A 72089-nucleotide genomic window follows, 5' to 3' on the forward strand; every position below is an offset into this window, starting at 1 on the left:
TGAACACCATTCACAAGCAATTCTGCACTGCTGTTAAGAAGGAAATCCACCAGAAACATCCAGAATGGAAAGTGGTAAGTCAACATCAATTATTATAATTTAAAAAAACTTTAATCCTAATTTTTATTTTTGATAACACAAAGTCATAACATAAAACAAAGGTTAAGGAGAAATCTCCTAACTCTGGCATAGAACACATAAAAATATAAAACACAGATCAAGGACTACCTATTTAGAACTCTTGGTAACATTTTCCTAATTCTAGTTACATTTAATTACTAATTGTTTGATTTTGTTTTGCTTCATAGAGTTTACAGAGATATTCTGAAAGATCAATTCAGTTGAACATTATTTTCATAAAATAAGTACTTGAATATCAAAGCCTTCTTTTCCAATATATAGTGAAATTTTATTTTAACAAATTTCAGTAAGCTCTCAACTATAGAGAAAGTGCAGAAGAAGAATTCACATTCATATAGAACCTGAAACATCTTTTATTCATGCATCTTGCTTTAGGCTTTTAAGGCTAAGAAGTAAGGTCATTCTATTTACATATGATAAGGAAGAGTCTGGGCTGTTATTTCATGGATCTAACTAAATATAGATCTTTCCCCGGATGTTCATCCTGAGATACAAATGTGAATAGTCAACAGAGAGCGAAGCCCACCTGTTCGCGAACAAATTTAAGATTGAAAAAGTCAGCACTTTAAATGTTAACAAATGATGACAGAGGGAGCATTTCAAAAATGCCTTGTAAAGTACCTTAAAAGAAAAATTAATATTTTTTAAATGCTGCAATTCTTCAAAGTCTGATCTCAAAAGGTAAGAAGATAGAAAGAGCTCTAAGAGCATCTATCTTCTGCAGCATAAAATTGGTTATTAGCTGTGACAATTTTTAAAAAATAATAAATTGTATTGTGTATACTAGAGATTCACAGCATGTTATTATATAGATACAGATAGTAAAGATGGTTACTATAGTGAAACAGATTAATATATCCATCATGTCACTTAGTTACTTTTTTGTGACAAGAGCAGCTAAAATCTACTTATTTAACAAAAATCCCTAAAGCACTGCAATGTTATTAACTGTAGTCCTTATGTTGTACATTATATCTCTAGAGTTTCATCCTACACATTGGCTACTTTGTATTTTCTGATCTATATCTCATTTCCTCCCCCACCTCAATCCTACCTATGGTGACCAGTTTTATTCTTTATATACTTGACCTTTTTTTTTCCCTAGATTCCACATTCAAGTGAGATCATGCAATATTTTTCTTTCCGTGTCTGGCTTGTTTCACTTAGCATAATGTCCTCCACTTCCAGCCAAGTTGTGGCACATGGCAGGATCTCCTTCTTTTTAAGTCTGAATTTTATATATTCATACACACACACACACACACACACAGAGAGAGAGAGAGAGAGAGAGAGAGAGAGAGACCATATTTCTTTATTCATCCATCAACAGATGGCTGTTTAGGTTGTCTCTGTATCTTGGCTATTGTGAACAATGCTGCAATGAACATGGGAGTGCAGCTGTTTTTACAAGGTGTTAATTACAGCTTCTTTGGGTATTGGATTCAGCTATGAAGGTACATTGGGAGGAGTTTGTGGATACCTACAGTGTGGGCAAATCAAACTTCAACAAAATCCTAATATGTTAACTGATTTGACCTAGCATCTTTAAAAGTTAGTCTTTATTTCAAGTTCAAGATTTCATAAATAGGCCGAGCGTGGTGGTTCATGCCTGTAATCCCAGCACTTTCGGAGGCTGAGGTGGGTGGATCATGAGGTCAAGAGATCGAAACCATCCTGGCCAACATGGTGAAACCCCATCTCTACTAAACCCATCTCTACTAAAAATACAAAAATTAGCTTGGCGTGGTGGCGGGTGCCTATAGTCCCAGCTACTCGGGAGGCTGAGGCAGGAAAATCACTTGAACCCAGGAGGTGGAGGTTGCAGTGAGCTGAGATCGTGCCACTGCACTCCAGCCTGGTGACAGAGCAAGACTCCATCTTAAAAAAAATGATTTCATCGTGTGTAGTATTTTCCGCTTAATAATATTTTGAATATTTCAAGATTAGTTTATGAGCTTGGAGACTATAAGTGGCCTTTTTTTTTTTTTTTTTAGTTGGAGTCTCGCTTTGTCGCTCAGGCTGGAGTGCAGTGGTGTGGCGCAATCTCCGCTCACTGCAAGCTCCGCCTCCCGAATTCATGCCATTCTCCTGCCTCAGTCTCCCGAGTAGTTGGGTCTACAGGCGCCCGCCACCACGCCCAGCTGATTTTTTTGTATTTTTTTAGTGGAGACAGGGTTTCACCGTGTTAGCCAGGATGGTCTCGATCTCCTGACCTTGTGATCCGTGTGGCCTTTTCTTGTATTCTCCTGGAGGTTTTCCACAATATAACTAACATATCATCTCCCCAGATTAGAAGTGAAACCACTGACCCTGAGTTCCTAGTGGGCGTAAGGCTTACTATTCATTCCTAATGGGTATCTGCCTTCCCTTCTGTGACAGGAGTCTGATCCTCAGTAATGTGGACAGAGCTGGGATAGTGGGGTGAGGGGAGGGATGCCCACAGCACCAGAGCTGGTACCTGAGCCAAACGCTGACCCAACACACTATATTGCCATTGCACTGTCCAGGACCTGATTCTTGGCATCTCCCTGACAGGCAGAGAATGGACCAAATATAGATCCATCCACCAATGACCCGTTCTGGATTTTAATTCTACTCTGTCTTGAGTGACAGTGTAGCTACATTCTAGTGTCAAGAGGGACTGTAATTCGGAGAGACATTCTCTACCATCTTAATTGTGTCACTGTCCATCACATAACTCAGAATATAAATTCTTTATTTCTAAAGTTATGGGATGATTTTGCTTTTGCTTTCTTTTTCTTTGTTTGAACTATCTCTTTATTCCCTTACGTAAAGTCACAAAAACCTGCTTAAAAACATTAAATAATTTAAAAGCAGTAACAGGTACCTCAGAGAATGTCATCAAAAATAGTAAAAATAAGAAGGTGCTTTAAGTGCCATACGTGTATTTGATATTTAATAACTAAAACAGTTTAAAAATCACCTGTATTTTAAATGACAAATTGATTTCAGAATACGTGTTTGATTTGATAGAGAAAATGTTTAATTTTGAAAAACAATCTTAAGGTAACATCACCATTAAGTCTACTATAGACTAAATTATTCGTCATTAAAGTAAATGAGAAGGAGATGACGTGACTGAGACAATTTGTTGCATGGACACAAACACAGTCCTACAGTGCAAAAAAAACATCTTTTTCCAAATTCTAAAGGATGAGTCGATTCCTATTAAATTTGCTTGTGCTTTCTTTCCGGAAGCACACATCTTTGTTTTCTCAACAACTGATCTGAATGCAAGTTTGTATCTAGAGTATTTGAATAAAAACTCTTAAGCTCTCTTGGTGTATGCAGGTGTGGATTCTTTACATAGACACGATGCACAGGGAAAAAAAAATGTTTTGGAGTAGGAATCCTGGTAAAATTTTTAAACTCTAAATATCATTCCTCTCCAAAAAAAAGAAGGTGGGAGGTAGGATAAGTTACGAAACTTTCAGAATTCTCAAAAACATGAAGAATACTTGGCATATTTTAAAGAATTTGTACCAGTTTCCATTGCTTTGTTCAAATTTACTTTAATTCACCTTTTGTGCTGTTGCAAAATGTAAGCATTCACTTACCTGTACCCCTGCTTCAGAGCTTGGTTATCCCATTAGTCCTGGTTTGTCACCACCCAAACTCCCATGAAACCCCAGAGAAAGATTTCACCCTCACATCTTAGGAAACTGCTCTTTCCCATTTTCTAAAGACTTCCACCTTTCCAAACTCGACTGTCTTTCTTACCTTCGTTTTCCTCAACTTCTCTAAGGCATTTCATTTATTTCATAAGCATTTATTGAGCAACTACTAAATACCAGATACTTGACAACACTGATTGTTCCTTTTTCTCTCTAACCCTTTTTCTTTCATTTTCCTGATGCTACTACTCTGGTATATTCCTACATTTCTGGCCTCTCCTCCGTGCACCCCTCCCTCTTGAAGTCCTTCTCCAGCCCCTCTCTTCCCCTGCTCATCAGAATGGTAGCATTTCCCAAGACTTCAGGCTTGAATTTCTACTCTTCTCTTGCTACAAAGTCTTCCTTGGAGAACTTTACTTTCTTAGCTTCAATTACCATAATTCTAAAGATGCTTCTTAGATGTACAGTTTTTACCAGGTCCAGGTTCTCCTATCTCCAGAATATTTTTATTTTTTATTTTATCATGTCACCACAACCTCAAAGTCAACATATTAAAAACTGCATTCTTCTTCCCCATCAAAACCAACTCTTTCCCGACCTTCTTGACTTCTCTTATTAATCATAGCGCTGTTTTAGGGGGGTGGGGGGGTGTGTGTGTCTTTTCCCTTGAAAGGTCTCTTAAATATGTCCTTTCCTTGTCATTTCCAGTATTTCTGGCTAGCCTCTGTTTTACCATTTCCCATCCTCTCAGTTTCCTCATCCCCAGCCCATTCTAGAATCTATCCTCAGACTGAACTTCCAAAAAATATGAGTCATAATACTCTTCTGTCCAAAAAATTTAGTGGTTTCCATACCTTACAACATAAACTGTAAATTTTTGCAGCCAAGTTTTTAAGACCTTTAACATGTCCATTATTTTCAACCAAAAACACATTGTTTTCAACAAATATTTACTGAAAGCTTCCTGTATTCCAGGCACTAGCACTTAGGATGCATGCATGAGTAAAAACAGGCAAAGCCCCCACTTTGTGGAGCTTACATTCTAGCAAGAAGCAGACAGACAATAAACAATAAATGTACTCCATAAGGAAATGATATAGGACATAATAGAGTGGCAAGTGCTACACAGACAGAAAAACTAGAATAGAGAGTAAGGGGATCAGGAGTATTTTCTGGGGAGGATGCAACTTGAAATATGTTCTCCTTGAGAAGATGACATTTGAGCCAAGACTTGAAGTAGACAAAATCATTTAGCCATGTGGATAATGGGGAAAAGAGTACTCCAGACAGCAGAGACAGCCAGCGCAAAAGTCTTAAGGCAGAAGTATGCTTGGGGCACTTCAGAAACGCTGGGGTACAGTAAGCAAGGAGATGAGTCTTAGGAGATGAAACCCTGTTTCAGGGAACAGGGTCATGTAAAGCCATTATGAGGACTTTGGTTCTTCCTGTGAGTGTCATGGTGGACCATTGTAGGGTTTAGAGCAGATCAGGGACACAACTGAACTTGCGTTTTCAAAGGATCATCCTGTCTACTGTGTTGAAACTAGACTAGGGCAGGGTGGATGTGGAAGCAGGAAAAACAGTTGGAAGGCTGCCGCAGTAATCTACATTACTGTAGAAATTGCCCTGGATGGAGCCTGGATATTATCAGAAGAGTAAAGAAAAGTGAGCAGACTCTGGATGTATTTTGTAGGTAGTACCATCAGGAATTGCTAAAGAATAGGCTGTGAAAGATGAGAGAGAGGAGCCTAGAATGACTCTACAGCTTCGGGACTCAGTCACTACAAAGACAGGCTGCCATCAACTGAGATAGGAAAAATTTCAGATAAAACAAACGTGGAAAGGAAGAATGGAGTTCATATTTGGATGTGTGGAGTTTGAGATGTCTACTAGACATCCAATCATAAATGGATATCCAAGACTGAAGTCCACGTCTGGGCTGGAGATACCCATTTGAAACTCGATTACATCTATATGGCATTTAAATCTAGTATCTCCAATTGTACTCATTCCTTACCACTGCACACGTCTTTTCTGCTTCCTGTCTCTTTGTTCTTGCTCACAGATGCCTGCTGTCTACAAGGTCATTCTCCTTCCTCCTAACCTGTCCACATGCTTCTCATTCCAGCTTAAGTCCCATCCCTTCCCACTAAACTTTCATCAACAATCCAAAGTGTACTCTTCCCCCTCCCCTGCTCTTTCACATGTGAATGTCTGATTTCTCTCACTAAAATAAGATCTCTTTGAGGACATCTGCTATATGTTCTAAAGTTATTTTGCATCCCCTGTGGCATATAGCCCCATGCTTTGCACTAAGTCGGTGCCAACTGGTACATAAGACTGATTGTTTTATGACAAAACTTCAGAAGTTTTGATCTGGATATTTGCCATCTCGTGAACTTTATTCCTCTATTAATCACCATGTGGTTATTTGTTAAACTTATTTAGAATAGGTGTATTTCCCCTAGGCTTTTTGGCATACACATAAAGTATAGATTGCTAATTCAGATAAAAATCATCAATTAAAAAGCACTTTAAAAAGCAAAGTAGAGACAGTCTGCAAATATACAAAGGATCCAGCCTGGACCTCCTCAATTCCCAGGCCCTCCTCCTTCCCAGAGTTGTCTAAGTCCACATCGACCTCAGTCAGTCAGATACTCCCCCTCTTGCTCAGCCAGGACTGCGTAGATTAGAGTTGACCACCCCACCTCCACAGGAACCTTCTAAAGGCCTTACTCATATGTATATCTGTGGTTCTCCAACGTCAGAGAGCATCAGAATCACCTGGAAGGCTAGGCCCCATCCTAGGGTTTCTGATTCGGTACATTTGGAGTAGGGTCTGAGAATTTGCATTTCTAGCAATTTCCTAGACAATGCTGATGCTGCTGGTCCAGGGATCACATTTGAGAATCACCGACGTATATTCTTTGACTTGTCTGTCTGGCTTTGACCCCTGCCTGGTTCTGCCCAGTTTTGAATTGCTCTCCTACGCCAGCCTGCTTGATGTGCACTAGAGCGGTCATAGTCACTGGCCATACCACCACCCCACCCACACCCTGACTTTCTGTATTTCAGTCTCAGAAGTTGAGGGTCAGTTTGTGCCCTTGACCTTAATTTCTTTCTGCCTTTTCAAGACCTCTTTCCATCATTCTGTCCCTCTCTTCTAAGCCATTAGTCTTCCCTCTGTCCTCTTCAAATATTTTCAACTCTCTCCCACTCATAAATGCATAAATAGATATAAGAACATAAGCAAACCTCTCCTTGACACCATAATTCTCTCTAATTATCACTCAATCTCTTGTTTCCCTTTCTCATTCAAACTTCAAGAAGAAATAGTCTCCCCTTCCTGTGTCTACCTCCTCCATTGACATTATTGTCTGGCTTCCAGCCACCCCACACTTCTGAGTTATTCTTGGTAAGCTCAATGCCAACCACTGAATTGAAAGTAAGAGATGTTTTTCTGTCCTTATCTTCCTGAACTACTCTGTTGCCTCTGATTTTTTTTAATTTCTTTCTTGAAATCTCTTCCCCAGAATTCTAGGATGCTTTATTCCCCTGGTTTTTCCTGTTTCTTCTCCAATTAGTCTTCCTATATCTTCTTCATAGGGTTCTCCTCTCCTCCTCTGACAACCATTCAAATGTCACTGTTCCCCAGGCTTCCATCTTTAATCATTTAGTCCACAGCTTCCAAACCTGTGTGTCAGAAATCAGTGTTATAGGCATTCCAAAGATACTGATCCTCTTAGCTCTTGGAAGTAGCCTGACCTGTTTACCCCAGTATGCCAGGTGCTCATTATTCTTTTCTATGTGTGCCACCATGTGACTTTATCTTTCAATCACTCCCCCAAGGGATTTCATCCTCTTTCTTGGTTTCATTACCATCCACATCACGATGGTTCTGAAACTTATGTACTGAGAGAAATTCCATGGTGGAAACTTGAGATTCACCCTTGAATCTTCTCTCTCATGTTTAAATAATGTTCAAACCTGTCTGATCCTTGCCCTCCCATCCACCACTACTCAGTCCCCATCAGCTCTTGCCTGGATTATTCTAGAACCCTCCTGACTGATCTTCCCGCAGCTTTGTGATTCTCAAAACCACCTTCCTCTCAGCTACCAGAAAAGTCTATATAAAATGCAAATCAAACCAACATCACTGTCTTTCTTAAAAGTCCCCAATGGCATATGGCCTAGAGGATGCATTCCAAACTCTTCCCTATACCAGAAACATCATGATTGACCCCTACTCATTTCCCCAGCCTCACTTCCTGCCACTTCCTCTTTCTGTCCTTGCCTCCAGGACTTTGCCCGTGCTGTCTTCCTACCTATTTTGCCATCACCACACACACCCTACCTTGCTTTAAGCCCCAACTCAGGTATCACCTTGCCTTCCCTGAGTCTCTCTCCCCGCTACAAGGAAGTGATGCGTTCTGGGTTTCTCTGACTATCCTAGGTGTATTTCTATTCTTGCACTTAGCACGTTTGCATCACAATTATTTTATTTTAAAGTATTTCTCTCCCCACTAGATAGCCATGTTCTTTTGTATCCCCAGTTCTGACACACAGAAAACACTCAATCAATAATCGATAAATCAATGTGGCCTTAGGCTTTTCCAAAAGTAGAGCATCACACACAATTCTAGAAGCAACATTTAGATTCCTTTGGAACAATCATAAGGTCAGTAAGCTTTAAATTTGAGGCTGATTTCAAAGAAGTATTTCAAGCTTCTTTAATTATAGCATATATGGACCAAATCCTGTCAAAATTAGACACAAATGATGATTCAAATAACTTTGTTTTGCTGAAATAAGGCTGCATGTGGCTTTACTTGAATTAAATAATACATTGTCTTGGAACCTGGATTTGTTTTTCTTCTTCATTTTGTATCGGTGTTTTGTATGAAGCTTGTTAGTTTTCAAGGAATTTTCACATGTATATCCTATTTTTGCCTTCTAATCCTCTGAAGACAGCTAAGAAGAGGTGATTATACCCATTTTACACATGAGGAAAATGGAACTGAGAGATTATTATTGTTCCAAGCCAGTGACTAATGTGTAACTGTGATTACCAGCAACCTCTTTTCTCCAATGCACCATACTACCTCTGGTTGTAGCTTTAATTTCTTCCATTCTTCCTTCCTTTCATTCTTTTCACAATCCAATTTCACTCACAAATCAAATATATTCTAGACTATCTACAAATTCAACCAGATTAGAGAATAATTTTGGTTAAGTGCCTCATACATATATTTGTTTTTATATTCTGCCATACACACTGATGCTGAATTCTGTACCAGCTGAATTTGCTGGTAAGCCAGCAACACCTCAACTATAATGTATTTAATTTTAATTAAATGGAAGTTGTCTAACCTACTACAGAACAACAATTATAACAATTATAGAGTTAGAAAACATCTTAGAATTCCTCTAGTGGAACCACTAATACAGTGTATAAATGCTTTCTAGAATAGGCCAAATAAAAGGTTCTCTTATTATTTCTTCACCATCCTCAGTAATAAGATTCTCACTATCCCTAGAAGCAATGCTGTCAATTTTACAACCTTGGGGAAACGTTTTTCTCTATAGTCTGTTATCTCTCTGTAATTCCCTCATGGTGAAAACAGCATATTTTTCTGGTTGTTGATACTAAAAACTGACCTAAGTCTGGATTCCAGCTCTATTGCTTATAAGCAGCTGTGAGACCTTGCAAATAATTTAGTCGCAGACCTCAGTTTCCTCATCTGTAAAACAGATCAAATGAAGCAATACATGTAAATTGCCAAGCACTACAACATCTTCAGGAAGTGAATATAGTAAGTGCTCAATAAATATTTGTTAAATGAATGAATGATTCCTTATTTATCCTCGGCCTTATTTCGAAGCAGTAACTCCTCATGTTGAATCACCGATTTTCAAAAACAAAACATTTATTTAGTGCAGTAAACCAATAACAAACAACTTTCTTCTTAGGAACGTAATCTTCTTAAAACTCCTGCTGACCTGCTCACTCCCATCAGGTATAATAGGGCAGGAATACTGTTATGCTGTAACCTGAATCATACAAATCTAACTTCTACCTCATGTATTTAGAAGCATCATTTCAAGTTGCATCCAATCCTTGGACTTGTGATTAAAGCATAATTTGTAAACCTTGCCAGAGTAAATCTTGACAAGTCAGAGTACAAGGAAGGGACTTTGAAGAGCTGTTGTGTAGATGATGGAACAGTGTTTCTGTCACTTAGTAGAGCTTAGATGAGTCTCTATCAAAGATCAGGAGACACGGCTCTATTGAAGCTGCTCTATCAAAGCCACTTCAAATCCAGGAATTCTATCGTTCTATCAAGAAAATGACATCACAATGATCAGCCCCTAAACATGTCCTTTGGGAGCTTAACCTAATGATTCCATCCACATTCATTGTGACTATTCCATTTGCTTAAGTCCCAGGAGACTACAGCAAACGAGTGTATCAAGGAGTGAGAGTGAAGCATACAGTCAAAGATCTCCTGGCAGAAAAACGATCCGGGCAGACAAGTAACTCAAGACTTAATGTAAGTCCCAATTTAATATATTCTGAGGTGCTTGCAGGTTCTCTCTCCTCTCCCTTTATCCACACACCAATCCCCCACTTCCTGGGTCTGATATTCTCAAAACAAAGCCTTCCTTTAACTGGCATGCAGTATAGAATTATTCTGTGACAGACAATCTTTCTCTCACTTAGTGGTGCCAGCATTTACACCTTAACTTACACTCCCTCTACTTCAATCTCATCCTAGTCTATTTAACGCTGGTTTTCATGCCCTTTTTGAAAGAGTTTTCATGTCTTTGTTCATCTGCTATTGACTATATGCCCTTGGAAACAGAATTCCTATTCCCTCATAACTGGATGTCACGTAAATCACATAAATCACAGTCAATAAATGCTGGTGCTCCTTCTGACTGAGGAGCCTGGTGGAGTGGAGGAACACCAGTAGAGAGGGGCCCTGGCCCTTGCCGGGAACCAGTCATGTGGCCCTGGGAAAGTCATTTTACTCTTCTGGACCCAATATGAAATGAGTTAGGCAAAATGACCTCCGGGGTCCCTTCCAGCTATAAATATCTCTAATCATGGCACGTCTGTTAGCAGCCAGCAGGCGCGCCAGGAGCTCTGTGATCTTACTGGCTGGCTACTGTAGTTCATGGCAATTAAAAGATGGTGTGTCCTGACTTTTTCATTTCCCCAAGCCATGGATTACCAAGGGTTTGGTTGGTGGGAATAATACTCACCTTCATCCACATAATTGTTACTCTAAACCCAACAGAGATAACTTAAAAAAAATCTTCTCTGTAACATGCAAAATCAGATTTTAAAATCCTAGTAGGAGACGTTCTGAGTCTAAAATCTTTATCTGCCATCCATGTCTTTATAAATAGTTCTACTGTATACCCCAAATGTTTAAGTAGTTGCACCAGATCTCCAGAAATGATTCTAAAATGGCAATATCATTTGGTTACCAAGATCAACATATAAACACCTATTCTATCAAGTAAAATATAATCACATGAATGTCAGGCATCTGTTGGCACCTGCTGGGTGCAGAGCATGAGAGCAGATGAACAGAAATAAATGAGACAACCACGTCCAGTACCTAGTGCAGGGGCTGATACACAGCAGGTACTGGTTCTTCCGGCATGTATGCTGAGAATGTTGGCACCATGTTCAACTCTGCTCCAAAATCAAACTCCTGAGACATATTTCAAATGAACGTTCAATTTCCTCCCACCCAAGAACACCTTTAATTGCATATTTTATGTTATCTTTTTTTTTTTTTTTTTTTGAGACGGAGTCTCGCACTGTTGCCCAGGCTGGTGTGCAGTGGCGCGATCTCGGCTCACTGCAACTGCCACCTCCCAGGTTCAAGCGATTCTCCTGTCTCAGCCTCCCAAGTAGCTGGGATTACAGGCGCCTGCCACCACGCCCCACTAATTTTGTTTTTTTGTATTTTTAGTAGAGAAGGGGTTCCACTATGTTGGCCAGGCTGGTATCAAACTCCTGACCTCATGATCCACCTGCCTCGGCCTCTCAGAGTGCTGGGATTACAGGCGTGACCCACCGTGCCCAGCCGTTATCCTTTCTTTTAAACCACCACCTCTCTTCTAGTTAAACAAATGGAGCTTATCTGCTACAGAGAAGTCTGAATAATTGGCTCCTTGTCTGCTCCTAGTTCAGTGCTTCTCACAGTGCCTGCTCAGAATTACCTGGGGTGTGTGATAAAAATATCAATACAGCAGGGCACAGTATCTCATGACTGTAATCCCAGCACTTTGGGAGATTGAGGCAGGCAGATCACTTGAGGCCAGGAGTTCCAGACCAGCCTGGCCAACATGGGGAAACCACATCTCTACTAAAAATACAGAAATTAGCCGGGTGTAGTGGCTCGTGCCTGTAATGTCAGCTACTCAGGAGGCTGAAGTGGGAGGATCATTTGAACCTGGGAGGCAGAGGTTGCAGTGATCTGAGTTCGTGACACTGCACTCCAGCCTGGGCAACACAGTGAGACTCTGTCTCAAAAAATAGTAATAATAATAAAAATAAAATATCAATCCAAATCTAGTCTCTTGAGAGAGAGAGAGAAGGAATTCAGAATCTACTTAAAATGAACCACAGCTTCAAGTGGAAGTCACGCGGGTTGCTTGACCACAGTAACTGCAACTAACATGAGACAGCAACTAAATTATGAATGTTGATGAAAGTTTCAGGCAAACTATCAACTGGAAAGGCAAGAGTTGCACATAAGGGTAATATCCATTGTCAGGGAATAAACATGGTGTCTGCCCAGGGTGAATGAGTGTGTAACTCACACCTTGTATCATTATCAATGCCTATATACAAATGATAAGGCACTATACCAGAGTTATAGAAAAAGAAAAGTTACATTAAAGGGCATGAAGGCATATATCCAAATGGCGGACATACTTTTTTCTTTAAAATTTACCTAATATGACTTCTTGCTCAAGATCTGTGACTATCAAGTCACGGATTTTGTTTCTTTTCTTTATTTTTTGGTGAGTTTTTACTTTTTATAAAATGAGACAATGTAGACATAATTAATTATAAGCCATATTATTTTATTTCATTTTAAAATACAGATCCCTGGACCTGTCCCATGTCTACTATTATTGGGTTGGAGCCAAGGCATGGTCATTGTGTCATTTTTTTTACAAGCTCCTTGGATGGTGCCTTTGCACATCATTGTTTGAGAACTTTGCCATAGAATAAAGAGCAAGTGTCTAAGCCTCACATGTCACAGCCAAGGTTTTTATCTCTCTTCAGATAAGAACTTGCTGAGCTCTTGCTATTGACCCAGTGACAGTGGGTCTCTTATGGAGAAAGTGGATACAAGAAACACATGTAATATATAGTTTGTGCCATTGGACACCAAATAACCTGGTGAAAAGAAAAAATACTTACATATTTGAAAAATACAAGAACTTAGCAACCAAGCCCTAGACTGAATACTGAAGACAAAAGACCAGGCAGCATAGTCATGTAATATGAAGACTATAATAACATTTATGTAAGGACAGTTTAAAGGGCACTTTCTCATGTGTTGTTTCATTTGATAGACACACTAACCCTGAGATTGATATTTACAGTTTCCCAGTTTACAGATGAGTGCATTGAGAACAAGAGAAGGGAAGTAATTATTTCAAAGCTGCACAGTTTACAAGTAGCAGATGACTCCTAATTCCACATTCCTTTTTTTTTTTTTTTTTTTTTTGTCTGAGACAGAATCTGGTTCTGTCGGCCAGGCTGGAGTGCAGTGGCACAATCTCGGCTCACTGCAACCTCTGCCTCCCGGGCTCAAGCAATTCTCCTGCCTCGGCCTCCCGATTAGCTGGGATTACAGGTGTGTGCCACCATGCCTGGCTAATTTTTGTATTTTTAGTAGAGACGGGGTTTCACCATGTTGGCCAGACTGGTCTTGAACTCCTGACCTCAGGTAATCCACCCACCTCGGCCCCCCAAAGTGCTGGGATTACAGGCGTGAGCCACCGTGCCCAGCCCACATTCCATATTTAAAGGGAATGGCCAAAGGGGACTAGAATAGAATAATCGCTGATACACGCAAACAAAGGGGTTTTTTAAAAAGAAATATACCACGTAGAGATAACTTCTAGAACAAAAAAAGTACGCACCGGTTCTAACCATGGTAGCTATTCTCAGGCATCAAGTGCATAGATGATATGAACTCATCTTTAACTTCCTGTCCCCATCATATTACCCAGCATCTCAACACTAGTATCTTACGCTCATCCTCACTTCACTGACTTTTTGAATTCAGATAATTAAATGCATAAAGTCCCAAAATGCGGTTATTTGGACTTTAGACATTTGCATGAATTGCCCTTACTGTCCACCTACTGATGTTTCATCCTCTCAACCACTACTCTAGAATATCTGTAAATCTCAAGGATATCATATGCATTAGTCATTGACTCTTGAGGACCTATTTCTGTCCCTGTTGCAAATGCAATCCAATAAGAAAGAATCATGGACCATCATGTTATGGGAGACACTGTGGGGCTCTGATTTGGTGGCTCATACTGAGACCACCTCCCCTTTTTCATACCAATGCACTAGGACACAATGATTCTCATATATCGAGTAAGTTCAGTTAGAGAAGTCATTCATTAGACATGCTCAAAATTTGCAGCTGACAGCATGAGTAATGACCAGTCAGAGGCCCTACCATGTGGTTTACCATAAATGCATTGTAATAGGTTAAAAAAAAAATGGAGCCCCAAAGATCCCATGCCAAATCCCTGGGACCGGTGAGTTCTGCTTTAGACGGCAGAATTTGTGGTTAAGTGAAGTATCTTTAGAAGAGGCCCTTACCTGGCATTATTTAGGTGAGTTCTCAGTATAATCACATGTATCCACAAGTATCCTCCCTCACAAGGGGGAGTTTTGAGAGAGAAACACACACACCGGGGAGAAGATACACAAAAGAGGAGGAGGCAATGTGACCACTTAAGCAGAGATTGGAGTGATGAGGCCACAGTCAAGGAATATCTACCAGTAGCCACCAGAAGCTTGAAAAAGCAAAGGCAAATTCGCCCCTAGAGTCTGGAGGGCACACAGCCCTGCCAACACCTTGATTTTGGACTTCTGGCCTCCAGAATTATGAGAGAATCAATGTTGCTAGTTTTAACCCACCCTGTTTGTGATAATTTGTTACAGCCATCCTAGAAAACTAATACTCACATATTCTGCATATTCTGAAAACTATGTCTCCCCCTGGATAGGCATACTTCAGGAAGTATCTATTGGATGCCCAAATTGCTGCTCTTTTATTTGTGACGACACTGATAAATTTACACAAGACTCTGTTGATCCATCTTTACCACAGCTTCCCTCGTGAACATCTGTTTTTGATACCATGAAATGTTTTTCACATCTTTGCAGTAGGAACAAGAAAAAATATCCCTTGCATCAAAAGAGACTTTTACCAAAGACTAGAAATTAAAACCACTTCTATACATTTTAGCTACAATTCTGTGGTTTCACAACTATTGCTATGTATGTCTATTTTTAAATAATGGTTTTTCTTTTTTCTTTCTTGAATTTTTCTGTTATTCTTTACCACACTACTAGATCTTCTACCAAGATATATAAATGTGAGCCATTCACCACCATCTAGTACCAAATAAACACACATAATTAAGTTCTGATTGCTGCATTTTTTCAACTACACTATTTCAATTGAGTTCTATAAAAGCTAAACATCGAATTATTTTCAAGTAACATCATAAAATTCAATAACCTCTTTATTATATGTAGAAAAAAAGCAATAAACCTAATAGTCACAATTTTTCAGTTTTGTTTTGAAACTTGGTGAGTGATTTTCAGACCATTGTTCCTTTTAATCAAGTTTTTCTTAAGCTATCTTATGGATTTATTTAAAATTGTTGAATATACATCAGCTGACATGAGGGGGAAAAAATGTAAAACTTGCTGTGTAGGAAAAGGAAATCAGCTTGGAATTGAAACTGTTGGGGAGTTGGGGAAGTGTCATGTAGTGTAGGGGAGGCTAAGATTGAGCCTAGGAATCAGGGTTTGATGTTCAGTTTATTTGTTGATTTATGAACAAAGTAACAGCTCTTTTGCTCGGCTCATTCATCAAAATGCTATGCCAGGAACAGTAAGAAAATAGACATGAAAATTCCTTCAAGTTAATATCCTACATAAACCTAAGGAAAAATAAATGAAGATTTCTGGCTCTGTTTTTAGAAGGTCTGAATTGAGTAAAATGTTAAAGAGAAATATCCCAAGTGAGAAATGTATTTAGATAATAACAGCCTTGATTTTTACATGCTCTACATATAGAGACCAAAAGTGAACTATTTCCACATAGCGTGATTCTTGCATGCCAATCTCAAGTGTTTGCTTTTCAAATCAGTATTACTTACAGTTATTTTCTTTCTGTACATTATCCTAAATTCTTACATTGAAATTATTTCGCTGCTAAAATCTCTACATCAAGGGCATACAGAATCAGGCAATATTGTCAGCTGGGTTTCTTGGTTAATAATCTTTCCTAATTATTTTGGAGGGTTAATATTACAGCAACGGATAGAAGTATGACAATAGTACGTATTTGATGGGAAATTTTGGGGGAACAGAAGGTGAATAGGCACCATTTGGTGTGTTTATGACATAGAGCAATTGCCATAAAGTTGGGCAGACTTTAACTGTAGAACAGATGTGCATTGTCTATCTTAGTCCCTAAAACCGCCTGTCCTTCCAGCAGGACTGCTAGTTGGACGTTCGTTTAGTTACACATTCAGCTGCTGCTTTGCTATACCAATTGTGCACAATTCAGTTACCACAAGTGTAAACATCGTGACATCTAGATCTGTGATTTGCATTTGGATTTCTTGTGAAGTATTAGAAGGAAAAAATACATGCAATTGGAAGCTGTATATTCTATCATCTCAAAGTTTCTTTGATTTCCATGAAACTTTGGGTAACACATCTCTCCTCCACCAAAAGAGAAGCTGCTCCTTCTTTCGTCTGTTTGAACCCCTCCTTCTGGCTACAAATGGTCTTGGGTAATTCCCTTCTCTTCTCTGAGCCTCAGTGTCCCTGTCCATAAAAGCAGAGAGTTGGGCCATGCGTCTAAGATTTCTCTAGTTTCTGTGCTTATTTTTTTCAGATAAATTTTACTCTGTATAACTGATGTTTGCAACATGACCTTATGGGATACATATATATAGTAAAATTTCCACTATAGTGAAGCAAATTAATATATCTCCTATCTCATCAGCCTTGATTTATATATACTGTACAAGTACAGACCAAAATTTAACTATTCCAAGTGGTCTGTTTTTTTTCATTCCAACCTCAAGTGTTTGCTTTTCAAATCATTATTACTTACTGATACTTAGTTACTTTTTGTGGCAAAAGCTGCTAAAATCTACTTATTTAACAAAAATCCCTAACACAATTCAACTTTATTAACTATAGCCCTCATGTTGTATGTTGTATGTCTAGACTTGTTCATCCTACATATCAGCTACTTTGTAGATTCTGAGCTACATCCCAGTATTCACTTTTAAGACTTAAATTTTTTAATGTTTATTGCATTTATTTATCTTTGTTATTTTCATTATTTATACTTCAAATATTTCCATTTCTTTAAATATTTAAATCCTAATCTCATTGTTTAGGATTTAAAATAGACCTGAGTCTCAGACAACTAGCTCTTACCCAATTTGAAGCACCATTGAGCTGATGTTTCAGATTACTCTGTTGTCTGGGAACCTACAACACTCAGGTTTACTGAAGTTCTCTTTTTTTTTTTTTTTTAGACGGAGTCTTACTCTGTCATCCAGGCTGGAGTGCAGTGGCATGACCTTTGCTCACTGCAACCTCCACATCCTGGGTTCAAGTGATTCTTCTGCCTCAGCCTCCTGAGTAGCTGGGAATAAAGGCGAGTGCCACCACGCCCAGCTAATTTTTCTATTTTTAGTAGAGACCATATTGGCCAGGCTGGTCTTGAACTCCTGACCTCGTGATCTGCCTACCTCGGCCTCCCAAAGTGCTGGGATTACAGGCGTGAGCCACTGTGCCCAGCCTGAAGTTCATATTCTAAGACATAGAAAACACAGCATAGCGAAGAGTTTGGGCTCTAGATCCAGATGACCTGAATTCAAATCCCACCTCTGCCATTTGCCAACTGTGTGGTAACAGTAAAGTTACTTAATCTTGCTGCTAAAGGAAGATAATAACATCTACCTTGCAAGGTTATCATAAGGATTACATTTAATATTTGCCAAGGGCTTGGCACATGGTAGGTGCTCAATCAATGCCATTGCTATTAAACACTCAACTGCATGTGAGGAGTGATGTTTGTTAGAATTCAAAACAATATAAGAAATTCATTGCCCTTAAGAAATGTACTGCTCAGTTGTGGGGTAAGAAATTATAAGTGATTAAAAATAAAAAGATGGCTTTGCTCCAAGTGCCAAAAGAGTTGAGTGTGACCATCAGTAAACATGAGGGAGGTTCAGAGGAGGGAAAGCAAAGCATGAAGCAGGTAGGTAGAAAAAGACTTCTTGGGCGGGGTACAGTGGCTCATGTCTGTAATCCCAGCACTTTGGGAGGCCGAGGTGGGCAGATCTCTTGAGGTCAGGAGTTTGACACCAGCCTGGCCAACGTGGTGAAACCCCATCTCTACTAAAAATACAAAAATTAGCCTGGCATGGTGGTGTGCACCTGTAATCCCAGCTACTCAGGAGGCTGAGGCACAAGAATTGCTTGAACCCGGGAGGCGGAGGTTGCAGTGAGGCGAGATTGCACCACTGCACTGCAGACTGGGTGACAGAGCAAGACTCACGAAAGAAAGAAAGAAAGAAAGAAAGAAAGAAAGAAAGAAAGAAAGAAAGAAAGAAAGAAAGAGAAAGAAAGAGAAAGACAGAAAGAAGAAAGAAAGAGATGAAAGAAAGAGAAAGAAAGAAAGAAAGAGGGAGGGAGGAAGGAAGGAGAGAGAAAGACAGAGAAAGAAAGAAGAAGAAGAGAAAGAAAGAAAGGGAAAGAAAGGAAGGAGGGAGGGAAGAGACAGGAAGGAAGGAAGGAGATGAAGGAAGGAAGGGAGGGAAGGGAAAGAGACAAAGAAAGGGAAAGAAAGAAAGAGAGGAAGGAAGGAAGGAAGGAAAAGAAAAGAGACAGAAGGAAGGAAGGAAGGAAAAGAAAGAGAAAGAAAGAAGAAAGAAAGAGGGAGGGAGGGAGAGGAAGGAAGGAAGGAAGGAAGAAAGGAAGGGAGGGAAGGAAAGAGAAAAAGACTTCTTGGAGGAAAGCGTGCCACGAGCTAAGCTTTGAAGGAAGAAGATGACCCAGGTGAGCAGTGAGCAGGAGTAGAATCCAAGCAGAACACACGAAAGGGGCAAAGGCACAGGGGAAAGGAAGCAATTCCCTGTGACGTGCAGCGGATGAACCAATTTTGTCTGCAGCATAGAGAAGTGAAAGAGAAGGTTGGGAGGCCTGCACAATCCTTCAAAATTCAGTTCTCATCTTGCCTGTTAAGGTCTCCCAGACACTCCCCTCTGCTCCCAAAGCCTCCAGAATATTTTTCTGCTAAAATATTCTTACATTGCACTGTCACTTCTTGTTTTCTTAAATCTGTCCCTCAACTGGCTAACATCTTGCCATTTCTGTTTGTTCCTTTCGGAGCCTCCAGCCCAGGAAGAATAACAGTGTGGTAAAGTGATTAAGTGCCTGAATATCAGAGTCAGACAGACCAAGGTTCTGACTCGTGTGTGTGAAATTGATCTCACTTCTCTGGGCCTCAGTTTCCTCCTATGTAAATGGGAACGGTGATAGCTACCATGGAAGGTGTTGTGAAAGTGAAATTTGATAATGTCTACAAAGCACCTGGTATAGCATATGGCATGCTGTAAATGCTCAGCAAATGGCAGCTTTTATGGTTTTTACAATATCTGGTACATAGCGGTACTTGATAAATGTCTCAGCAAAGGTGTGCCACACTAAGGTAGATAGGCACTGGATTATAGGGAGCTCTGGATAGCAGCCTTGAAAGTTAGATCCTCCTGTCAACACTACTATTAATTTTAATATAATATACATCAGTGAAACCATTAGAAAGGCTACTGGGTAACTTTTGTAGGTTTGAAAACTTTATTCCTAGGAATAAATTTTAAAAAAAAACAGTGGAAGCTGTAGTTACCCACAGGCTGATTGAGCTATACCACTGTCCTCCATTCTTCCAGTCTAGATGGCTAGAGTTGAAACTCCAACCTGGTGCATTTCATTAAGATAATTTCAACTGCTCCCATTCTGTAGTACTAAATATCCAAAAACTCAATCAGTTTAGGATAACAAACCTATAATTATACTTATCCATCACGAACTGCCAATTTAAAAAAAAAACAGCTTCAAATGACAAGAAGAAAGAAATAAAAGTCTGAATATTTTGATCAGGATCTGCCACCAATTTGCTGACCTAACAAGTGATGTGACTTTCTGAAGCCTGCATTTCCTGAATTTAAAAAATCTTCGGAGGGATGCAGATGGGAGAGGGTCAGCATTCAGTGTTCTCCGTGTGTTTCCCCCGCTGGGTGCAGCTGTTTCTCCTCCTGACTCAGTAGATTTTCCCAGACCTCAGAACGTGTCCCACCCACTGGCACCCCTACCCCCAACATCCAAGGCCAAGCTGAACCCCCTCTGTAATCTGAAAAAGATAAATTCCCTTTTCTCTGGTTCAACTAGAGTTTTGCAATCTGAGTTAGCCAGGAATATAGGGAATAGAAAAGACACATAAAGCAGAAGAATGATTATGTAGCCTCCAAAAGTTCTGATGCTAACGTTAATATTGGGTCAAAGATGGGCATGGGGGTACAATTGAGTTGACGTTTAGACCTGAGTCCCCTTCCCACCTGTTCAGTTCTCTCTGGGATAAATAGTAATGAATAATAACAATAATTATCACTTACCACTGGGCTCTGAAATAGGAAATTTACAAATAATTTCATTTATCTATTTTAAAATATATTTCATTTATCAACACAAGCACGACAGCTTTCAGAGGGTGGTACCCATATGTTTTTGAGATCAGAAAAATAAGAATCAGGTTGAAAGTAGTGAGGCTTAGATTTGGAACTAGGTTTGTGGGACTCCAGGTCTTCACTTCACCCACCCTATTGCCCTCTTACATTATGATTCCAGCCCAAGGATGGGTGAGCTTTGGAGTGGTCACTCTGCTTCAGGCCCTCCTGCTCAGCTCTCATGTCACCCTCCAGATTTCGTGTGTGATGGGTGGCCCCAATTATGACTTTTGCTCCCTCTCGGGAACACATTTGTCTCCCCAATCAGCCCCACAGTGTGCCTGTAGACTGTTCAAGAGATGATGCCACACCCAGCCCAAACCAGTACCAGGACCTTCCTTTCCTGTGATACTCAGACATCTTAGAAGACACTGGACCCAAGTTTTCAATTTCCTTATAGAATTTATCTCCAGTTCTATCCCAGAACCTGCTTTCTGTCCCAGAAACAGCTGCATCCAGTGGGGGGAATATATGGAGAACACTGAATAGAGTCCCTCTTGGTCATTCTCCACCACTCCTGGACCCCCTGGCCTCGTGGGGCTCTATGTGGCACCTGGCCCTCTCTGTATGAGAGGAAATCGCTTCCTGAACCGTAGTCAGAGTGTGCCGTCCTGACCTTGCAGAAGCCTCTTTTCTGTTCTCTAGAGACCTCTGGGGCCTACTCACATGACCCATTTCTCTCTGAGCTTTTCTTCTTACCTGAAGCTTACTCCCCTGGCATGTCTTTGGATTTATTTTCTGAATATCGGCAAGTTATTTGAGAGGCTGGCATCCATGGCTCACTCATGGGACTGGATGCAGAATGCCACTTCTTCCACTTTAGAAGGCAGAGACAGTATCAGCCCCCTTTCGAGGTCTGGAAGAGATTCCTGAGCCCAGTGAAACATAGAGTTTACCAGATCAATTGACCTGCTGTCTCTGGTGACCCACCCCTTCAATGCTCTCCCAGCCCCCGTGGTGTCTGGAATTCTCTCATAGTTGTACACACTATGGAGCCTTACATATATTCTCAATAAATATAACAGCTGATAAGGAAAGGGGAGAATACTTTCCTTAAGGCTTTACCTTCTTATGAAATATGAGAAAACATGGGGAGAGGAAGACTACCAATGCCCTCATTTCCTAGATACTAAGCCAATTTTTAGTATTCCATGCTAGAAACAGATAGAACCCTTTACTAATGTAGAAATCTAATACCATACTACTGCTCTTTGGCATTCTAATGGTGGTGCTAAACAACAATGAAAATGCCAAAAGAAGAAGAAGTCGAATACAGGTAAGAGCAAAAACTAGTACACAGGCCTTAAAATTAAGGAGTTGGTCATACATAAATCCAAGGAAGAAATCACAGCCTCCGCAACCATCAGCATATTGTCACACTTGAGAACATAACATGTGGATAGTATATTGAATCTGTGGTTGGAAAAAGGGTAAGCTTTGGACCGAGGCATCCCGAGCTCTGCAGGCATGAGTGCCAAACAGTTGGCACCACTGCAATTACAGGAAATACTCACGGTCTTCTCTGATTTCTTAAAATTTACCATAAAAATTATTTTTCACCTCTTCAACTCACAACCTGAACCTACCCTACAACATGTTTTGATTTTAGTAAGATTGTTGTGTTTCCCTGGGCACAGCAAATGGGCATCAGGTGGCCCAATGTGTGTTTTCTTGGTTATTGCTACATTTTTCTTTTTATTTTATTTTATTTTATTTTATTTTATTTTATTTTATTTTATTTTATTTTGAGATGGAGTCTCGCTCTGTTGCCCAGGCTGAAGTGCAATGGCATGATCTCGGCCCACTGCAACCTCTACCTCCTGGGTTCAAGTACTTCTCCTGTCTCAGGATCCTAAGTAGCTGGGACTACAGGCACACGCCACCACACCTGGCTATGTTTGTTTGTTTGTTGTATTTTTAGTAGAGACGGGGTTTCACGGTATTGGTCAGGCTGGTCTTGAACTCCTGACCTCAGGTGATCCACCCGCCTCAGCCTCCCAAAGTGCCGGGATTACAGGCGTGAGCCACCGCACCCAGCCTCTTTATTTTTCTTATCTTCTCTTAGCTTTTTATTTCTTTCCATATTATCTTTATTTTTCTTAAATTTTTAGAAATCCCTGTTGTTCTCTTTGTGTTTGACTGCTAAGGCTCTTAAGAAACCTGCAATTTTCCTTTAATAAATATATCTTATTTATCCTTGCTACCTTTTCATGAATGCCAGCAGAAGAATCTATTTCTCATTTGAAATTTTGCAAGGTTATTGATAAAGGGAATCAGTATTCACCCTGGGAACATCTCCCTATACCTTTTGCTCCATCTCATAGCACAGTGCTTTGCATATTGCTTGTTAACATGGCCAGCTAACCCCCTCCACGAGCCTACAAAGAATTTAAAAAGAAAAAAAAAACATTTTCTGAGCAGGCAGTGTCTAGTAAACTCAAAACACCAATGTTTGAATACAGAGGTACACACTATATTCTTGGCATTCATTTGAATGAATGCTTTACTAAGGCTTTCTAAATGGCCTATTGTTTGACTTTAATTAGCCCACTGTCCTGCCCTGTTTAGAGATCTGAACCACATTCCCAGTGCTTTCCGTGTTCCCCACCCAACCACCTGCTCCCTCACAATCACAGATATTTTAAAAATAATAATAAAGGCAAACCTTTTGCAAGCAACTTATTTTTTCAGCTGCTCTATTGGTTCTGCAGGGTTTTTTTAATGTCATAAAATTTAAAATAATTCCTGGTGGTGAATTCTTTCATGCAGCTTGCAAAAATAATCAGTTTTTGCAGCGGAACAGCCGTGGCAAGTCCATCTGGCAGGGCTGTAGTTCTGCAGATTCTGTTCTGACCAAAGTGCATCTCAGTGACTCCTGTTGTTCTAACTTAGCTACATAAATACAAATAGCATTCCAAAGGCATGCCAAGATCCAGGGGTAAAAAATGTGTTTCATTTTGTAACTTAGGCAACAGAAATCACTTTCTCACAGAGACAGCCTGAACATTATTTTGTGCCAAGCAGGAGAGTTTTAACAGTAAAATTTTAAGAAATTATCTGAAAATGGGAATTCTGCAACCATCTGAGCTTTCCAAATGACATAAAATAGTTTATATCCCAGCAATTGAAGACAGTTGACATCACAGTTTTCAAAAGATTTGAGATTTGCAATAAATATATGACCTAAAGTCTATTTATTAATTTTTGTTAAATAGTTGCTTTAATTACAAAAGAAATTCAGTGTAAAATTTCAGACAGAACAAGAGTTAAAGTGAAAAGCAGAAGCTCACTAAAGTCTTCCCTGTCCCCAGTTCTCTTGTCCTACATCCCAAAGGGCACCCCAGTGAGTTTCATGTAAATTCTCCCAGAAAATTTGCTATGGCATTTTATTAAAGAGAAATTAAGTTGTTGCACCAACGAGTTAATGAATATCAAAATTTGTTAGATAATTACATGCACTATTACAAAAAATGCATCAATTAATGTTTTTGTGGCAAAATCCCTTCCTGAGAGAGAATTTAAACATGGCTTTTAGTTTTCATTTTACCCCTACACATTTGAAAGCCTTGAGCAAATCACTTAATCTTTTTATGTCAATAACATAGCCCTTACTGTCACCTAAGGCTGGTGATAATGAGACAGGGTGCACAAAACCAGATGAACTCTTTCTTTGTAAGATAAATCCCCTATAACCTAGGCTTTGTAGACACAGGTAAATGCTTTTGAGGATATATGTTTCAATATTCCCTCCTCAGTCAAAAATTCTTCTTGGCCTTAGAATTGGGCCTATACCATGCCCCATTAAATTAAGTCATATAAAAAGTAGGGTTTTTTTATTTGTAAATATGTCAGTATGAGGAAGACCTGCCAGCCGCCTCTCATACAGGTATCAGCAGTAAGGTTGGTGATAACAAAGAAAAGAGGAAGAGAGCCCTGGAAATTATCCAGCATCCAGGACAGGTGGCCAGCAGTCCTCAGCACCTATGGGAGAGTATCAGCCCTTGTTGATAATCCTCTAAAAGGAGGCCAAATAGAAGTGAGTAGAAATGGCACCTGCTGGCCTTCTGAAATCCCAGCCCTACTGAGGGCCATCAGACCCTCATCACTGGGCTCTATTCACCTATAATAACCCATACACTCACCCCACCAGTCATTTCCAACCTGTCATTTTAGCACCAGATTAAATTTCCTCGAGCAATATTTTCACCATGTCTACGCTGCTAAGAAAGTTCTGGGCGGGATGTAGTGGCTCATGCCTGTAATCTCAGCACTTTGGGAGACCGAGGTGGGTGGATCACCTGAAGTCAGGAGTTTGAGACCAGCCTGGCCAACATGATGCAACCCCGTCTCTACTAAAAATATGAAAATTAGCTGGATGTGGTGGCAGATGCCTGTAATTCCAGCCACTCGGGAGGCTAAGGCAGGAGAATCGCTTGAACCCAGGAGGCAGAGGTTGCAGTGAGCCGGGATCATGCCACTGCACTGCAGCCTGGGTGACAAGAACAAAACTCCATCTCAAAAAAAAAAAGAAAGTGAGTTCTGAAGGATCACTGCCTGCTACCAAAGTCTAAGTTCCTTAGCGTGGCTCAAAAAAACTCTTTTTTTTTTTCTTTTTTTTCTGAGACAAGCTCTCACTCTGTTACCCAGGCTGGAGTGCAGTGGCATGAATTTGGCTCACTGCAGCCTTGACCTTCTGGGCTCGGGAGATCTTCCTGCCTCAGCCTCCCAAGTAGCTGGGACTTCAGGCATGTGCCACCATGCTCAGTTAATTTATTTTATTTTTTGTGGAGATGGGGGTCTCACTGTCTTGCCCAGGCTAGTCTCAAACTGTTGAGCTCAAGGGATCCCCCTGCCTCTGCCTCCCAAAATGCTGGGATTACAGGCATGAACTACTGTACCTGGCACAAAAAAGGCTAAGCGTGGTGGCTCACGCCTGTAATCCCAGCACTTTGGGAGGCCAACGTGGGTGGATCACCTGGGGTCAGGAGTTCGAGACCAGCCTGTCCAACATGGTGAAACCCCGTCTCTACTAAATACAAAAAAAAAAATTAGACGGGCATGGTGAAGGGTGCCTGTAATCCCAGCTACTTGGGAGGCTGAGGCAGGAGAATCACTTGAACCCAGGAGGTGGAGGTTGCAGTGAGCCAAGATTGTGTCATTGCACTCCAGCCTGGGCAACAAGAGTGAAACTCCATCTCAAAAAAAAGAACTTTATAACCTGGTTCCTGCATCTTCCTCCAGCTTCTCTTCAGCTTTCTTGTCTTCACACTTCCCGCCCGCATTTCCAGGTATGTGACATGCAGTTCCTCACATTTTGAGCCTTTGCTTCTCCCTCCAGCAACAATAGCCCTTAAACTGATTTCCTTTTATCTAGCCTTCAGAACCAGACTCAGATATCACCTATGTTTTGATGTGCTAAATCACATTCCACCAGGACAGTAAATCACCTCATCACCCCCCCAAACTTCATCCCTGCCCCCACCCCCATACCTACACTAAATCACATTGAGAATTCAGGCTATGTCACTTAGCAGCTTTGTGACTTTGGACAAGTCCTTCAGAAGTATCTATTAGTTTTCCCATCAATAAGCTAGGGATTATAACAATCTATCTCATTGGTTAATGGTGATGATCTAATGAAATAATGCATGTAAATCATCTCACACTCTACAGAGTACATAAAGAACCCAGACATTAGTTGTCACTAAAAATGATCACACAGACACACTAACATATGTAAAGTGCCAGACACAGAGTCTGGCAGGAAGTGGCACCAGGAAATGCTAGTCTTCTCAACCACAACCCTTATTTCTATTATTGCACCAATTACATATATATTTATGCACCTGTTTTTGCGATGAAACTGTGTGCTGTCGAGAATAGAATCTATGTCTTACTCCTCTTTGTATTTCTGGAAACTACCACAATCCTGGTGCAGAGTAGGCACAGAATACATTTTAATAGAATGAATGAAATGAAACTTCTGCTCTAGACAAGCCAACTTGCTTATTATTCCCTGAAGAAGAGCTGTGCTTTCCCACCTTGTGTTTGGTTCACAAAATTCCTCCTTCCTAGGAGCTTCCTTTCTCCTGTCTGCATCCTCTCAGCCTTCAGCACCCAATTCAAATCCTCCACACATTGATTTGCCCCTTTTCTGATGCATAGTAGATGCTTATAACTGTAGTTTATATTCATTATAGAGTATTTTTCTTATTTACAATCAAATATATAACTCAGATAAGTGGCCTATAAATCAAAACCTGTTTCAAACTTTGCAAAAGTAATAAGATTTATAAGATATGTTTGAGATAGTTTAGCCAACACACCAGATTTCACACCAACCGAAATGCCCTTGGTTCTACTATATACTTCTCCTGTTAACTAAGGCATGTAAATCTCTATACCCATTTTTTTTTCCTGGGGAGATGTTACAACCTAACATCAGTGCCCATTTAAAGACTAACTGTGTTAACATCCAGCATTAACCTTCCTTTAATTCCAAAGTTGGAGGAAAACCACATGACCTATGGTGGATCTAAATGTAGACATTAAAATGTGGTGTCAGATGTTCAATATGGTATCATCAGCTCCACCTGCCTCACAACCATAGAAATGATGACAATGAAAAATTAAATCTATAAAATACTATGAATGTCTCAAAGAGGGATATCACCTATTCACAAGTGGCTATGATTATTATTACTTAAGCATTAGTAGCAATATCTTTAAGTTTGAAGACTTATTTTCTAAACTAAATTTTATCTCAATTCGAATTAAGAAATAAAATTAGCAGTATGAAACATGTCATGCTAGTCAGACATCACTTCCTTAGTACATTTCAATATGTCCTTCAACTAGGTTGACACCTAAAAATATTATTATAGGATAATAAAATGACTATAAATGTACTCAAGGGAAACTCCTAATCTTATCACTTTACTACCTTGGTGACCTGTTAGTTCAAATTAACTCATTTTCATGGAGGGGCTTTGGGGGCAGCTGTGAGGCTGCCGGGTTAGCTGCAGGAAGTTGCAGGCTGGCAAATTTCATTCAAATATAAACCTCTAAATTTGGCTAGCTGGCATTGCAGGATCCTGTTGTTTGCAGTATGCAAAATAAAAATTATATACCATCTCGCTTGGTCAAAAGTTATGGGCTCTTCAATATTAATTTCAATGTTATTTTTTGGAGGATTTGCAGGATAAGAGGCAACTGTGTGAATACAATATATTGAACCAAGAAAGAAATGTAAGATTTCCCTTCACGTAGGAAATGACAATTGAGTGCACATGCTGAAGGACCTTGGTTTAGGCTTTTCTCTCCTGACCCGTGAAATCTGGAAATGGGATGGAGAAGCAAGTGGTAGCTCTGAAATCTTACCAGTGGCATCCTTCCCAGCCCCATGCAGGCCCTTTAGGAGTCTTCTAGGGTCTGTGATACCAACTGAAGAGGTCCATTATCACTGACTTTTGCGTTTATCCATCAAAATATTTCCCAGGTCACCACAGAGGGGGCAGCATTAATTATAGCTATAAACTGACTAGTCTGATGAAAATGTTTTACATCATGACTGTGGTGATAGGTCACAAGTGTTCATCAAATTTTGCCAAAATTCATCAAATTGTACCCTTAAATTTTGTGAATTTTATTATATGTAAATTACATCTCAATAAAGCTGACCCCTTCAAAAGTAGAATGTCACTCAAAGGATTAAGGATGTGTGTGTGTGTGCATGTGTGTGTGTGTGTGTGTAAGAAAGAAAGAGAGAGAAAGAGACAGAGACAGATAGACAGACAGACAGACAGGAAAGCACCCCACCCGATCCTCTTTGTGAGCTTTTATATAATTATATGATCTCTCTGGATGTCCCTAAGTCTCCATTATACTAATTTTTTTCAAACTAGGATGCTTTTCTATTTTTAATTGTTGAGTTATTAAAATGCTTCCAAAGCAGACTGGTGCGGTGGTTAAGAAACAGGCTCTGATATCAGAAAGGCCCTTGTCTAATTCCACTGACTACCACCATCACCACAACCAATCCTCTCCTAGAAGGGAAATCAGGTTATTCTCTCTATGCTTAGGTTCCCTCATTGGCAAAATGAGAATAATATTACTTATCTTCTGGGGTGGTCGTGAGAATTAAATGAGATGATACATATAACACAGTTGACCATAGTAATGGCCAACAGTGTGTTTATGAAATTACTATAAGTAAGTGCTTATGAATTACTTCTGTTATAATTTAAATCTCTGCTGGAAAATGTTGGGAGTCATGGAAAAATAAAAGCTTTGTGCTGTGTTAAAACCAGGAAGGTATCTACGTCTAGGCTCAATATTTACAGATTCAACTCTGGTATTGGGGGATTGAGAAGAGCTCTCCCACAACAAAACTGGATCTTACATAATACAAATTTTAGTGAGTTGTTGAGCTAGCAGAAAGTAAGGGAAATCTCCAAAGCTGGGGGTAGGGGCAGGAGTTGGCATGGGAGATTGAAAAAGGGTTTGAGCAGAAAGCAAAGCACCAAATGATGAGAAGGTGATCATTCCAAAAAAACAGGTTTCCTGAGGACACGTGTCCAATTGGCTTTACATGTGAAGACTGGTTCTTGACCTGTTGCCAGGGTTGGGAGGCTGAACCTTGGACTCCAGGATTAATGTGGGGAACCTGGAAGGCAGCTGGCTCCCCATAGATAGAAACATAAATCTTCTAGAGGAAAGCAGCCTCAATTCAGGACCCCAGATCTTCACAGATTAGGCCAACAAGATGTGAGTTTCAATCAAAGATCACCCATGCGTAAGAAAACAAACCACTATGAATGAGTCCACATGAACAATAGACAATAAATTTAAATTCCCAGAACTTTCATATATTAGAATTACTGAATACAAAATACATAACACTTAATACATAATGAGCACTCAACAAGAGGCTGTCAAAATTTACCAAATAGATTCTAAAAATCAAATGGAATTTATAGAAATGAAAAAAATATAAAATCATGAATATAAAAATTCAATGTGTGAGTTAAATAACAAATTAACTACAGTTGAATAAAGAATTAGTGAACTGAAAACACATCTGAAGAAATCTATGCCAATCTCTACCAAAATATAGAAGAAAGAATCACAGACACAGAGAAAATAGAGAGGTTAAGGGATTTTGAGGATAATAGTAAAAGTTCTAACATGTATCTAAACAGAGTCCCAGGAGGAGAGAACAGTCATAATAAAGACAAGACAATATTTGAAGAGATGATGGCTGACATTTTTTCAGAATTTATGAACGACATGAATCCCTAGATTCATGAAGCCCATTCTATCAAGTAAGATAAATAAAAAGAAATCTGCCTCTAGATAAAATGAGGTGAACTTGAAGAACCTCAAGGACCAAGGGAGTATATTGGAAACAGTCAGAAATAAAGAAAAGATTGTCACAAAGAATAACTGAAAGACCAATAGCAGATACTGGCCGGGTGCGGTGGCTCACACCTGTAATCCCAGCACTTTGGGAGGCCAAGGCAGGTGGATCACAAGGTCAAGAGATTGAGACCATCCTGGCCAACATGGTGAAACCCCATCTCTACTAAAAAAAAAAAAAAATACAAAAATTAGCTGGACATGGTGGCACATGCCTGTAGTCCCAACTACTTGGGAGGCTGAGAGAGGAGAATCGCTTGAACCCGGGAGGCAGAGGTTGCCGTGAGCCGAGATTGTGCCAATGCACTCCAACCTGGGTGACAGTGCGAGATTCCATCACAAAAAAAAAGAAAAAAAAGATAATGGTATAAAAGACCAATAGCAGACGCCTCAACAGCAATTGTGGAAGCCAAAAGACAGTGGAATGACATCTTCAAAGTGCTAAGAAAAAAAAAAACTATAAAGTTAAAATGGTGAATCCAGCGGTATTATCTTTCAAATACAAAGTCAAAACAAATAATATTTTCAGATAAATAGAAATTCAAAGAGTTTACTGTCAACACCACTGACACTTAAGGAATTTTCCAAAAAATTACTTCAGAAGAAGGAAATGAACCTAGAAAGAAAGTCTGGGAAAGGAATAAGCAAAGCAAATGGTAGACATTTGAACGTTAATTCAAATTAGTAAACCTAATACAGAATTACTGAATTAAATGATGATATTGATGTCTAATTTGTGACAGCTTAATAACAAGAAACAAGCTAAAAGAAAAGAGAATAGCACACCCATAAATTAGAAGAGGGACAGTTCTTATCTGTCAATTGCAGGTTTAAGATATTGTTTGTAGGTTTTGTTAAATATACATGGTAAAATTGTAAGGGTAATCATAAAGAATGAAAATAGAGAGTACAATTTCCACAGCAGGTAGAGAACAAAATCACATAGGAGATAAGAGTACAAAAAGCTTCATCAAGTAATAAATAAAATCCACTAGACCTTTAATTGTGAAATCTTTGTAGAGTCTTCTGGTATAAAAATTGGGCTGGGGAGGAGTCGGTACTGTCAGTTCCACAGTAATAATTAAGCCTGGGCAGAAGATGGAGGAGGCATCATAGAAGATGCTGGAGATTGCTGCTAGTGGAGGAGAAAGACAGAAAAACTTTTAGAGCAGAGATGTCAAAAGGTGAAGGGGCTGTGTCAGCCACAATGACATAGACTGGGCTCTCTCCCTGCCTGGGGCAGAGGCAGGAGGCAGAGCCATTCCAGCTGATAAATAAATGGCTAACATGCTGAGGGCAAATAGGGTGCTGATGCTGATGCTCATCAGATTGGGCATGTGTGCTGTGTCTCACAGGGGCCTTGATCCTGGCCCCAGCCTTGGCCAGAGCAGTTTAAGGGAAGCAGGCAGGAAGAGAAGGTGGGAGAAGAACAATGGGACATCTCCCTGGGCAGCACCCAGGACAGCTACCACCCCCTGCCACATCCTACTTAACCTGGAAGGAGGCTGAGGCTGAAGCCAGAAGACATATGTGTTGGCATAGATCTTCAAGGAAAGACCCAGCCACACCACAGAGCTGAAAATGGGAGGGTAACACTGGATAACATGGGCGCCTGCAACATGGGAATATGTGCCCAAATACAAGTGCATCTGTGATTTAATCACTGCCCCTTTCCTTCTCATAGAAATATTAAGGGACCTACTTCTGACCATTACATGCCCAAGAGTTCCCTTCTGCCACTTAAAAGTGTTAAAATATTAAACAGGAAAACCCATAAATCAAAAGGTTTGGAAAAATATACCACAGATTTGAAGGAACCAACAAATGCATAATAGTAATAATAGCTAAGGCACATATGCTGTTTACCATGTGGCAGACACTATTCTAAGTGCTTGATGTAATAATCTCATTTAATCTTCATGTGCCCAAGATCCCACAGCTAATAAGAGGTAGAGCTGGGATTCAAATGTAGTCACTCTGGTTCCAGAGGCTTTACTCTTAATTACCATGCTGCTTCTGAGTTGTTGGAAGATATTTTGCCTGGAGAAGTTCGAATTCGAGGTTGATATTACAGATTGCAATTGCACGTTTGCATTCCCCTAAAATTCAAATGTTGAGGTGCTAATCCCCTAAGTGATGGCATTTGGAGAAGGGGCCTTTTGGAGGTAATTAGATCTTGCAGGTGAATCCCTCTAATGGGATTAGTGTCCTTATAAGAAGAGACACCAGAGAGATGATCTCTCTCTCTGTCTCTCTCTCTCTCTCTCTCTCTCAGCCATGTGAACACACAGTGAGAAGCCAGCTTTCTGCAAACCAGAAAGAGGGCCCGCACTAAAAACCACACCTAGATCTCAGACTTCCAGTCTCCTGAACTGTGAGAAATAAATTTTTGTTATTTAAGCCGTGCAGTCTATGGTATTTTTCATAGGCTTGTCTTCAGATATTTGAAGGGCTGTGTATGCAAGAAGTGTTAAACTTATTCTATAAAGACCAAAGGGATTAGAACTAGAAAGTTATTCTTTCCAGCCAACTTTGTAATTGGTAAAAGTTCCTAAAGGAGAAATGGGTTTCCTCGGAAGGTACTAAGTTCTCTGTGCCTGGATATTAGATGCACCTGGTGTTAGTAATATGGAGAGAATGTAATCATTGAATGAGACTCTATAAAATTTCTTCCAACTCTTGAGAGTCTATAGAATCATTAAAGTCACTGCAAAAGAGCTCAGATTCAATGAACTGGATATTGAGGATTCTTAACTTCCACAGAAGCTACACCCTCTCCACTTACTTTGCTCCAGGACATCTTGGAGCCATGACTTGCGTATTTTAAGACTCTACACGCCTAGATACTCTTCCTTCAGAGGTCAGCTTAGGCACTGCATCCTGCAAGATGTGTCTCCCACCCCATTCTTGACACCAGTTTAGGTGCCCGCATCACCCCATCTTTCCCTGACCCTGCCACTTCTCATACTACACTGAATATTCTGTTTTGTCATCAGTCACCCCTGTATTGGTGTCTTAGGGCTGCAGTAACAAGTTACCACAAATGGGATGACTTATAGCAACAGAAATGTATCATCTCATAGCTCTAGAGGCTAGAAGTCCAAAATCAAGGTGTCAGCAGGGCCATGCTCCCTCTGGAGCCTCTGGGGAGAATCCTTCCTTGCCTCTTCCTAGCTGGCAATTGTCACTGGTGATCCTCGATGTTCCTTGGCTTGAGGTTGTATCACTCAAACTGCTGCCTTTGTCTTCACATGACCTTGTCCCATCTGCATCTGTGTCTTTGTGCGTCCCTCTCCTCTTCCTGTTAGGACATCAGTCACATGAGATTTAGGACCCACCCTAATTTAGTATGACCTCATCTTAATTTAAGTAGTTACATCTTTAACAGCCCTATTAGCAAATACCGTCACATTCACAGGTATCAGAGATTAAGATATCAATATATCTTTGGGTGGCTCATGCCTGAAATTCCAGCAATTTGGGAGGCTGAAACAGGTAGATCACCTGAGGTCAGGAGTTCGAGACCAGCCTGGCCAACATAGTGAAACTCATCTCTACTAAAAATGCAAAAAGTAGCCAGGTGTGGTGGTGCGTGCCTGTAATCCCAGCTACTCAGGAGACTGAGGCAGGAGAATCACTTGAATCTGGGAGGTGGAAGTTGCAGTGAGCCGAGATCATGCCATTGCACTATAGCCTGGGTGAGAGAGTGAGACTCCATCTCAAAAAAAAAAAAAAAAAAATATATATATATATATGTATATATATATATATCTTTTGGAGGGGACACATAATGCAACCCACCACATTCCCCAACCTCTCCCTGCTCTCTAGCCTGTGGGTTCTTTGAAGATTGTGTCTTCATTCCACATATTTTTCTTATGTCTATTATGAACTACACCCTGTTCTAGGCACTGAGGGCACATCACAGTCAAGGTCCTTACAGTTGGTGGAGCTTCTTCCTCCACATGGATTCAGACAGTAAACATTGAAGTGGCCCTTCAGTGCTGAAGCCAAACACTAAGTGCATGTATGCACATACACACATACAGTAGGCGCCCCTTAGCCATGGTTTCCCTTTCTGAGGTTTCAGCTACTCATGGTTAACTGCAGTCTGAACATACTAAATGCGAAATTCCAGAAATAAACAATTTCTAGATCTTAAATGGCATGCCTTTCTCAGTGGTGTGATGAAATTTCATTCAGTCCCACTCTGTGCTGCCCAGGACTTGAATCTTACCTTTGTCCAGCCAATCCACACTGTCTACACCACCTGCCCGTTAGTGTCTCAGTAGCCGACTCGGTGATTGGATCACCGGTCTCTGTATGGCAGTGCTTGTGTTCAAGTCACCCTTATTGTATTTCACAATGGCCCGAAAGCACAAGAGTAGTGACGCTGGCAATTTAGATACACCAAAGAGAAGCCGGAATGTGCTTCCTTTAAATGAAAAAGTAAACGTTCTCAACTTAATAAGGAAAGAAAAAAAATGTATGCTGAGGTCAGACATTGGTATGGTAAGAACAAATCTTTTGTCTGTGAAACTGTGAAGGAGAAAGAAATTCATGCGAGTTTTGCTGTTGCACCTCGAACTGCAAAACTGTGGCCACAGTGCATGATAAATTCTTAGCTAAGATGGAAAAGGCATTGAGTTTGTGTGTGGAGGACACGATGGCAATCAGGTGTGGTGCTATCCTCAGTTTTAGGAACCCACTGGGGAGTCTTGGAACATATCCCTCATGGGTAAGGGGAGGCTACTGGATATGCGTATATATAGTCACTTAATATATATTGGATGAGGGAATGTTAACTGGAACAGTAGAAGATGAAGGATAAATTACTACATTTCATCCAGCCAGTGCTTTCTGGCATGTTTATCAAAATGTAAAAGTGTGGTTGCTCTTTGTCCCTTGTAAAACTTTGTTCTATGGTACTTGAATTCTTATTCTCAGTTGACCTGAGGGTCAACCCAACTCCCCAGATAATACTTCTGAATATCATAAAACCTAGCTTATAAGGTGTATTCCTAATTTTTATTAAATTCAAACTTACAACTAAAGAAAACACTTGAATTCTGTTTACCTTCCAGGGCAGCGTCAGTTCCTCTCAGTCTCCATTTGTGCAGATGCCAGGTGAGTACTTTAATTCAATAAGCAATTATTCCCTTTTGAATTTAAATCAAGCATCTGGGCTTCCATTCTTTCATAACGACCTTACAACACTTCCAAAACTCTGCTCCTTTAAAATAGTTTTGTCTAAAATACAAAATCAGCGAAGGACAGAACTCATGCAGTAATTTCTGAATTTAAAATTCATTTTGTCTTGAAAGCAGCCCTTTTATCCCAAGCTTTTGGGGCAAAGGCAATATAAATTATGCCCTTGATACAGTTTTAAATTGTCTAAAGTTCTGACACCATGATCTGATAGATGAGGCATCTGCTTTCAAACAGAAAGAGGAAAGCGGTCTGCGAGCAGAGGGAGTCAGGCATTTGGTTCAGTATTTTGAATTCATTTCAATGTCTATGTCTCATTAAATACTCTTGTGGGGATGTAAAAGGGGAATTCCTAATAATACTGTTGGACATTCTTGTATAAACACACACCACACAGGCAAAGACAATCTCATTTAGTTCAACTCAGAAGCGGCACATTCCCTAACAGTTTTATCACCTTCAGAGCTGGATAAGGGAAAGGAATAAGAGCAATCGAGGATCCCGAATATTTAAATGTCTGTATGTTGTTTCCCAATCATATATACTGCCATTGAAATTTGGTGGCATCTCCTGCCTTCTACAGAAAAAAAAAGAAAAATTTTCATAGCTTCTCTTTATCTAGAAATTATCCTTCCTCTTTGTACAGAGAAAATCCATGTTAAGAGAGCAGAGGCTTTTTTCTTCATGGTTGTTTTGATTTGGAAATTGGGAGTATAGATGAGAGCCTGGAAACCTTGTTTTCATATTCTCAACCTTAATCGTTCTCATAAATATAATTTCATTGTATGAAACAGAACCTTATTTATTTATATTAAGGTTCAGCTGCACAGATTTTTTCCCAAGGAAGTATGCTTATAATGAAAACCCTAACTTCAGCTTTCAAATGCATGAGCAGGTTAGAAGTTATAGAATGTAAGATGAAAGTGAAGTGAGTGGAATCGTGCTACAGGTTTTGATGGGGAATTTTGATTTCTTCTTCTGGATGAATAAATTCACATGCCATTCTTGAACACAATGTTATACTACTAGGTTTAAAGAAAATGTATAAGGCATGAGATCTGCCCCCTTGGGCTCGCAGGTTGACTGGAAAGATCATTGTGACTCAGGTGAAAGAGGAATGAGCATAATATAAAGTGCCACATCCTGTGGAACGGGCTGGAATTCTGTGTCTATAGAATCAGAAGCTCAGAAGTGGTCTGCTGCTGTGGTTGGGGTAAGGTAAGGAAGACAGGCACTTATATCTTCTCCCCAGTTCAGCCTTTTTGTGACCTATGACCTAAAGGTGTTGGTGTTAGCATTAGATCACACCCAAGGCCAGCTGGAACAATTAAACCATCAGTTTTATAGACCTCAAGTCTATGCCCTCAAACATGTTCTGAATGATCAGTGTTTTCTGCTACAACTGAGCTACGGGGTCAGAAAGTGTTGAGCAAACACACCTTTTTCCTTGGAAACCATTTCACTGCTGGGCTTACCTTAAATGAAGCTCTTATCAGTTTCTGTCCCTCCCTCTCTCCACCAAGGAAAACTTCTTACTTTTTTTTTTTTTTTTTTGAGACGGACTCTTGCTCTGGGCGAGATCTCAGCTCACTGCAACCTCCACCTCCCAGGTTCAAGTAATTCTCCTGCCTCAGCCTCCTGAGTAACTGGGACTACAGCAGCTGGGATTACAGGCATGGTGGCCCAGCTGATTTTTGTATTGTTTTTAGTAGAGATGGGGTTTCACCATGTTGGCCAGGATGGTCTCAATCTCTTGACCTCGTGATCCGCCAGCCTGGGCTTCCCAGAGTGCTGGGATTACAGGTGTGAGCCACCGAGCCTGCCCCACCAAGGGAAACTTTATGTAGCCCGCACTGTCTTCCTAAACGTGCTGGGCCCTGGTGAGTAGAGTGAAGGATTACATGAGGCCACAAGAGGGCAGCAAATAACATAAAACTCATCAAAACCCTAAAACTACAGGCCTCTAAAACTGGCTTCTGTGTAGCCATCTAATCCTAAAGAAAGTCATTTATTGATGTCTGCCAGGCGTGCGACCCAGTGTAAGGTCAATGTGTGAAGAATTAGAAGACAGAGTACAGCCTGCCTCTGATTTGAGGTGGGGTTATATGTGTTACCTTATCCAGACATAGTGATCTCAGATAACAGGCCAGGAGCACCTCTTGTTAACAGTTCTATGTATATGGAGAGGTAGCTCCGATGTTGTGAAAAAGATGCTTCCTTGGTTAAAATATGAATGCCAAGAGATTATTTCATTTATCTCTTCCTAGCACAGCGCCGGTCACCGGGAAGGTACTCAGTAAATGTGAATGAATGAACAGACACGGTGCTGTCTAAAATGAACTCACCCCTAAAGGCGACAATGTTTTCAAACATTAGTTATTTGGGCTAATGCAGGAATATTTCACGCTTTTCAAGACATTTCTCTATTTCCATGTTAGCGTTGGAGTCAGGCACGCGTTAGTAACATCGCTTCCCAGGCAGAGACTCGGCTGCAACCAAGGCCTTGACCGCCCTGGGAGGAATTTTCTGCCCATGTGTTTTTCATTTGGCAACAGGTTCGCCGGTCACGTCAGGTTACTACGGTGTCAGAAGATCTTTCTTATCTGACTCAGACTTCCACAACAGTAAACAGTTTTCAAATGACGTCTACACCTCCAGCGTGGGGAAGCCGTTTCCCTGTGAGTCCTCCGCAGGGCAGAGCCATGCGGCTCTCCTGGAGCCCTACTTCCCCCAGGAGCCCTACGGAGACTACCGGCCTCCGGCGCTGACGCCCAACGCGGGCTCTCTGTTCAGCGCCTCGCCCCTGCCGCCGCTCCTGCCACCGCCCTTCCCTGGAGACCCAGCTCACTTCCTATTTGTGAGTATGCAGAGACCTCGTGTGAGGGAGTAAAAGAGGGGCAAGGCTCGCCCTCTGGCCCAGCCGCTGTGCTTGGCATCCGGGTTGAAGCCAGGTCTGGCTCACCCTGTAGACTCCAGAGGCTGCTTTGCAGCTGCCTAGAGATGCCAGGACACCCTCCGAGGGAGCCTTGTTCAAGGATCCCTGTTAGCCATGACAGCCAGGAGCGTCTACGCAGGGCTTGGAACCGGGAGGAATGTGCAGCAGGATTTATATCCATTTTGTTAATGCTCTACTGATATTGCCTGATGTTCCCCCACCCTGTTAGTGCCAGTCGTCATCATTCCTGCAGCCGCTAAGGAAGGAACACTGAAGCTGTATCTCAGACATGCTAGGCAGTAATGAGATGGATCATCATCTCCCAAGGAGGGTACATAGGGCTCCTCTTTCTTTCCAAGTCCCCTGCCTCCCCTTCCCCACATTTTTAGCCTAAAAATCCTTGTTCTCTCTCAATCCTTCCAAACAGGTGAGTTCATAAAGATCTGAAGGTTGCTAATGCTCATAGAGAATAGTAAAGGCTTCTACCGCAAAGTAATGAATCTCTAAAGACAGGAGTTTAGACAAGAGAGGATGAGAATTCACATTATTAAGTATACTCTATGCCAGGAAATGTGATGTGTTCATTCAATACTTGCAACAACTCAGGATATATTTATGAAAGTCCCATTTTACAGATGAGCAATGTCAGGCTCAGAGTCAGGAGGAGCCATGAATGAATCCAAATCTTTCTAGCTCCAAACTTACGGGATTCCTACCTCTTTCCTCCTGCCTTAATGAGGACAGAGTGGGCTTCTCAGTCCCCTCAAAAATTCACCATGGAGTTGAAGGCCTACTCCGAGGAGTGGGCCAAGCGCTGACCTTCCCCACTGTGTAAATGGCATTCTAGGACCCAGACTAATGGGAGACTCAAAAAGAATCCAAGACAGAGTGCATTGCACACAGTAAAATGTTGCATAGATGTGCATTTTATTAGTCTCACATTTCACTCATTTAATGTTGTCTTCTGGGAAAAGGAATCTCAATATCTATAGCAAATCTAATTCTAGAGTAGGAAGGGAGGAAAACTTTCACTGCTGGTGTCAAAAGCCGGAGAGAAGAGCAGCCTGAGAGCCAGGCTTCAGGCAGCAGAGAGAGGGGACGAAGGCTGCCCTGAAGCCACAGTCTGGCAGCACACAATGTATCATCAGAGTGTCACCTAGTGAATAACCTCCGTGGCCTTTCCATTCTCCTCAGAGGGACTCATGGGAGCAGACGTTGCCCGACGGTCTCAGCCAGCCTGACCCTGTGTCTGCCGATGCCCTGCTGACCTTGCCACCCAGCACGAGTTGCCTCTCCCAGCTTGAGTCCGGGAGCATCGCCCAGCACAGGGGCTCAAGCTGGGGGTCATCCCTGGCTGGGGCTCAGTCCTACTCGCTGCATGCTCTGGAAGATCTGCACCACACTCCGGGGTACCCTACCCCACCTCCTTACCCCTTCACCCCTTTCATGACGGTGTCAAATGACCTACCGCCCAAGGTGGGGCCGCTCTCCCCAGATGAGGAAGCAGACACCGGTTCCCTCCATGACCCTTCTCCTTGGGTGAAAGAAGATGGGAGTATTGCCTGGGGGTCATATGAATGCCGCAGAGCTTATTGAGGGGAGGGCCAAATGACTTCTGGGTTTTTCTTTAACGTGAGGTGTATTCCAAAGATCGTTTTAGGTGTGTCAGCTCATTCAGGACTGGATTTTCAGAATAAGCCTCAATGCCGCTCTTTGTTAGTGGACGAGGGCATTTATTTGTAATCCTCTCCACTGTAGCCCCACTGAAATAAAACAGAATGTTAATTAAATGTATCAGAGACCGTATTCTAGTAAGATAACCTTACAATGTGGTCTTTTTGGAACTGTTGTAACCCATTACGTTCTGAATCTTCTGTTATCTTTGAAGTATCATTTTTGGCACTGATTTTTCTTAAATTACATTAAAAAGTTTATGCAGATCATAAAAGATACTGATTTTCCTGTCAGATGTTTCTTAGTTTTAAACTATGTGTATTCTGCAGTAAAAGACACTGGATAGGATATAATATAGATATGACCACATAAAACAAAACTCATTTTATAGCATGTGACTTGAAAGAGTGAAGTGTTTCATATATATATATATTTATGGCTTACTATAGTGACTTGTAAAACCCCAGTTAAAAAAAGGTACAATCTATAAATATGTTATTGTCCATAAAATAGGATGAGATCAGGAAACTATGGCTTTGTACATAACAAAGTTATTTTTTGACTCTATCCTAAAGCCCAGAATGTCCCCAAATTAGTTCAATCCAAAAAAGTCCAAAAATTTTCTTTGATCAGTGATGGCCTTAATTAAACCAGACATTGTCTCTCTGATGGAATAAACCTACAGTTATCAGCATGAATGGGTAAAATAGGCATTCTGTAATCAAATGGAAATTTTTTTTTTTTGAGACAGAGTCTCACTCTATCACCCAGGCTGGAGTATAGTGGTGTAATCATGGCTCACTGCAGCCTCAATCTCCTGGGCTCAAGGAATCCTCCTACTTCTGCCTCCCAAGTAGCTGGGACCCAGGTGTATGCCACCATGCCCAGCTAGTGTTTTTATTTTTTACTTTTTTTTTAAAGTTTTTGTAGAGACAATGTCTTACTATTTGCCCAGGCTGGTCTTGAATTATTGACCTCAATCTATCCATCCACCATGGCCTTCCAAAGTGTTAGGATTACAGGCGTGAGCCACCACACCCAACCAAATTCATACCCTTTAAAGAAAATACAGAAAATAAGACTAAGCTGTTGGCAAGAAACAGACCACAAAACACCAAGAAGCAAAAGGACTTTGGAGAAGGACATATTGCCATGTGTGAGCCGATGGCTTGACAAACAGCACCTCCTATTTGGTGGCTTACTAGTCGGAAAAGTGCAGCTCTTACTATGTGTCAATGAAGATATTGACATCTGAAGCATGAATCTGTCCACATTGGATTGGTGTGGGTTCCTTTGCTAATTGGGTTCCCAGCATAATTCCAGCATGCCTATCTGCGGCCAAGCTCATCATACATGCCTGGTATACACTGAGACTTTGCAGTTGCATGAGTGGAGGCCCCCGGGTTGTACCTCCACCCTTCTTCTTAGCTTCCTACCACCTGTCTTTCTGCACTTCATTCTCACATCTTTTCCACCCTCTGGTCCCTCCTGATCCAATGCCATTTCTCTCCATCTTCTGGAGGCCAAGGCCTTCATTTTCCCTCTAGTTGCCCAAAGACCCTCAACACAATCTCCATCACATCCTCTGTGACTGTCCCATACTCTACCTCAGCAAGGTAGAAGCCCAGAAATTCCAACAAGGGGATTAATTCACACTTACAAGCAAATAATTGATATTCCTTTTTTTTCCAGGCCTTCAAGGTATTTTCTGGTTAAGCAAACACACTTCTAGTTTATGGAGTGCCACCAGAAATGCTTGGGTAGTGAGCTTTTGTTCACCTCATCCTTTCGGCTCCCTCCAGGCAGAGCATTCTTCAGGGAGTAGATCAAGAGTGAACGCGTGGGGCTCTCTGCTCCTGGGCAGCACTGCCAGGCCCCCTGCCCCACTTCCTCCCCCTCCACCAGCTCCTTTGGGCAGCCTGAACTTTGCTTTGCTTAGTGCTTGCTCTTCAGTGAAAAGTGGCAACATTCACAGTGCAAGAAAGGAGCTGTTCTTTCCTAAATCCAGCATGACTTGCAACCTCAGTCTTGGTTCCCAATATGGCTGGTAGAACCATCTGTCATTCAGCAGTTACTCATACCTGAAGAGCAGGCCTGTGCATCAGAAAGAAGAGATCTGGCCCTCTCTGCAGATATAGAGGTCTTCACAAGGGTCTCAGGGTCATTTTCCTAGATTGGTGTTGTAAAGTTTAAAATGATTTGTCCTCTACTGCTTACCATTTTACTGGGTATCAATAACACAGTAGTGGCTGTGTAAATCATGAATATGTGTCCACATAACTTTAACTTTCATGTGATTATGACTCTGAATTTTTGTTTGTTTGCTTTTTGTTTTTTTAATTATTATTATACTTTAAGTTCTAGGGTACATGTGCACAACGTGCAGGTTTGTTACATATGTATACATGTGCCATGTTGGTGTGCTGCACCCATTAACTCGTCATTTACATTAGGTATATCTCCTAATGCTATCCCTCCCTGCCCCACCCCATGACAGGCCCCGGTGTGTTATGTCCCCCTTCCTGTGTCCAAGTGTTCCCATTGTTCAATTCCCACCTATGAGTGAGAACATGCGGTGTTTGGTTTTTTGTCTTTGCAATAGTTTGCTGAGAATGATGGTTTCCAGCTTCATCCATGTCCCTACAAAGGACATGAACTCATCCTTTTGTATGGCTGCATAGTATTCCATGGTGTATATGTGCCACATTTTCTTAATCCAGTCTATCATTGTTGGACATTTGGGTTTGTTCCAAGTCTTTGCTATTGTGAGTAGTGCCACAATAAACATACTTGTGCATGTGTCTTTATAGCAGCATGATTTATAATCCTTTGGGTGTATACCCAGTAATGGGATGGCTGGGTCAAATGATATTTCTAGTTCTAGATCCTTGAGGAATCACCACACTGTCTTCCACAATGGTTGAACTAGTTTACAGTCCCACTAGCAGTGTAAAAGTGTTCCTATTTCTCCACATCCTCTCCAGCACCTGTTGTTTCCTGACTTTTTAATGATCGCCATTCTAACTGGTGTGAGATGGTATCCCATTGTGGTTTTGATTTGCATTTCTCTGATGGCCAGTGATGATGAGCATTTTTTCATGTGTCTGTTGGCTGCATAAATGTCTTCTTTTGAGAGGTGACACTGAATATTATGCATGTTCACGTGTTCCTTCATCTCCTAACAACTTGAAGATGCACTGGCTCTCAGACAAAGAGAGCTCAACAACCAGACCTTGGAACAGAGGTAAATACAGGGAGCACGACAATGTTTACATTCTTCTTAAAGCATCCAATCCCTTTCATAGCATTTGACTAAATTAACTTATAAAAAAGAGACACACTCAGGTCCACATATGCCTGCTAGTGTCCACTTCAGTTATCTAGTCTAAAAGGGGTTTGGGGAGTAGGGCTGGTGCTAATAATTCCAAATAATAAGTGATCTTCAAGAATTCTGTTTAGTTTGGGCCGGGCGCAGTGGCTCACGCTTGTAATCCCAGCACTTTGGGAGGCCGAGGAGGGTGGATCACAAGGTCAGGAGATCGAGACCATCCTGGCTAACATGGTGAAACCCCGTCTCTACTAAAAAATACAAAAAATTAGCTGGGCATGGTGGCAGGCGCCTGTAGTCCCAGCTACTCGGGAGGCTGAGGCAGGAGAATTGCTTGAACCTGGGAGGCGGAGGTTGCAGTGACCGAGATCGCGCCACTGCACTCCACCCTAGCGACAGAGCGAAACTCTGTCTCAAAAAAAAAAAAGAATTCTGTTTAGTTTGACAATGTGTCTCTGTTTTACATATATTTTAATTTGATTCTGTTTTATTGTTCAGGGAATACTTTGTTAAAAGGTGAAATCTAACTACAAAATTATGACAGGAAAATTAATTCTATTTCCTTATCCAATCCCATTTTTCTTTCAAGTTCTCTCTGTTTTCTTTCCTTTCTTTTTTTTTTTTTTTTTTTTTTTTTTTTTTTTTTTTTTTGAGACAGTCACCCAGGCTGGAGGAGGGTGGAGGGCAGTGACACAATCTCTGTTCACTGCAACCTCCGCCTCCCAGGTCCAAGCAATTCTCCTTCTTCAGCCACCTGAATAGCTGGGATTATAGGCATGCACCACCACACCCAGCTAATTTTTGTATTTTTAGTAGAGATGGGGTTTCACCATGTTGGCCAGGCTGGTCTGGAACTCCTGGCCTCAAGTGACCCACCTATGTTGGTCTCCCAAAGTGCTGGGATTACAGGCGTGAGCCACCGCGCCCAGCCAATTTTCTACAACACGTGGGGACTAATCGCACCTTTTCATAACAATGTACCACGCCAACATACAAAAATAGGTGCATTCTTCTCTCCCTCACCTTCCTTAAACCTGCTATTCACTGACTTACAACTTTCCTGAGAAAGTCAGAGAAAATTAAAGAGCTCTGTTTCAACACTCCATCTCTTTCAGGTCTTGTAAGGACACAGGATATATTTAAGACTTAAAGTAATCAGAGATGGTATGTCAAGTTCAAGCCACTAAAGAAAGCTGACTAGATGATAATGCCAAAAAGAAATTGAGCACAATTTGCCCATGCAAAAGCTGCAATATAGACAATCATGCCATGAAACACATGCAGTATGTAGTTGAAGGCATTTGCATTCCTCTTACAATATTACACAAACCTCAAAAAAAGGAGAGAAGAAAACTACATCTTTACCTCATTTATTTAATAAATGATTTCAAATGATCATTATGACTTGCTATAGCTCAGTTAATAATACAATTTCATGGTACTATTGGGTAGGAGGAGAAGACAGAAGCACTCTAAAAGAAATTGCATAAAGGGAAAATAATTACTAATGCCAATAGTAAAACATACATTGACATACATACATACATATATACATACGTACACACATGTATAAAAGTATTATAGTATCTTTGTGATCAGTTTTTCGATATTTAATGTAAATATCTAAATAATGTAGTCACAAGGAATAAAACATCAGTTATATTTAAAGTACCAAAATAATGATTGATGTCTAAGGTTTAAGTCACATTACATTATAGTGATTCTACCAACCACACACCAAAATTATACTCTTTACTTAAGGCTCCATCACAGGGTTCTGTCTACAGTATCCTCTCTATGCAAAACAATATTACACTGTTCATCTCACACACCATAGACTCTAGAGAGGTTAAGTGCAAAATCACACACTCTAGACAAAGTGGTTCTCCAGCTAAAGAGACTCATGGGGAGGACTCATGAGTGGCTCACCTCTGTGTCCCAGCACCTGGCTCGAGGCCCAGAACACTGTAGATGCTCAGTAAATTTTTGTTAGATTGAAGTAAAATTATACCATAAAGATGAGTAACTTTTTAGCCCTTGGTTCTATGGGTGACAGCTCTCTGAAACCAGTATCTGAGAGGATTCTCACCATGTTTAGTATCTAACATTAGCCATACTCTCTCCAAATTCAGACAGTAGGTGGACATTGGGCTTTAGTGGTAATATATTTAAGATGACTCATTTAGTCTTTTTAGATACCTTTATGAAATAAAATTACTGAACCTTTGAAATAGCACAGAAAAAATGTTGATATATTCATTTAGTATGTACGTGTACTATGATCTGTTGCTAAGAAATCTTATAAATAAAAGTTATTTAATGTTTGATCATTATCTCTGGTGTGACTAAAACAAGTATGATAAATAAATCAGGAACAAGAATCCCCAAAGGTCAAGCTAAATAAACATTAAAATATTCTATAGTTATTTGCAAATGATGGCATTATATTATATTTGATTTTTGATATGGAAGTATCCTCTGACCAGGTGTGGCAGTTCACGCCGCCTGTAATCCCAGCACTTTGGGAGGCCGAAGCGGGAGGATTGCTCAAGCCCAGGAGGTCAAGGCTGCAGTGAACCATCATTGCACCACTGCACTCCAGCCTGAGAGACAGAATGAGACCCTGTCTCAAAAAAGAAAAAAAAAGTATCCTCTAATTATAATCTCTGATAAATAACATACGTGCATTTGTAATATGCAATGTCATTGTTAGTACAATTTAAAAAAAGAACAGTAGAAAATGTTAGAAGTTCCAAGAGGAATGAAATGTGGACCAAACATACAGTATCTAGGAATTAGCTCTTTTGGATTAGGAAAATTGATAGATATACCTGCTAAACTTCCCCCTAAGAAAATATCTTAACAGGAATAAGCATGGGCAAGGACTTCATGTCTAAAACACCAAAAGCAATGGCAACAAAAGCCAAAATTGACAAATGGGATCTAATTAAACTAAAGAGCTTCTACACAGCAAAAGAAACTACCATCAGAGTGAACAGGCAACCTACAGAATGGGAGAACATTTTCGCAACCTACTCATCTGACAAAGGGATAATATCCAGAATCTACAAAGAACTCAAACAAACTTACAAGAAAAAAACAAAACAACCCCATCAACAAGTGGGCAAAGGATATGAACAGACACTTCTCAAAAGAAGACATTTATGCACCCAACAGACACACGAAAAAATGCTCACCATCACTGGCCATCAGAGAAATGCAAATCAAAACCACAATAAGATACCATCTCACACCAGTTAGAATGCTGATCATTAAAAAGTCAGGAAACAACAGGTGCTGGAGAGGATGTGGAGAAATAAGAACACTTTTACACTGTTAGTGGGACTGTAAACTAGTTCAACCATTGTGGAAGACAGTGTGGCGATTCCTCAGGGATCTAGAACTAGAAATACCATTTGACCCAGCCATCCCATTACTGGGTATATACCCAAGGATTATAAATCATGCTGCTATAAAGACACATGCACATATATGTTTATTGAGGCACTATTCACAATAGCAAAGACTTGGAACAAACCCAAATGTCCAACAATGATAGACTGGATTAAGAAAATGTGGCACATATACACCATGGAATACTATGCAGCCATAAAAAAGGATGAGTTCATGTCCTTTGCAGGGACATGGATGAAGCTGGACACCATCATTCTCAGCAAACTATTGCAAGGACAAAAAACCAAACACCGCATGTTCTCACTCATAGGTGGGAATTGAACAATGAGAACACTTGGACACAGAGTGGGGAACATCACACACCGGGACCTGTCATGGGGTGGGTGGAGGGGGGAGGGATAGCATTAGGAGATATACCTAATGTAAATGACGAGTTAATGGGTGCAGCACACCAACATGGTGCATGTATACATATGTAACAAACCTGCACATTGTGCACATGTACCCTAGAACTTAAAGCTTAATAATAAAAAAAAGAAAATATCTTAACAGGAATAATCCAAAAGTTTTAATGGTTTTAATAAGTTAATTTAGTCATAAATGAGAGATCACTCAATTGTTTTATTTCTTAAGCTTGGTAATACAGTCATAGATTTTCATCATGGTATTCTTTATATGTTTTTGTATGCCTTAAATGTTGCACAATAAAAACGTTTTAAGTAATAGAAGAGGAACTCTTCAAGCAGTGTACGGTGGTGTTTTTCTTAGTTAAAGGATGAATTATCAAATGCTTGCTCCCCATGGAAGCCTCTTAAGGAAAAGTTAAAACTTTGAATATGTCTTATGGGAAGAGACTGACGTAGCACAAATCATTAAAAAACCTTCACCTAATTGTCTTCCTGGTCATTTTCATATGGACCAAATGTTCACTCTAGGGCCCAAAAAACATTTGTTTCCTGCATGTATTCAATCTTCTGGAACTTGATATTTCCCACAAGGTTTGGTAACAGTGTCCCAAAGTCAAGGTGACAAAAGAACTTTGCATTAATAAAGACAATTTCGAGCTGTAGTCAAATTTGGAGGGAATAAACTACCCCTTTTCCTTATACTGAAAGTCTTTTAATATGCCTGTGCCTAAGTTGAATAAAATCTCCTATGTGGGGGGGAGAAAACAATGCTCTGCAGTGTCATTTGCATACAAGACTGCCAAAATTTTTCAGTCAAAATATTCGTTTAAAACTTTAAAAAGAAATCTATTCCATTTCCATCACTTTGGGTATGGACTGGGTATAAGAAGGTTAAGGTCAAATACAGGATTTCTGAGGTCAATGGCAAGGATAGCCAGAGATCTGAAAAACAGTGATATATGAAGAACTAAAGAAACTGGATGAGGAGTCTCAAAAGGAGAAGGCTTGGGGTGAAGATGGGATGGGCATAACTTCTTTAGAGTTAGTACTGGACCTGGTCAGAGTAGCTAATCAGTATATGATTGTTGAATGAATGAATAAACCAATTAATGAACTAAACAAACTCACAATAGAAAAGCAGTAGTACAGAAGTAGGAGAAGAGAGTAATTGATAGCAGAAATCAAGGTTTACTTATTTTTGTACTCCTGGTACTTGATACCATGCCTAGTGCATAGTTGGTGCCCAATTAATACATGATTGGATTATAGCATAATCACTGATCACTACATTTAAAGCAGTCCAATAGTGGAACAGGCTGCCTCACAAATAGTGAGCTCTCGTTTCCTCTACACATATTCTACTATGGGCCAGGATCTCAGCCAAGCAGTGGAGCCAGAGGCTGGACAGACACAAGCAGAGATTTTGGAAAAAGACTGAGTCCCTCTCAGCACTTCAAAGATCCCTTCCAACACCCAAACATCAAAAGTCATGTTATATTGCCAAGCAAGGGTGCCTATGAACGCCTGTTGAAACCCCACAACGATTTTTTCAGCCATTTATTAAAACCCCAAAGAGACTATCAGGACTTCAGGGCAAACATCCTAGAGGTAGCAATGCCCGCAGCAAGAAGAAAAGAGTTCTCAGTCTGAGAGGCACAAACTGTAATCAGTGTAATTAACAGCTTACTTTCACCTCTAGCCAGGCGTTTCTTCAAGATTCTAGTGTTTCCAGTCCTTACAGAACATTCTCAAGTCAGCAGGCTACACTGTCTTAGTGTCCTTGTACAAACTGATGGTAAAACAGATAGCACCCCAAAATATTTCCACATGCACAAACAACCTTGAAACGTGTGTTCGCATATCTTACAAGCAGGTATTTTTCCAATGCCACTCACAGCCTATTAGTGGGTCATTAAATTAACTCAGTGACTCCCAACCAACATATATTTCCCATAAATAGAATGAAATGGAAAAGGTGGACTAGAATAGAAAATATCAGAGTGCCTGACATATGTAGGTATATGTTGTTTCATGAAAAGTTTGTTTTAGAAATATAAATGTTGTTATAGATAAATCTGAACATGTAAAACGGATTTCTTATTGTAGGTTAAAGTCCAAAAAGTTTAAAAGCTTCTTGTAGAAAAGATCAGGAAGACAACATCAGTAGTTAAGAGCAAAGGCCAGGCATGGTGGCTCATGCCTATAATCCCAGTACTTTGGGAGGCCGAGGCAGGCAGATCACAAGGTCAAGAGATTGAGACCATCCTGGCCAACACGGTGAAACCTCCTCTCTACTAAAAATACAAAAATTAGCTGGGCGTGGTGGTGCATGCCTGTAGTCCCAGCTACTCAGGAGGCTAAGGCAGGGGAATCACTTGAACCCAGGAGGCAGAGGTTGCAGTGAGCTGAGATCATGCCACTGCACTCCAGCCTGGTGACAGAGTAAGATTCCATCTCAAAAAAAAAAAAAAAAAGCCAGGGCTTTGGAGTTAGGCCTATCAAAGTCTGAATCCTAATTCTGCTACTGATACACTCAATGATCTTGGCATGCCACTTATTCCTCTGAGCCTGTTTCCTCACCTGTGGAATGTGAATGCTATACAATATAGCACCTGATGTCCAGTAAACAATAATGAGTCTCCTATGAAGTCTTCTCTGAGTCTCCTATGAAGAACAGCCAATGCTGTGGGTACCTGGGGTCTCAGGGTTGCTCTGGGCCTGATCATCCACTCAGATCTGTAAGGAGGATTTGCAGGATCCATTTAGAAAGATTCTCCCTTACTTCCACAAGCATGGCCTTTGGCTCTTAAATACCTGTGCTGGGGTTTTGTAATTATAGAAACAACAGGAACCAAAACTCATTAACGTTGGGCTACAAACCAGAGGGAAGCTTCTTTCTCAAAACAGGGGTCAGGCCTAGACAAATCTAGTTTTCTGAAATCGCTAGCCAGCAACAGCACTGAGATGGCCATCCCAGAAACAAGGCCAACACAGAAGCACCCATAAAGGCTGCTGGAGGTTGGGACAAAAAGATCCTTGCTGTCCTTACAGACCCCCTGACTTCCAAGGAGCTCCCCTCTCACCCAGCCTGGCCTGCCTTCTTCACAGGGTAGCTGATCGTCAGCATCATCTTCAATGGTGTTGCCAAGAGCACTCAATGCTCCTGCCATCCCTGTCCATCTCCACATGAAAGGAGAGGTTAGGAAGGAGATGAAGCCTGAAAGCATTGGGAGGACACCCCAGCACAGGGGAACACAGAGACACGTGAAGCCAGGGAGAAAACCAGTAGTGCAGATAAGAAATGGAAGAAAGCAGTGACAGGAAGAGAGACAAAGAAACACAGAAAGAAATAAACAAAAATGCAACAAAGAAGAAGCTTTTTAAAAGCAAATCAAAAAATAAGAGTATAACAAAAAGGAGGAGAGCAGCGAAGAAAAGAAGTAATGGAAGACGCTATGAGGACAAGAGACCATCCCTAGATTCCAAGCTGCTTGGTTCACTGTTCCTTCAGAGGGGGCAAGGCCTAGGCACAGCGGGGAAGAAGGTATTCAGGGAGGGGAGGTGCTATCTCCACTCCCATTGTCCTTCCCCTCCTCAGGTCTGGTCCATCAGGGAAACCTAGGACACAGGCTCAGGGGCATTTGTAGAAAGAAGCTCCAGAAGCTGTCAGATTTCAATACATCCATCCTGCCCTCCACTGCCAGGTGCCACCTCAGGTGTTCCCAGGCCTGCTCCTCTCCCCCAGAGATGTGGCTTCAGCTGCCAAGCAATTCCTATCAGTCTTGTCATTCTCAGTTGCCCTTTCCCTAAGCTCTGTGTGTTTCCCTCTGTATTTGACACATTTGGGGGCACCCCAATCTTTTTCTTGAGGCCTCTGGGGCTAAACTACACTTTTTGCATTTCTGAGATCTCAGAGAATAAAGAGCAGAGGCCTAAAACTATGGCCTGGTCTTGAATCCTGGAAATATCTTGGTTATTTGCAAAAGGAACCTCACCATGCCTCTCTCTTCTCTTGCTGTCCCCTTCTGTGGAGGGGGTGGGTGGCTATGAGAGGACTTGGCCTGGCACTCTCTCCCTCTGTGGACCATTCCTGTCTCCTCACCTTCCAAATCACGTGGAAGAGGCACAGTAAGTACTCACAGAAGATGACCCAGTAGAATCCCAAGTCATTAGTGAGGGGCTTGGGCCTGGACCAAGGGGGAAGCCTGATCCCAAGTCCCTCCCCCTTCTCACCCCAATGGGAGAAGGCTTGAACCTAAGTCCACATCCTTTCAGTTAAAATGAGCAGGAGCCAAACTTGTCATTGTTTCCTAACATGTGCTCCTACAGCAAAAAGGCAGGGGTGGCTCTAGCGGGCGAAAAAGCAAAGAGGGCACTTCGCAGTGCGGTGGTGAAACCCAGAGTCAGAAAGTCTCCAGAGGATGAGGCTCCTGGCATCCCCAGCTCTGTGGGGAGGAGCAAAGGGTCTTAATGGGCAGTCATTCTGAGCAGAAACCCCAGTGTCGGGCCCAGGAAGAGCGGGATGAAAGGGGGAGGAAAGCCCGCTGGTAGCCAGGCGGAACCAGAAAAATAGGAGGTGCAGAGCGAAGGCCTCTGCTAGGCCGCTGGCCTGCCACCTGGGCCCAGAGCGACTTCTTGCTGTGCCACACCCACTAGCTGCCATGTTCATTCCTCAAAACCTAAGATTTCCCCTCAAAACACAGATGGGGGATGCGGGAATCAGTCTGGCCAGCCAGTCTGGCTCCGGTGTTCATGGCCAGGGCAGCCTAAGTCACTCATGGCTTCTTAGCTGCCCTGAAGGCTGAAATACAGAGCATCTTTGAGGACATCTGCTCTATCTGTGGGAAGGAGGACAAAATGCTCAAAATATAATAAAAGCAAGGGCCAGGACCCAAAGGGGTCTCACTCCCTGTTTCTCTGGACTCTCTGTGGGGTGCCTGTGTGCAGGATTTCTGCAGAAGATAGTCCATTTTGTTAAGCCTTTGAATATTCAAATTGAAAGTATCGCGCAATCATTGATTGTCAAATCATGGGTTTCTAGAGGTTTTAAATACTTGGCATGAGGGGGAAAAAACTCAAACCTATACCCGAAGGTATAAAACATTAATTCTGTTTGTCTCCTGTTCCAGGGACCTGGGTGCAGCCGGATGCTTTGTGAAACTTTAAAAATGTTGCATCTCTGCTTCTCTCCCTGCCCCAGGAGCCCTCCCAGGCGCTGAGTCCCTGCAGCTGCAGCATCCAGCCACCGACCCAGCTCCTGCTGACCACGATGTCGGGTAACTCGGCTGCTTCTCCTAGGGTCGGGTCAGGCGGGCCAGGGGCATTTCAATCCGGGTGTGTTTCCACGGCTTTTCCTGCATAGAACAGAGAGGCACAAAGTCAAGGCATGCGAGTAAGGGCCGGGGATCCGGAGAGGACGCGGGCCACGCTGTGGCCGCTCCCACTCAGCGCCTGTCCCGGAGGGCAGAGGCCCAGAGGCCGAGTTGGCCGCTCCGGACGTCCGTGTACCCCAGGCCCCCGCCCGCCCTCCCACGTATCCACTGTTGTGTCCTGGGACACGCGGCGCGGACCCTGCGCTCCCAGAAGCTGCGACGGGGGGAGCTAGAGGCTCACAGTGAGCCTGGGACGGGGGCAGAGCGCACCGACTGCACTGAGCCGAGCTGTGGCGGTCCCTGCGCGGACCCCGAGGGACGCCCGCTGCCCGCAGAGTCCGGAGCCGATCGGGGAACGGGGTGGTGGGGCTGCGGTGGGCTGGAGCGCGGAGAGGGCGCGGCGCCTGGGCCCTGCGGGCGGGGCACGGGATTCCCTGGGTCCGGGCTAGGAAGAGCGCAATCTCCTTTCCTGGGGAGACCCTACTCCTGGAACCCGGCTTGAGGGGGATCCCTGCTGTCCAGCTGCGGTCCCCGCAGTGACCAGGCGAGGCGCTGGCATCCTGGCACTATCTCCAGGCGCCCAGGCTGAACGCGCGGTCACCCTCGGCCGCCGCACCCAGCGCGCTTCCCCGCGCGATTCCTGGACGCTCACTGCAGGGTAGTGGTCAGGCCCGGAGCCGCCCCGGACTCCTGCGGCCACCTCCACCTTGAAAGCTCGCCCGGCTCTGCTTGGCCTAACAGCCAGTCCCCAACCTACTCACTGCGGCTCTTCGGGGCCCGGGGCTGAGGCTGCCCCTGCTCCCAGCGCTCAGGGGTCCCTTCCAGCGAACCCCTCTTGCGCGCGCCCGCCACCTCCCGCGAGCCGGGGCAGTCCGACCGGGCCCCGCCAGCCCCGGGGCGGCCCCTACCGAAGGGCGGCCTCCCGGCGGAGTGCAGGGTCATCGGGAGCCCCGGACGGCTTTCCCCAGCTCGCGCTGCGCGGACTCGCCCCGGAGCCTCAGTGCGCCTCGGAGAAACGCCTGCCCCAGAAAGGGAGGGGGTGGGGAGAGAGGGGAAGAAGGGGAGAGTAGGAGCGGGGGCGAAGGAGGGAGGAGGGCAAGATGGAGCGCGGAAAAGGCGGAGAAAAGGGGCGAGGGAGAGCGGGCAGAAGGCAAAGACAGAAGGGAGCGAGGGAGGGAGTTCCTCGGGCCTGGCCCCTTTACTAGGGTCAGTCTGGCAGGTCCCTCGCCGGCCCAGTCCTGGGCCGGCCAAACCTCACCGCTTGCTCCCGGGCTGGCTTCCAGACCAAGGGCACGCAGAGGTCGGAGCCTGCCCAGAAGCCACACCTGGCCAGGTGGAGAAGGAAGGGACTCGGGACTTCCATGCTAGTGGGAACATCACAGTGGGGTGGGCTACATCAGCCGCCATAATCAGAGAAAGCCCCCTGCCCCAGGCCTGGCCCCTCCCCAGGTCCATAATACCCTCTCTCGGCTGTCTGGGTCTGAAAGCCAAGGTTCCCCCGACCTAATCAGAGTGGTGGGCTCCGCTGCACTGGTCTCCATATTCCAGAGCAGAAAAACCCGTTTGCTATTGGCCTAGGACTGAGGCCCAGCCAGGGGTGGATGGCCCCACAAATTTCCACGGATTCTTTTCCTACTGGGGCTCTGAAACCTGCTCAGCCACTCTTCATTCTTTCAAGTTTGAAATGTTTGGGTTTTTACCATCCTTTGACATTTTTTGTGTGTGTTCTCCGAACTTAGAAACTTGGCTTTGGGTGCCATAGCCTATAAAAGGGGCCCCCACTCTGCACCCTGGCACCCAGACCTTGGACTCGACCACTGACTCAGTTGCCTTTCTCCAGAAAAACCGAAGGTGTATCAAGGTGTCCGAGTGAAGATCACAGTGAAGGAGCTGCTGCAGCAAAGACGGGCACACCAGGCGGCCTCCGGGGGAACCGTAAGCATAAGCCCTTCCCTCATTCCCCAGCCCATGCCAGGCCTCTTTCAACGCTGTGTCTGCAAGGTGTGGAGGCCACTCAAGGCCCCACGCACTCACCATTCCCAGACCTGGCCTTCCTCTGCTGTTCCTATGACTTCTGTACCCAGCTGCATCCCAATCGGGAAGCTACAGAGGACAGCTGGGGCATGTTGTGGGGCTCAGGATTTGGGGGAGCCCATCCATCCCCCATGGGTGAAAGTAAAGTATAAAAAGTGCGTTGGTCCTCTGCAGGGGGAGGAGCGGCCAGCAGGTAAGTAGACATCGTTTTGTTAGGAAGACAGTGTATGTATGTACAGCCCTTGCAGACCCATAGAAAATCTCTCCCAGAAATTCACCTCATTTTAGGGGCCCCTTCCAGGATATCATCTGTGTGGAACATCCTCCCTTCCCTCCTCATTCTTCTGGAACTCACCCTCTGAGATCATTTATCTGTAAATCATCAGTTACCTAAAGTATCTAGCAGAAAAGGGCCCTGTCTCTGCAGAAGAGACAGCTGGAGTACAGGACCACTTCCCTAAAATGTATCAACACCTTAAGCAGTTTCAGGTTATTACAAAATTGAACTGAGCAGTCATAAGGGTATACCCTGACACTTTATACACCTTCCTACGGTAAGTACTGCCAAAGGCACTCAGGGCAGCAACAGAACCAAATAAACTAGGTAGGGTTATTGCCCAAGAGAGGGCAGCTCATCCCTAAAAAGCCTCAATCATACAATTGCTTGGGGGTTGGTTTGGGTGTGAACATAGGATCTGACAGCTGGGGCTCATATTGCCTCTGTTAGGATTGGTCCTTCTCCAGCCCATTGGCATCTGCCCCACAACAGTTTTTGTGCCTGATGCTGTTCATGTGCAATGCGTGACTTCATGAAATAGGCCTTTGACAGCAGGACTTCTTGAAATGGGAGGGGGCAAATGATGTAGGGGAGGTAAACACAGGTTCCAGAACCAGATGGACTGGGCTCAGATCTCAGTTCCTCCATGGTGTGTATCCTCAAGCAAATTACCCAATTCCTCTTGCCTCTGTTTATTCGTCTTCAAATTGGGGATGATAGGATTTTGTGAGGGTTAATCGAGTTATTGCATACAAAGCCGTTAGAAGAATGCTTTCCACTTAGTGAGTGCTCGATAAATGTTAGTTGTCATTATTTGAGAAATAATAATATTATCTGGGGAAAGCAACTAATATTCCAACCAAGGATTGAAAGCCAGCTATTTGGTAATGTTTGTTCACACCCTTTGCTCAGAGTTTAGAGTTCAGATGCGAGCCAGCTGCAATTTGGCATATACAGCACATGCAGCTGGAAAAGTAAGGACCTCCATGTGCAGAATTTCAGGTAACACATTAACACTCCCTTACATTTCTAGAGGACTTCACAGTGGTTCTTCTTTTAAAGCACTTTTGCACAGCCACTATTTCATTTAGTTTTTATAACAACCAGCAGAGGTAAGTAGGTCAGAGATCTGTACCTCGATTACAGGCAAAATTCAAAACCTTGAAGTTGCTCATGGCAACGCTAAAAGTAGGACTAAGGTCTTTTTCTTAGTGTAATATAAAAACCCTTCTGTTGGCTTTTTATGCTCTAAATTCATCATTCTGCAGATCTGACGATACTAAGCAGGAGTCTGATAGCCTCAACCCCTTCAGTTCAGAGATGGTTATATAATTAACAAAACCAGGTACAAGGGAACTGGAAAATGCTTCTGGAGAAAAACATCATCAAGACTTTCATAATAAAATGTAACGTTTCCTTAAGGAGCTTTGGTACTTGCTACAGTTCTGCTCAGCTGCACCTGGAGAGCCCCATGTGAGTGTGGCACTTCTGTTGCTGCTGGGCCCTTACAGATGGGTCTGGCCACTGTTCCCTTCTTAGCTTGCTACAGGAGCTAATGTGAGGGTAAGACACTTCACTTGTGTATCTGACCAGTTTCTGTTCCCCGGAGTAGTTTGACTTATTTAAATTTTTCTGAATTCCCTCCTGAGAAATAAAGCAGGACTTCTGAACCAGTGTCTTATAGGAACAGGCAGAGTAAAGCCTGCTGTACTTTGCTTCCCTTAAGACTGCATCAGCCTATGCCCTCGCAAGCAAGCAGGTTTAACACGCATATAATTTAATTACAAAAGCCAGACGTAAAATCCCTCACTGGAAGCCATCGGATGGATCTGGGATTCTAAAGAAGCTGTGAGAGCGTACTTAGTAGGCAAGGGTAGCAGACACCAGGGGATGATGTTGCCTGCTTCTTAGTGTAGACCTTTCTGGTATAACAGAGATGATCCCCAGTTTGTTCATTTGTTGAAGGATGCCTCTGGGAAACTTTAAGCCAAGGAGAGGGTTAATTATATCAAATACTACAAAGTGGCAAGAAATCTATCTTAATTTGTTATAAAGTCAGAGTAGTATCCACAATTTAAAATTTTAAGAAGGCAATCACGAATGGAAGTTATAGGTTGAGACAGACATTCAGTAAAGAATTCAAATATTCTTCAAGCAGTGCCAGAAGAAACTGTGTGTATGCCGGATTGGAACACTCGATTTTAAAAAACTTATTTCAGCCAGATCAATTTGCAAACATGCGCATGCACGCACACACACAGACACACACACACACTTGCCTTTGGGGTAAAAGGAAACTTGAGTTAGTCGTTATCAAAAGATATCATTTACCTTTCTTTTTTTAAATCATTAATTTTTTAAACAGCCTTGATGTGTTTTTATAAATTGTAGACTGTGAATTTTTGTGCTGTTTGAAATCTAAGAGAGAGTTGCCTTTCTTTGTATTCTTGGAGCAAAGTAGAAAGTGAACCCATGACTAGAAAGATAATATCAAGTAGGATATTGTAAACACACCTCAGGGAGATAACATGGGGTAGAGGCAGACAAACAGGCCAATCCGGGGGAGGAATGGAGTTAAGGAAAGCTCTACAATGAGGCAGATTTTCTAATACCCACTCCTTCCAAGTCCTTCAGCTCAAGCTGCAGCCAAATATTTGCATAAAGAGCTGGTAAAGGATTCCAGCTTCCTGGTTCATGACATTACAGCATGGATCGTTTTCAAAATTAATAGTGCCTCCTGTTTCAGCAGTGGCTGCCTGCACAGCTCTCCCTGTGGCTCAGAGTATGGGAGTGAGTATGCCCTGTAACCCAAAAGAGGTGTGGTGAGCTCGGCTTCCCAGCACAGAATCACAGAGCAATACGGGTACCTTTAAACTTTAAAGCCACCACCTGAAATTTAAAAAAAAAAAAAAAAAAAAATCCTAAATTACTCAGTATAATTATTAATTCAACTGAAAAATGTAGGCTGCTTTACTTTTAATAGTTAAAAAGAGTAGTCTCATAAACTTTTAAGTATTTAAATACAGTAGTTTAAATAAAAGCAACTTTTATAGATAGTAGTACAAAACATACAAAGTACTGGAATAATTCCCGACCATTAACTAGAATGAAAGTAGGTTCCAACTCACCAACCACAGCTTTAAGAAAATATTTTCTATTTTAATATTTCGTGTATATTAAGAACATGTGAATATTTTTAGCTACTCAGAATTAACAAAATTAAGAATTGTGTTCTATGGGGAAACGACTCCCTAAGGCTAAGTAGCCAGATGGTATATGAAATTTTTGAGAAAAATAATTGACTAAGCCATAGATAGTTGAGATTAAATAAATGTTAGTCCTTAATAATTTTAAATCGAATAGTTTAATAGGAAGCCTTTTGCTGCATTTTCTCAAACTGTTACATTTTTGCCACATAAAATTATTTACATTAATTTTTTACTAAAAATTAATCACTTTTAAAATTTAAGTAGAAGAATCTGATATTAGGAAAAAAACTCCCCAAGCAAGCAAACATAAATATTGGATCTAGATAAAACATAATATTGGTTGTATTTAAGAAGTCTGTTTTATGATTTGATTTCAGGTTTTCATTGTTCCAATGCAATTTTCCAGATTGAATCTTAAAAGGATTATAAACCTCAAAAGGCATTTTAAATTCTACACGGACTTAATACACCTACCGCAATTCTATGCATCTGTCTTTCAAATTCTATAAAATATTTGTTGACACTTTCCCTTTCACTTGTTTTTTACAATATATTTTGTACAAAAATTTGTCAAACATTGAAAAAAAAAAAAAAAGAAAGCAACTTTTTCTGAGAAGGAAGAATCTGGCTTACCTTATAGCAGAAAGAAACATAGTCCTCATCAAAATGTCTTAGCTTTCCCTTCAGAGCTTTTCTTTCAGCCTGCTTCACGGTGATATTCTTGCTTTGACAGCGGTCCGGAGGCAGCAGTGTCCACCTTTCAGACCCAGTTGCACCATCTTCTGCAGGTCAGTACAGCCAGCATTAACAGTTCCCTCAAACACTCTTTCAAAAGTCCATCTCGAAAGTCTTTCAGTCTTGATTCAGGGGTTAAGATAGGCACCACCATTTAATTGGAATCCAACCAATCAGAAGGTGAAAAAGGCATAGTCACTCCACATGCAAGCCCAGCAAGAAAACAAGCATAAATGTTGTCTTCATTTCTGAATTCTCTACTCTCTGCTATATTGTCTCGAGAGTTTGTTCTTCACATTTATTCCAGTTCCTCATCACCAAGTAACTAAACTGAACTACAAAATCAGAATTGTTCTCAGGAACTTATCTTTTTTTAGTGCACTGTTAGATGGAATACAGAACATCCCAAGACACTCAAATAATGCCTTTGCTCTGTTCCTTTAGTTTCCAGCCGACAGGGGCTTCCCTCCCCTTCTCTCTTCCCAGAAAGCAGTTCAAACAAGTGTAGGTTTTCTCAGCCCAATAAGAATAACTCGATTACATAAACACTCCTACCTCTGCTACTCAACAGCTAAGAGTTTAAGGAGGTCGTATATAAGGAAACCTCTGCCTATGGCCTCTCCCCACTAAATGTGTCACCGTAGCTTCACCTTAAAGGAACTTGAGACCTCAAGAAGAACACAGTGTCCTTTAGTCCCTTTGATGAGCACACTCTAATCCTCTCTTCTTCCAGCATTTACAGATAATTATCACAAATTGGGCCTATTAATAATAAAATGGAAAAGGAGTAATGTTTACTGATTATCTTTGTTTGATGTTTAACAACTTACTTTGATCACATCGTGATGTTAACATGTTCACTGAGAAAACATTTTTGCTTTTTGTACTTCCGAGCCAATAGTGCTAATTGGTACTCTATGTTCCTGGTTTCCATGATTATCATTTGCATCCTCATTTAAATCACTTCTCAAAATTCTCTCCTCCAAACTTAAGTTACTGAGTAAGAGTGAAAAGTTCAAAAAAGCAATCACCATAAGTCAAAAGAATTATTTCCCGTAGCATCAGAAGTTATCTCAAAGCCTCAACAACTTTGTCAGTTACTTCTGAGAGGTTTACGTGAACTGCCAGTAGGGGCTGGATGTCCATGGTTTTACAGCCCAAGAAAGGGGAAGTTTGAGCCATTATTTGACTGTGACACTTGGACACAAATTGGGTCACCATCCTTTTATTTTTTCCCTAACCAGTTTTACAGCCAGTTTCCACATTATTAACCATGTTCATTTCCCTGGAGCTTGAATTAGCTAGGACAACTAAAGAGTCAAAATTGCATTCCCGTTTACTTTTCTGGATTTGTTAAGCCCCTTTTCCCCCTAGACATAGTAAATATTCAGAGTATAGATCTCCATTCAAATCTGTGTTTTGCAATTTTTATGCAAAAACCTGCCTTTTTCCTTTCTCCTCTAGGACTGTATTTTGAGCCTGAACCAATTTCTTCCACGCCCAATTATTTGCAACGGGGAGAATTTTCCAGTTGTGTTTCATGTGAAGAAAACTCAAGCTGCCTCGACCAGATCTTTGATTCCTACCTTCAGACAGAGATGCACCCGGAGCCTTTGCTCAATTCCACACAAAGTGCTCCACACCATTTCCCAGACAGCTTCCAGGCCACCCCTTTCTGCTTTAACCAGAGCCTGGTAATTTTTCTCAGTTCTTTATATACCTGATTGTGTCTAACTATGGGGTAATAGTGCTTTGTGAGTTTGCACCATCCCGTGGGAAATCATACAAAAACTATGAGCAAGGAAATCATCCAAGGAAACAAGCAGAGAAGAATTTAAAAGTCAATGTATAGAAGTAGCCACACACTGCAGGGCATAAACTTTTGGATACGCACATAATTTAGATTTCCCAAGATTTAGATTTTTCGGCCACCAAGTAAGTTGGTGGGTAGCAATAAAAAGAGGTTCCTGGCAATATTCATTTAATGTTTTTTAAACTGTAAAGTCAAGAGACCTACTAATTGGAAGTCAGTGGTTTAAACAATGGCTCTTGGATTTTTTGATGGAATTTTGAGTTCTTGGAAATGGAATTAAGGCTGTGTATATATGGTAACAAACTTCATTTCATTAGGGGGAGGTTTTGCTTTGTTTTGTCATTGAACTGGCTCTACTAACTGATAGTTTGAGTCTGCTATAAGCACAATAACTCATTTGGGTCTGAGATGGTTAGTAAAAATGAAGCCGTAATCTTTGAAAAAAATTAAATTGGTTGTTCTCGGTGGATCTCAAATTTTTGAAAATGTGTTATCCTTCAAAATGAAGTAAGGTTTCTATTAGTGGAAACTAGTTATTTCAGTTGTCTTTTAGAGACTCACAGGTTTGTTTTGTAAACCTTAAATTGTAAGGTTTTCTTTTTTAAGGAATGTAAATACTTTTTGCCTTTGGATTATCAAAAGTCTGTGTGGGCATCAGACTAAATTTTAGAGGGGATAGGAAATTAACTCTGCAGAATATGCACATTGTCACAGGGAAAATATGGGGCCCCAGTGACCCAGTTCCTTCCCAGCCTCCAAGTTAGGTTTTCTCAGTAACAATTGTAGACTTGCTTAAGAGAAAACAGACAGTAGCTCTCACTCCAGAGAACAAGACTTTAGTGGCGAGACAGGTAGTGACTCATCTTGGCATATGTCAGGGATACTCCAAGATCCTTGAGGATCCAAGTTATGCCTTTGCATGATCACCTGATTCTTCATGGTGAGGGTGTGGAGAAACATCCAGGGTGCCACCTACAGCTTAGATTGTGGCATACAGCAGGATTTGATATGCAGGTGACTTGAAGCACAATGGGATTTTGTGGTTTCAGAACGAGCACCCTCTAAAGTAGGATTATAACAAAGGAAGCCAGTGAAGCAAGGCAATTTATTGTTTGGAAAGAAATAGGTAACTATAGATTGTGGTGTCATGAAATCATGTAGTCAGCAAATAAAATTACTTCTGCAGACTTGGGTTGGGTGTTGTTTCGTTTGATTTGGTTTTTTACCCCTCATTTTCTCACTCTGCATTGGTAAACCCACACTGTTCAGTTCTTTGATCCTGTCTAAGTTATTAACCTCTTTGTTTCTTGGTTGTCATTTCTCTAGATCCCAGGATCACCTTCAAATTCCTCCATTCTCTCTGGCTCCTTAGACTACAGTTACTCGCCAGTGCAGCTGCCTTCATATGCTCCAGAGAATTACAATTCCCCTGCTTCTCTGGACACCAGAACCTGTGGCTACCCCTCAGAAGACCATTCCTACCATCACTTGTCCTCACACGCCCAGTACAGCTGCTTCTCCTCGGCCACCACCTCCATCTGCTACTGCGCATCATGTGAGGCAGAGGACTTGGATGCTCTCCAGGCGGCAGAGTACTTCTACCCGAGCACAGACTGTGTGGACTTTGCCCCCTCAGCAGCCGCCACCAGTGATTTCTATAAGAGGGAAACAAACTGTGACATCTGCTATAGTTAATAGAAATTACAGTAATTCAGAACATGGCATGGGTATATCTATTTTTCTACCACGTCTAGATGACACTGCAAAATATGCAACTTGGTAACACAATATCCCAAGCACAGTTTACATGTCACTATTTCCAATTTTCTGATGCTAAGCATTCATATGAAGTCCTCAGACCCGGTCACAGTGCCACTCCTACTTTGTATGCTCATAGTTTAAATTTTTGTAGGAAACTTTCAATTGTTTTACTTTTTGTATAACGAACAAATGCTCTCTCCTTTTTTACTAATAAATAATTTTGTATTACTAACTGTTGGATTTTTTTTAATTTCCGGTAGTCATTTTTAATTGATTTGAACATTATCCATTAATTCTGGAAATTGCTAATTACTCTCAAGTGGTTTAATCTTATGGATTCATGAATTTAAAATTATTTTTATCTGGGCCAGGTGAAGTGGCTCACACCTGTAATCCCAACACTTTGGGAGGCTAAAGCGGGAGGGTCACCTGAGATCAGGAGTTCGAGACCAGCCTAGCAACATGGAGAAATCCTGTCTCTACTAAAAATACAAAAAAAAAAAAAATTAGCCAGGCGTGGTGGTGCATTCCCGTAATCCCAGCTACTCAGGAGGCTGAAACAGGAGAATCACTTGAACCCAGGAGGCGGAGGTTGCAGTGAGCCGAGATCGCACCACTTCACTCCAGACTGGGCGACAAAGCAAGACTCCATATATATATATATTCATTTAAAATGCAGTGAGATACCTTGGCTTCCATGGGATGGAGGGTAGGCACAGCTAGGATGTTGGAAAAGGGAAACCCTGCCTCACCTCCAGATGAGGGGACACATCTTAGAGCAACATCACGAAAATGCATTTATGAACCATTAGTTTCTCTTATCTAACGTTAGTCAATGAAGTGTTAGGACGACCAAAAAGCTCATGTTGCCTACAGTTATGTTAGCCTGTAGATCATTCTTTTTCCTTTCCAAAGCATTGCTTTGGAAACTTTCTGAGCAAATAGTTGATCTTTTCCTTGAGAGCTGCCATACAGTTAATGCAGCCCAAAGTTTAGAAGTCATTATTTTCTATTTCTGAATTTTTGGCTTTAGGTTCTTAAATATACATCACTTATGTTTACACGTTGATTTATAGTATTGACTATGTTGTTTACACTTGAATTTTAGAGTTTGCTTCCTCTGATTAATCTATTTGAAGAAGCCCAGCTGTCTTTCAAGGTAAAGAGGAGTTATTTAATCTACCTATGTGGGACTAGACTGTTGAATCTTGTTTGCTGAAGGCATTAAGGCACAGGACTTAATCTCTGAAGTGAAGTCTGAAGAGCCTTTGCCACATCTCAAGTGCCAGTACAATGGCAGCAATACTGGTACCTTCAGCATTGGCCACAGGTACCATTTTCTGAGCACGTCCTATGTGCCAGAATTATGTAAGAGTATTCTCACTCATTATCTGATTTAATCTTCACAACACTGACAGCAAAATGAGGAGTCTGAGGCTCTGGGAAGTTAGTTCACCTGTCCAGTGTCACCCAGCCCGTAGGCACCCAAGCTTGGGTCGGAAAGATAGCAAAGCCCTGTTCCTTCCTCTCCAGGGCTGAGAAGTTTGAGCCACCATTCGTGAAAGACCATTCAGGAACCCATGGCATCATTAAATGCCAACTTCCTCATATACACAAAGGTGTGTCCCAAAAACAATTCAGTCAGACCTCGCCAAAAGGGCCGGATTGTCCATAGGACACAGAGATGCCAGGCACAAGAGCTACCAGATTATAGGTCCTATACTCTGGGGACTCAGGAAGAAACTGACTCACCACCACTTCAGTGTGTTTCTTCCTACCAGGAGACAAATATGCTTTGGAAATGTCACCATCTGACCACCCTCCCTGGGGACTCAACTAAGGCTTGGGCAAATAGAACAAGTTGCAGCCTGCCTCATGGGATAATCGTGCCAGGGAAACAGAACAATTGCTGCCTTTCTGAGATGCCAGTAAAACTAGATTTTTAATGGCTTGAAACTAGCCTCTTGTCAGCAAGTATCTATTCACACAGACCAAAGACCCTTCATACTGTCCACCCACTACCTCACCCCCAGCAGGTGTTCCCAAGATATAGAGAGCAGAGAATCCAAAGCTGTCCAGTGGTTGGCACCAATATACCCCTTTTCTAGATGACATTCTTTTTTTATTCCCAATGTCAGTCCTGTGGCACCTGAATCAATTCTCTTGCAGCTTAAACAGAGAGCATTTTTCTGCCTCCTTAAGACTTACTCTTTCCTCGCACGCTCCTAGTTTTTCCCTAAATCTAGTGCAGAAAAGGATTCATAGAGGAATGTGAGACAACGGTGAGCACAGCTCCTGTGCATCACGATGTGTAATTCCACCTTAAAACCGTCATTAAGAACTTGCTAGAAATTTGGGCCAATGGGTCACCTGGTGCATTCCTAAGTGGGTGGACACTGCCCACTCAGTCTCTCAGCTGCTGCAGCTCACACAGAACACCTCAGGCAGCACATCCATCAGCAGCACGTCTCATCAATATATACTGTGGCATCTGGTAAAACCCGGGTGCTTACACCTCTGTGTGAGAAAGAGCAATTCAATAAATCCAGGGTGGGGCCCAGGCATCTGCATGTTCTAAATGTACCTAAATTGATACTTTTTGTTTTTTGTTTGTCGTGTGTAAATGTATGTGTGTGTGTGTGTGTGTGTGTGTGTGTATGATGGAGTCTCACTCGGTCACCCAGGCTGGAGTGCAGTGGCCCAATCTCAGCTCATTGCAACCTCCACCTCCTGGGTTGAAGTAATTCTCCTGCCTCAGCCTCCCCAGTAACTGGGATTACAGGTGCATGACACCATGCCTGGCTAATGTTTGTATTTTTAGTAGAGGCGGGGTTTCACCATGTTGGCCAGGCTGGTCTCGAACTCCCGACCTCAGATGATCCACCTGCCTCGGCCTCCCAAAGTGCTGGGATTACAGGCATGAGCCACCGTGCCTGGCATAAATATACCTAAGTTGATTCTGATAGAGATGATCTTCTGTTTACACTTGAAAAACACTGACATAGTCAATGTGCAAATTGTTTATTGAAGAACCAGCAGCACAATAATAATAGCTTTACATGGATTAAGCTTTTTCTATGGTCCGGTGCTGTGCAGATTACCTCACTTAATCCTCAAAAACAAAATCACACAAAATATATGTTATTATTGTCCTCATTTTTATAGATGATGAAGCTGAAGTTTGGAGAGATATGATAACTTGCTCAATATCACAGCACTGATATACCAGGAAAAGAGTTCTCTAACACAGGTGATCCGATGTTACTGCCTGAATTTCCAATAGCCTCAGTATACTTTCCATGCATTATACACGGAAGAATAATCTTCTCTGGAATTTTATCTTTTGCCTTAAATGTCACAGGTATATCTACAGCCAGTTCCTCATACCACAAATGCATTTGATAACATTATAAATGGAAGTTTACATGAAGGAATGTATTTTGTTATTCAGAACCATTATGGAAATCAATAATCCAAAATGTGAATTTAGTGCTTGCCATATGCAAGACTGATTACATGTTACATGCCTTCAAAATGCAAAGCCAAAGGTTAAAAGGGGATGTGATTTTAAAAATTTAAAATTATGAGGATTTCAGGCAGGATGGGCATGGACAGATTTTAAAATTCTTAGAAAACTTTAGTTAGGAGTCAACTCTTGAAGCTCGAGAGAGAGGAGACAAAGCTGAAGGTAGTAAACATTTGGAAACTAGTATCTCAAGAAATTGCCAGAGCATGACATCTTGGCAGCCGGCCTACACCAGCAGGTGAACACTTGGGAGCAAGGTATAGACAGATAAGGATAACTGAAATGATGGAGTCAGGGAGGGGAGGCTACCTATGGATAAAAAATGCTTTTAAAAATCTCTCTTTACTCTAGAAAGATGAAGGCTGAAAAGGGTTAGGATCAAAGCCAGTGAAATTGTGAATAATTAGATGAAAGTAAACATGAACTTACCATTCTTTCCAAATCCTCACAACCTACATAACTAACCCCATAGCAACTCACTGGTGAGGCTTTTCTGAGAAGCCCCCTCATGGCTCCCTCCTCCTCCTACAGGTGACAGTACGGAGATGCCCTGCTAATGGCGTTATTTGGTCAATGGGGTATCTCAGAGCCCTGGGGGCTAGATTTCAGGGTGGCCAGAGGGTGGCCATCCAGGGCCAGGTGGCTCTGTGCTTTAAGGCAGGGTAATTGACCTCATTTTTTTTGCTTCTATAGGCCTCTGGGAAAGATGTAGAGGCTGGAAGATGAACAAACCTGAGACAACACAGCTTTGCAGGTAATAAAGCACCAAACTCAGTGAAGACAGGAACCTGTGTCCATTAGGTCATACTTCAGAAAAGTTTCTTTTGCTTAATACGGATAGAGAACATACAGTTGTTATTTGAGAAATATGGAAGCATGTGTGTGTGTATGTGTGCGTGTGTGATCTTTTTCATTCTTTTTCAGACAAACAAATGCTGAGAGAATTCGCCACTACCAAGCCAGCACTACAAGAACTGCTAAAAGGAGTCCTAAATCTTGAAACAAATCCTGGAAACACACCAAAACAGAACATCTTTAAAGCATAAATCTCACAGGACCTATAAAACAAAAATACAATTAAAAAAATCAAGGTATACAGGCAACAAAATCACAATAAATGGTATGATACTTCACATCTCAATACTAACATTGAATGTAAATGGCTTAAATGTTCCACTTAAAAGATACAGAATCACAGAATGGATAAGAATTCACCAACCAACTATCTGCTGCCTTCAAGAGACTCACCTAACACATAAGAACTCACATAAATAAACTTAAGGAAAAGGGGCAGAAAAAACATTCCATGCAAATGGACACCAAAAGTGAGCAGCAGTAGCTATTCTTAAAACAGACAAAACAAATTTTAAAGCAACAGTAGTTAAAACAAAGACCAAGAGGGACATTGTATAACGAAAACAGATCTTGTCAAACAGGAAAATATCACAATCCTAAATATATATACACCTAATACTGGAGCTCCCAAATGTATAAAACAATTACTAATAGACCTAAGAAATGAGATAGACAGCAACACAATAATAGTGGCACTTCAATACTCCACTTACAGCAGCACTAGACAGGTCATCAAGACAGAAAGTCAACAAGGAAAAAATGGATTTAAACTATACCCTGAAAAAATGGACTTAACAGACATTTACAGAACATTCCACCCAACAACTGCATAATATACATTCTATTCAACAGTGAGTAGAACTTTCTCCAAGATAGACCATATGATAGGCCACAAAACAAGCCTCAATAAATTTTTTTCTTTTTTAATTTTTTTATTATACTTTAAGTTCTAGGGTACATGTGCACAATGTGCAGGTTTGTTACATGTGTATACATGTGCCATGTTGGTGTGCTGCACCCATTAACTCGTCATTTACATTAGGTATATCTCCTAATGCTATCCCTCCCCCCTCCCCCCACCCCACAACAGGCCCTGGTGTGTGATGTTCCCCTTCCTGTGTCCAAGTGTTCTCATTGTTCAATTCCCACCTATAAGTGAGAACATGCGGTGTTTGGTTTTTTGTCCTTGCGATAGTTTGCTGAGAATAATGGTTTCCAGCTTCATCCACGTCCCTACAAAGGACATGAACTCATCCTTTTTTATGGCTGCATAGTATTCCATGGTGTATATGTGCCACATTTTCTTAATCCAGTCTATCATTGTTGGACATTTGGGTTGGTTCCAAGTCCTTGCTATTGTGAGTAGTGCCGCAATAAATTTAAGAAAATTTAAATTATATCAAGGATTCTCTCAGACCACAGTGGAATAAAACTGGAAAGCAACTTCAAAAAGAACCTTCAAAACCATGCAAATGCACGGAAATTAAACAACCTGATCCTGAATGATTATTAGGTCAAAAATGAAATCGAGATGGAAATTTAAAAATTCTTTGAACTAAACAACAATAGTGACACAACCTATCAAAACCTCTGGGATACAGCAAAGGCAGTGCTAAGAGGAAAGTTCATAACCCTAAACACCTAAATCAAAAAGTCTGAGAGAGCACAAAAAATCTAAGGTCACACCTCAAGGAACTAGAGAAACAAGAACAAATCAAACCCAAACCCAGCAGAAGAAAGAAAATAACCAAGATCAGAGCAGAACTAAACGAAATTGAAACAAAAAAATACAAAAGATAAATGAAACAAAAAGCTGGTTCTTTGAAAAGACAAATAAAATTAATAGATCATTAGCAAGATTAACCAAGAAAAGAAGAGAGAAAATCCAAATAAGTTCAATTAGAAACGAAGCAGGAAATATTACAACCGACACCACAGAAATACAAAACATCATTCAAAGCTACTATGAACACCTTCATGCACATAAACTAGAAAACCTAGAGGAGTTGGATAAATTCCTGGAAATATACAACCTTTCTAGCTTAAATCAGGAAGAATAAGATATCTTGAGCAGACCAATAGCAAGCAGCGAGACTGAAACGGAAATTTTAAAATTACCAACAAAAAAATGTCCAGGACCAGAAGGATTCACAGCACAATTCTATCAGACATTCAAAGAAGAATTGGGAGCAATCCTATTGACACTATTCCACAAGATAGAGAAAGAGGGAACCTTCCCTAAATCATTCTGTGAAACCAGTATTGCCCTAATACCAAAACCAGCGAAGGACATAACCATAAAAGGAAACTACAGACCAATATCCCTGATGAACACAGATGCTAAAATCTTTAACTAAATACTAGCTAACCGAATCTAACTACGTATTGAAAAGATAATCCACCATGATCAAGTAGGTTTCATATCAGGGATGCAGGGATGGTTTTAACATATGCAAGTCAAAAAATGTGATACACCACATAAACAGAATCAAAAACAAAATCCCATGATTATCTCAATAGATGCAGAAGAAGCATTTGACAAAATCCACCATTGCTTTATGACTAAAATTCTCAGCAAAATCAGCATACAAGGGATATACCTCAATGTAATAAAAGCCATCTATGACAAACCCACAGCCAACATAATACTGCATGGGGAAAACTTGAAAGCATTCCCTCTGAGAACTGGAACAAGACAAGGATGCCCACTCTCATCACTCCTTTTCAACATAGTACTGGAAGTCCTGGCCAGAGCAATCAGACAAGAGAAAGAAATAAACGGCATCCAAATCAGTGAAGAGGAAGTCAAACTGTTGCCGTTTGTTGGTGATATGATTGTTTACTTAGAAAACCCTAAAGACTCCTCCAGAAAGCTCCTAGAACTGATAAAAGAATTCAGCAAAGTTTCTGAATACAAAATTAATGTATACAAATCAGTAGCTCTTCTATACGCCAACAGCGACCAAGCTGAGAAACAAATCAAGAACTCAATACCTTTTACAGTAGCTGCAAAAATAAAATAAAATACTTAGGAATATACCTAACCAAGGAGGTGAAAGACCTCTGCAAGGAAAACTACAAAACTCTATGGAAATAAATCATAGATCACACAAACAAATGGAAACATCCCATGCTCATGGATGGGTAGAATCAATATTGTGAAAATGATCATACTGCAAAAGCAATCTACAAATTCAATGCAATTCCCATTAAAATAACATCACCATTCTTCACAGACTTAGAAAAAACAACCCCAAAATTCCTATGGAACCAAAAAAAGAGCCCACATAGCCAAAGTAAGACTAAGCAAAAAGAACAAATCTGGAATCATCACATTAACTGATTTCAAACTATACTATGAGGCCATAGTCACCAAAACAGCATGGTACTGGTATAAAAATAGGCACATAGACCAATGAAACAGAATAGAGAACCCAGAAATAAACCCAAATACTGCCAGCTGATCTTCGACGAGGCAAACAAAAACACAAAGTGGAGAAAGGACATCCTGTTCAACAAATTGTGCTGGGATAATTGGCAAGCCACATGTAGGTGACTGAAACTGGTTCCTCATCTGTCACCTTTTACAAAAGTCAACTCTGGATCAATCAAGGACTTAAATCCAAGACCTGAAATGATAAAAATTCCAGAAGATAACATTGGAAAGCCCCTTCTAGACATTGGCTTGAGAATAGACAATTATCAAAAGAAGATATACAAATGGCCAACAAACATAAGAAAATATGCTCAACATCACTAATGATCAGGGAAATGCAAATCAAAACCACAATGTGATACCACCTTACTCCTGCAAGAATGGTCATAATCAAAAAATCAAAAAAAAATAGATGTTGGCACGGATGTGGTGAACAAGGAACACTTACATGCTGCTGATGGGAATGTAAACTAGTATAACCACTATGGAAAACAGTGTGGAGATTCCTTAAAGAACTAAAAGTAGAACTATCATTTTATCCAGCAATCCCACCTCTGGGTATCTACCAAGAGAAAAAGAACTCATTATACAAAAAAGATACTTGCATACAAAATGTTTACAGCAGCACAAATCGCAATTGCAAAAATGTGGAACCAACCCAAATGCCTATCAATCAACAAGTGGATAAAGAAACTGTGATATATATATATATATATATATATACCACATCATATATATATATGATGAAATAATACTCAGCCATAAAAAGTAATGAATTAATGGCATTCTCAGCGACCTGGATGAGATTGGAGGCTACTATTCTAAGTGAAGTAACTCAGGAATGGAAAACCAAACAGAGTATGTTCTCACTCATAAGTGGGAGCTAAGCTATGAGGATGCAAAGTCATAAGAGTAACACAGTGGACTTTGAGGACTCGGGGAAAGGATGGGAAGAGGGTGAGGTATAAAAGACTACAAATTGGGTGCAGTGTATACTGCTCGGGTGATAGGTGCGCCAAAATCTCACAAATCACCCCTGAAGAACTTATACATGTAACCAAACACCACCTGTTCCCCAATAACCTATGGAAACAAAAAAAAATTTTTTTAAAGAAAATAAAAGTTTATTTTGCTTAATATGGATAGAGAACATACAATTGTTATTTGAGAAATATGAAACAGAGAGAGAGAGTGTGTGTGTGTTTGTGTGTGTGTGTGTGTGTGTGTGTGTGTTCCACTAGTTACCACCTGGATAATCAGGAAGAAAGAGGAGACATCGGCCCCCTAACCTGTCACAATTGGACCTGGAATGCTAAAGCGGACCTGGAATGCTAAAGCTCACCTGGGACAGTCCTAGTGAAGCCACCACTTTCCCTCCTCCATTGTGTAATTCTTGGTTGATTATCTCAGATTTTGAGAGTATTTCCTCTGTGGGTTACTGAAGTTCTAGGATTATCCTGATGAAAGAAAAGGGGTGAATCCTGGAAAGGGATCAATTTGGGGATAGACATCACTTTCCCTAAAGGGGGATGGGGTAAAGAATTTCACTATTGCTGTACAAAGAAAGGAGTTCTCTGAAAGGAGGACTCATCAGAGGACATGGAACTGAATGAGGAATTGGAGTGCATCCTCAAACGGGCTCCCTGTGATTCTGGTATACCATAAGGCTTTCAGTGAAAGTATAGAGAATAAAGTGAAGAAACTGCAAAGGGCAGCATGGCCTGCCCAGTTCCTCCCTCTCTGCTGAGAATCATGTGGAGCTGGTAGCATCTTATTGCAGGGAGTTGCAATCAAGGGATCATAGGA

The 72089-nt window shown here is 41.5% G+C and overlaps 2 protein-coding genes across 2 annotated transcripts; both read left to right on the forward strand.

The window, feature by feature from the left end:
- The first annotated feature begins 10133 nt into the window (after positions 1-10133).
- Positions 10134-40397, forward strand: POU2AF2 (POU class 2 homeobox associating factor 2). The gene is made up of 4 exons (XM_001138725.4): positions 10134-10327; positions 35384-35426; positions 38063-38364; positions 39637-40397. The coding sequence occupies exons 2-4, from the start codon at positions 35420-35422 to the stop codon at positions 40036-40038; spliced, it is 711 nt and encodes a 236-aa protein (XP_001138725.3). The 5' UTR covers positions 10134-10327; positions 35384-35419; the 3' UTR covers positions 40039-40397.
- A 13441-nt stretch (positions 40398-53838) lies between these two features.
- Positions 53839-62698, forward strand: POU2AF3 (POU class 2 homeobox associating factor 3). The gene is made up of 5 exons (XM_063783397.1): positions 53839-53970; positions 54478-54572; positions 58891-58945; positions 60357-60586; positions 62032-62698. Exons 4-5 carry the CDS (start codon positions 60491-60493, stop codon positions 62398-62400), a joined length of 465 nt encoding a protein of 154 aa, XP_063639467.1. The 5' UTR covers positions 53839-53970; positions 54478-54572; positions 58891-58945; positions 60357-60490; the 3' UTR covers positions 62401-62698.
- The last annotated feature ends 9391 nt before the right edge of the window (positions 62699-72089 follow it).

The sequence above is a fragment of the Pan troglodytes genome, chromosome 9 (genome assembly GCF_028858775.2).
Source record: "Pan troglodytes isolate AG18354 chromosome 9, NHGRI_mPanTro3-v2.0_pri, whole genome shotgun sequence".
NCBI classification, from domain to species: Eukaryota; Metazoa; Chordata; class Mammalia; order Primates; family Hominidae; genus Pan; species Pan troglodytes.

What these genes read in the sequence shown, in the direction of transcription:
- POU2AF3 (XM_063783397.1), top strand. Translation starts at nt 60,491, where the DNA reads ATGCACCCGGAGCCTTTGCTCAATTCCACACAAAGTGCTCCACACCAT. An exon ending in TCTGCTTTAACCAGAGCCTG is followed by an intron (nt 60,587 to 62,031) that starts GTAATTTTTCTC and finishes TCATTTCTCTAG; the next exon opens with ATCCCAGGATCACCTTCAAA.
- POU2AF2 (XM_001138725.4), top strand. An exon ending in ACCCAGCTCACTTCCTATTT is followed by an intron (nt 38,365 to 39,636) that starts GTGAGTATGCAG and finishes CATTCTCCTCAG; the next exon opens with AGGGACTCATGGGAGCAGAC.